General features: G+C 41.1%; 1 protein-coding gene across 2 annotated transcripts; it reads left to right on the forward strand.

The window, feature by feature from the left end:
* The first annotated feature begins 37,223 nt into the window (after positions 1 to 37,223).
* On the forward strand, positions 37,224 to 47,725 carry LOC141165409 (acetylcholine receptor subunit epsilon-like). Of its 2 annotated transcripts, XM_073651010.1 has the most exons (12): positions 37,224 to 37,428; positions 40,433 to 40,566; positions 40,647 to 40,691; positions 41,299 to 41,408; positions 41,492 to 41,647; positions 41,851 to 41,954; positions 42,602 to 42,802; positions 43,057 to 43,171; positions 43,247 to 43,361; positions 43,857 to 44,055; positions 44,196 to 44,329; positions 47,264 to 47,725. In XM_073651010.1, exons 1-12 carry the CDS (start codon positions 37,383 to 37,385, stop codon positions 47,432 to 47,434), a joined length of 1,530 nt encoding a protein of 509 aa, XP_073507111.1. In that variant the 5' UTR covers positions 37,224 to 37,382; the 3' UTR covers positions 47,435 to 47,725. The 2 variants fall into 2 exon arrangements, with proteins under 2 accessions (XP_073507111.1, XP_073507112.1); XM_073651011.1 differs by lacking the exon at positions 37,224 to 37,428 and having other exon boundaries at positions 40,469 to 40,566; positions 40,651 to 40,691.
* The last annotated feature ends 24,364 nt before the right edge of the window (positions 47,726 to 72,089 follow it).

Raw genomic sequence — 72,089 nt, forward strand, 5'->3', positions numbered from 1 at the left:
ATAATACTGCCCCCTATGTGCAAGAATATAACTACTATAATATTGCCCCCTATGTACTAGAATATAACTACTATAATACTGCCCCCTATGTACAATAATTTAACTACTATAATACTGCCCCTATGTACAAGAATATAACTACTATAATACTGCCTCTATATACAAGAATATAACTACTATAATACTGCCCCCTATGTACAAGAATATTACTACTATAATACTGCTCCTATGTACAAGGATATAACTACTATACTACTGCTCCCATGTTCAAGAATATAACTACTATAATACTGCCCCTATATACAAGAATATAACTACTATAATACTGCCCCTATATACAAGAATATAACTACTATAATACTGCTCCTATACACAAGAATATAACTACTATAATCCTGCCCCTATGTACAATAATATAACTACTATAAAACTGCCCCCTAGGTACAAGAATATGACTAATATAATACTGCTCCTATACACTAGAATATAACTACTATAATACTGCCCCCTATGTACAAGAATATAACTACTATAATACTGCCCTCTATGTACAAGAATATAACTACTATAATACTGCCCCTATGTACAAGAATATAACTACAGTAATACTGCCTCCCATGTACAAGAATATAATTACTATAATACTGCCCCCTATGTACAAGAATATAACTACTATAATATTGCCCCTGTATACAAGAATATAACTACTATAATACTGCTCCTATACACAAGAATATAACTTCTATAATACTGCCCCTATATACAAGAATATAACTACTATAATACTGTCTCCTATGTACCAGAATATAACTACTATACGTAATACTGCCCCTATGTACAAGAATATAACTACTATAATATTGCCCCTATGTGCAAGAATATAACTACTATAATACTCCTCCTATGTGCAAGAATATAACTACTATAATACTGCCCCTATGTACAAGAATATAACTACTATAATACTGCCCCTATGTACAAGAATATAACTACTATAATACTGCTCCTATACACAAGAATATAACTACTATAATACTGCCCCCTATGTACAAGAATATAACTACTATAATACTCCTCCTATGTGCAAGAATATAACTACTATAATACTGCCCCTATGTACAAGAATATAACTACTATCATACTGCCCCTATGTACAAGAATATAACTACTGTAATACTGCCTCCTATGTACAAGAATATAATTACTATAATACTGCCCCTATGTACAAGAATATAACTACTATAATACTGCCCCCTATGTACAAGAATATAACTACTATAATACTGCCCCCTATGTACAAGAATATAACTACTATAATACTGCTCCTATGTACAAGAATATAATTACTATAATACTACCCCCTATGTACAAGAATATGACTAATATAATACTGCTCCTATACACTAGAATATAACTACTATAATACTGCCCTCTATGTCCAAGAATATAACTACTATAATACTGCCCCTATGTACAAGAATATAACTACAATAATACTGCCTCCCATGTACAAGAATATAATTACTATAATACTACCCCCTATGTACAAGAATATAATAACTATAATACTGCCCCTTATGTACAAGAATATTACTATAATACTGCCCCCTATGTACAAGAATATAACTACTATAATATTGCCCCTGTATACAAGAATATAACTACTATAATACTGCTCCTATACACAGGAATATAACTTCTATAATACTGCCCCTATATACAAGAATATACTATAATACTGCCCCTATGTACAAGAATATAACTACTATAATACTGTCTCCTATGTACCAGAATATAACTACTATACGTAATGCTGCCCCTATGTACAAGAATATAACTACTATAATACTGCCCCCTATATACAAGAATATAGCTACTATAATATTGCCCCTATATATAAGAATATAACTACTATAATACTGCTCCTATACACAAGAATATAACTTCTATAATACTGCCCCTATGTACAAGAATATAACTACTATAGTACTGCTGCCCATGTACAAGAATATAACTACTATAATACTGCTCCCTATGTACAAGAATATAACTACTAAAATACTGCCCCCTATGTACAAGAATATAACTACTATAGTACTGCTGCCCATGTACAAGAATATAACTACTATAATACTGCTCCCTATGTACAAGAATATAACTACTATAGTACTGCTGCCCATGTACAAGAATATAACTACTATAATACTGCTCCCTATGTACAAGAATATAACTACTAAAATACTGCCCCCTATGTACAAGAATATAACTACTATAATACTGCCCCCCAAGTACAAGAATATAACTACTATAATACTGCCCCCTACGTACAAGAATATAGCTACTATAATACCGCCCCTATGTACAAGAATATAACTACTATAATACTGCCCCCTGTGTACAAGAATATAACTACTATAATACTGCCCCCTATGTACAAGAATATAACTACTATAATACTGCCCCTATGTACAAGAATATAACTATTATAATACTGCCCCCTAAGTACAAGAATATAACTACTATAATACTGCCCCCTACGTACAAGAATATAGCTACTATAATACTGCCCCCTATGTACAAGAATATAACTACTATAATACTGCCCTCTATGTACAAGTATATAACTACTATAATACTGCTCCTATGTACAAGAATATAACTGTTATAATACTGCTCCTATGTACAAGAATATAACTACTATAGTACTGCTGCCCATGTACAAGAATATAACTACTATAATACTGCTCCCTATGTACAAGAATATAACTACTAAAATACTGCCCCCTATGTACAAGAATATAACTACTATAATACTGCTCCCTATGTACAAGAATATAACTACTAAAATACTGCCCCCTATGTACAAGAATATAACTACTATAATACTGCCCCCCAAGTACAAGAATATAACTACTATAATACTGCCCCCTATGTACAAGAATATAACTACTAAAATACTGCCCCCTATGTACAAGAATATAACTACTATAATACTGCCCCCCAAGTACAAGAATATAACTACTATAATACTGCCCCCTACGTACAAGAATATAGCTACTATAATACTGCCCCCTATGTACAAGAATATAACTACTATAATACTGCCCTCTATGTACAAGTATATAACTACTATAATACTGCTCCTATGTACAAGAATATAACTACTATAATACTGCCCCTATGTACAAGAATATAACTACTATAATACTGCTCCTATGTACAAGAATATAACTACTATAATACTGCTCCTATGTACAAGAATATAGCTACTATAATATTGCCCCCTATGTACAATAATATAACCACTATAATACTGCCCCTATGTACAAGAATATAACTACAATAATACTGCCTCTATGTACAAGAATGTAACTACTATAATACTGCTCCCTATGTACAAGAATATAACTACTATAATACTGCTCCCTATGTACAAGAATATAACTACTATAATACTGCTACTATGTACAAGAATATAACTACTATAATACTGCCCCCTATGTACCAGAATGTAACTACTATACGTAATACTGCCCCTATGTACAAGAATTTAACTACTATAATATTGCCCCTATATACAAGAATATAACTACTATAATACTGCTCCTATACACAAGAATATAACTTCTATAATACTGCCCCTATATACAAGACTATAACTACTATAGTACTGCTGCCCATGTACAAGAATATAACTACTATAATACTGCTCCCTATGTACAAGAATATAACTACTATAATACTGCCCCCTATGTACAAGAATATAACTACTATAATACTGCCCCCTATGTACAAGAATATAACTACTATAATACTGCCCCCTAAGTACAAGAATATAACTACTATAATACTGCCCCCTACGTACAAGAATATAACTACTATAATACTGCCCCCTATGTACAAGAATATAGCTACTATAATACTGCCCCCTATGTACAAGAATATAACTACTATAATACTGCTCCTATGTACAAGAATATAACTACTATAATACTGCCGTTTTATACAGGAATATAACTACTATAATACTGCCGTTTTATACAGGAATATAACTACTATAATACTGCCCCCTATGTACAAGAATATAGCTACTATAATACCGCTCCTATGTACAAGAATATAACTGTTATAATACTGCTCCTATGTACAAGAATTTAACTACTATAATACTGCTCCTATGTACAAGAATATACCTACTATAATACTGCTCTTATGTACAAGAATATAACTACTATAATACTGCCCCTATGTACAAGAATATAACTGCTATAACACTGCCCCCAATGTACAAGAATATAACTGCTATAACACTGCCCCCAATGTACAAGAATATAACTGCTATGATACTGCTCCTATGTACAAGAATATAACTACTATAATACTGCCCCTATGTACAAGAATATAACTACTATAATACTGCTCCTATGTACAAGAATATAACTGTTATAATACTGCTCCTATGTACAAGAATTTAACTACTATAATACTGCTCCTATGTACAAGAATATACCTACTATAATACTGCTCTCATGTACAAGAATATAACTACTATAATACTGCTCCTATGAACAACAATATAACTGCTATGACACTGCTCCTATGTACAAGAATAGAACTACTATAATACTGCCCCTATGTACAAGAATATAACTAGTATAATACTGCCTCCTATGTACAAGAATATAACTACTATAATACTGCTCCCTATGTACAAGAATATAACTACTATAATACTGCTCCCTATGTACAAGAATATAACTACTATAATATAATACTGCCCCCTATGTACAAGAATATAACTACTATAATACTGCCCCCTAAGTACAAGAATATAACTACTATAATACTGCCCCCTAAGTACAAGAATATAACTACTATAATACTGCCCCCTACGTACAAGAATATAGCTACTATAATACTGCCCCCTATGTACAAGAATATAACTACTATAATACTGCCCTCCATGTACAAGAATATAACTACTATAATACTGCTCCTATGTACAAGAATATAACTACTATAATACTGCCCTTTTATACTGGAATATAACTACTATAATACTGCCCCCTATGTACAAGAATATAGCTACTATAATACTGCTCCTATGTACAAGAATATAACTGTTATAATACTGCTCCTATGTACAAGAATTTAACTACTATAATACTGCTCCTATGTACAAGAATATACCTACTATAATACTGCTCTTATGTACAAGAATATAACTACTATAATACTGCTGCTATGTACAACAATATAACTACTATAATACTGCCCCTATGTACAAGAATATAACTGCTATAACACTGCCCCCAATGTACAAGAATATAACTGCTATGATACTGCTCCTATGAACAACAATATAACTGCTATGACACTGCTCCCATGTACAAGAATATAACTAGTATAATACTGCCTCCTATGTACAAGAATATAACTACTATAATACTGCTCCCTATGTACAAGAATATAACTACTATAATACTGCTCCTATATACAAGAATATAACTACTATAATACTGCCCCCTATGTACAAGAATATAACTACTATAATACTGCCCCCTATGTACAAGAATATAACTACTATAATACTGCCCCCTAAGTACAAGAATATAACTACTATAATACTGCTCCTATATACAAGAATATAACTACTATAATACTGCCCCCTATGTACAAGAATATAACTACTATAATACTGCCCCCTATGTACAAGAATATAACTACTATAATACTGCTCCCTATGTACAAGAATATAACTACTATAATATTGCTCCTATATACAAGAATATAACTACTATAATACTGCCCCCTATGTACAAGAATATAACTACTATAATACTGCCCCCTATGTACAAGAATATAACTACTATAATACTGCTCCCTATGTACAAGAATATAACTACTATAATACTGCCCCCTATGTACAAGAATATAACTACTATAATATTGCTCCTATATACAAGAATATAACTACTATAATACTGCTCCTATGTACAAGATTATAACTACTATAATACTGCTCCCTATGTACAAGAATATAACTACTATAATACTGCTCCCTATGTACAAGAATATAACTACTATAATATTGCTCCTATATACAAGAATATAACTACTATAATACTGCCCCCTATGTACAAGAATATAACTACTATAATACTGCCCCCTATGTACAAGAATATAACTACTATAATACTGCTCCCTATGTACAAGAATATAACTATTATAATACTGCCCCCTATGTACAAGAATATAACTACTATAATATTGCTCCTATATACAAGAATATAACTACTATAATACTGCCTCCTAGCTGTGAGGACGTGTCTGAGTAGCTCTCCTGATGTCTGGAGCAAGCCCGGGGAGGGGCCACCCTGGGCGGGGAAGCTCCCCAAGCAAGGCCCAGGCTTCCCGGCCTACACTGGGAGACAACTCCTAGGCTTCTTCTAATGGGAATACAAATCCCAGAGTCACCGTTAAGCAATGCAAAGCAACAAGCCAAAGCTCCACTGTTTCCAAGAAGGAAGAAAGCCGAGTGAATGTGAGTAAAGTTATGGAAGGAACAGCAGCTCCAGTTACAGCAAAGAAACCTGAAGTGAAACTGTCAGTAAGTAAAGAAATGCAGCAAAGTCCAAAAACAAGTAATTCCCCAAAGGAATCTTCTGTCAGCAAACAGAGGCAGCCTGGTGCAGAGAAGGTGAGGCAGCTCCCATCACCGGCCTCAGGTGTGCAGCTCCCATCACCGGCCTCAGGTGTGCAGCTCCCATCACCGGCCTCAGGTGTGCAGCTCACTCCTCCACACAGGCAGAGACGGACATCTCTGGAGAGGCAGACATTGCAAGAAAACCTGCAGCAGCAAGACACGGTGACCGGCATGGCGCGCTCAGGACGCACAAGGGCACAGGCGAGTGGCAGCAGTAAGAGTGCTGTGGAGCCCGGAGCCAGCAGTGGTACCATAAAGTCATCTGTGGTAAAACCAAAGGAGACCTCTGTGTTCAAAAACCCAGAGCCATTGTCCAAGCCTCAGATGGAGACGGCGCGTGCACCCGAGCTGCAGCTGGCAGAGGAGATACCTGGCCTGGTAAAGAAGATGGGTGAGTTACAGCAGCAAAGACAAATGCTGCAAATGGAGATTGATGTGATCTATAAACTGAAGGCTGCTAATCCTGACAGTAATGCTATGTGTGACCAGAGACTTTACTCACTGGGTGTGGAGCTGGCGAATGTGGTCAGGGACATAGACTGTATCCTGGAGAGGATGGGGCCCCTGGCCGAGACCTACAGAAACCGGGAGCGGTTCACCTCTCACAAGCAGGACTTTGTTGTGGAGTCCAGGACCTCTGATGCTGGATTAGGGTCAGAGCCTGTACAGGATGAACCCCTGAAGCAGCAGACACGACCTGTGTTACAAGCTGCACGTTTCTGTTTCCAGGAGGGACAAATACTGCAGCAGCAGCAGACTGTAGCTGAGCCTGAGCAGCAACATGTACCTCAGAATCCAGCAGAGGCACCACAAGTCCCAGAATGCTCAACACAAGAGCAGGACATTGCATGTATGACTGTGTGTATTGATGGTGCACAGCACAGCCCTAATGCTGATGCACAGGCTGGGGATGACCCCACTGTACCCAGGGGCTCTGAGGCTGGAGGGGGCTCGCAGTCTGTGGTGGATGTCACATTGCCTCATAAAGATATTGTGGTTGATAATAATGTGTGTGATTTTCCCCCTTTGATACCTAATGCACAAGAGGTGACAGGTCCCCCTGCAGCGGACCCTCCCCCTGTTAGTCAGCCCAGTGTGACCCCACAGGTTCCCCACAGTAATGCCTGGAGCCGTGGTGCTCCGTCCTTCACCTCTGGCACCAACTATACCGGCCAGGCCTTCAAGAGAAGGAACGTGGTGCGATTTAAGCCTAGAGGTCTCAAGGAGGATCTGCCGGACAGGAGGTTTGTGGTCAGGGAGCTACTATGCAGTCAGATGGGGTTTGCGCCATTAAATATCTTGGCAGTGATTAATCTTCCAGACAGACAGGGATATGATGTCAGTTTTAAAATCATGCCTGATCTGGACAGATTCTGGGCTTATTTCCCTAAGTTCAGGGACACGGATGGATGGAACAAATTTATCTTTGTTCCCATTTCCAGGCCAGATACAGTCACTGTAAATATCATCTTCTGGAATGAGGCTGTTCCCCCGCAGGACATTGTGGTGTGGCTCCGGAGGCATTGTGACCTCGTCTCTGACCTCACCAAGAATCGTGACGTTGATGGTATCTGGACGGGTGGGTGGAAGGTCCTGGTGAAGCTGCGCCAGTGTAACAATGTCACTGCCCACTTACCCAACTCCTTCTTCATTGGGCGGGAGAAAGGTGTTTGCTTCTATCCTGGGCAGCCTCGTAAGTGTTTTAAATGTGGCAAAGCGGGTCACCTGGCAAATTCCTGTACTGTGGTCAAGTGCAGTCTGTGCGGGGAAGTCGGCCATGTAGCTGCAGACTGCCAGAATATAAGGTGTAACCTGTGTGGGAAGATCGGCCACCCTCACAAGGACTGTCCCGATGCTTGGCATAACATCTGCAGGGACTTTCCTGATGAGGATTTGGTGGTAGGAGCAGAGGCTCAGGAGGAGGAGGCCTTAATGTCAGGGGAGATACTCACTAGATCAGAGGTCCACCAAGGGTCAGACCATGTAACACCAGAGCAGCAGTGTGAAGAGGGTGCACAGGAGAGCATGGAGGTTGTCCTTCAAGGCCAGCCGCCCCAAGAGGCCTGCACATCTGTATCACCATCTCTACCTGATAATAGTAACAGCAAGCAGACCAAAAGGAGGAAAAAAGACACGTCCTCCCGTAAACCCGAGGAACAATATGATGCTGACCATAAAGCCAAGAAAAAAGTCAGCAGTGGTGTTGGTGTGATGGTCGTATCTAACAGATATGAAGTTCTATCTGAGTCAGATGGAGATTTTGATCAGGAATTGAAAAGAATAGAGGCCGAGTGTGAGAGGGAAACAGGACCCTCCGCCTACAAAGCGGAAACCCTTACCTATAGACTCTAATGTAGCGTCAGACATGGAGACCAGTAGTGGACAGAACACCTCTGAGTTATGATGACGGGTTCTACTTCTCTGCTCCTCTTATACTGTGTTCTTATGGCCGGATTTTCCCTAAAATTTACATCAAGTAATGTGAACAGCATTAAGGTGAGGAGGACGAGACATGCGGTGTATGACCATCTGAGATACCTTGATGCAGATGTCTTTTTCCTACAGGAAACAAGATTGACATCTCTGGGGCTTATGAGAGAGGCTGAGAGGGAATGGAGATCTGGTCCGTCATTCTGGTCACTGGCTGTGGAGCCTTATGCCGGGGTCGCTATCCTGTTTAACACCAATAATGTGACTTTACATAGAATGACGGAGGTGGTTATGGGAAGGTGTCTGGTCCTGGAAGCCACTATTCAGGGTAGACGGCTCCGGCTTATTAACATCTATGGGCCTCAGACAGTGACGGACAGGATCCAGCTGTTCAATAATGTGAAGCCATATCTCTTCACCTCTCTCCCGGTGGTGATGGCGGGTGACTTTAATGCCATAATGACATCTGGTGACAGTATCTCAGGCAGGACAGTGACCAGGGATGGCAAAGTCTTAAAAAACATAATTTTGCAGACCGGACTGACTGACGCTTTTACGCAAAGAGGTCGGACGCCAAAATTTACTTACTCATGTTCCAACAGAAGTAGTAGGATAGATTTGGCTTTTGTGAGTCCTACTGAAGTTGTCAGTGCCATCAGTGAGAAAACCGTTCCTTTCTCTGATCACCTTGCCTTGTGTTTCTGCCTGGGGGCCACTAACCGTCCTGACATCGGTAGAGGGTTGTGGAAGCTAAACTCCAGCCTCCTGGATGACATGCATGTTCGGAGTTGTGTCCACTTCCTTTTTCAGGGTCATTTACAGAGGGTAGATTTCTATGACAACATGGCCGACTGGTGGGAGGACGTCAAGGATGATATCAGATCCCTCTTGAAGAGACTGTCAGTTAATAAAGGGAGGAACAAGTACAGCCAGTACCTAAGACTGCGTAAGGAATTGGAGTCACTCTATTCGGCGGGCGGGGATGACAAAGAGAGGATTGACCGGCTGAAATCTGAGATAAGGCAGTATCAGTACAGCAGGTATACCTCCCTGGTTCTTGAGCGGGATTATGGGACCTTGGGGGCACCTGATCCCTTTGAGAATTGCCGGGAGCGGGTGGCTAATAAATTGGTCACAGGTCTCACCAACTCCCAGGGTGTATTGCAGGAATCTCGGGAGGGTATCCTGGGGGTCGTGAGATCTTATTATACTGACTTGTTTCAGAGGAAAGTTTTGGATAAAGACAAGATGGCTCAATTCTTGGAGGCAACTCCAATGCCTGACACTAACGATCTGGACTTTTCTCCTTTGACAGCAGAATTAACGGTGCAGGAAGTTAAGGAGGCCATTAATAAGTTACATCTGAAGAAGGCACCAGGTCCAGATGGTTTAACAGCAGAATTCTATAAGAAATTCAGAGACCTCCTGGCTCCAATTCTTGTGGATGTTTACAAAAATTGTCTAGAAAATCACCTGATGCCTCCATCCATGAGAGTGTCTTCGTTAATTCTCCTGTCTAAAGGTAAAGAGCCAAGCGACATCAAGAACTGGAGGCCGATTGCCCTCTTGAATGTAGACAGGAAGATTCTGGCAAAGATCCTGTTTTCTAGGTTAGTCTGTTTGTCCCCGGCACTGTTGGCAGGCTCTCAGTTTGGCACAGTAAAAGGGCGGAATATCTCTGGAGCAGTCATCTCGATACGGGAGATGTTTGAGAGATGTAAAGTTCTGCGGTGTGGGAGATATGTTGTCAGTCTGGACCAGGCTAAAGCCTTTGACAGGGTTGATCACGATTATCTGTGGGCCACTTTGTCAAAGTACGGTGTTCCGGGACAATTCGTGGATTGGCTGAAGACTTTGTATAGAGAGGCGGTGAGCTTTCCTCTGATTAATGGTTGGCAGGGTGATACTTTTGGAGTTGAGGCAGGGGTGAGACAGGGCTGCCCGCTCAGTCCGCTCCTGTATGTTTTTGCCATAGACCCGTTTTTGAGGTCACTACAGGAGTGTGACTTTCAGGGGGTGCCGGTCCCCCACTGCTTGCCTCTGACTGTTGTCGCCTACGCGGATGATGTGACGTTGGTGATATCTGATCCTCATGAGGTGCGGATGCTATCGGCGGCAATCAGAAGCTACTCGGAGGCCTCTGGGTCTCTGGTCAATCCTGAAAAGAGTCAAGCTCTGTGGACATTGGATTCTGAACCAGGCTTTGATCTGCCACAGTTTGCCAAAGCCTCCACCCATATTAAGATCCTAGGGGTTAAATTTGGGAGGGATGATAATGGCAAGCTAAATTGGGAAGAGAAATTGGAAACCGGAAATGCAAAGGTTCAGCGATGGAAGAACTGGAGGCTGACCTACAGAGAAAGGGTCGCTATGTTGAAGACTTACTTGGTTCCCGTCTTCTTGTACGTCTCTGTCATTTTTCCTTTGCCAGAATCTTTCTCGGCGAGGCTCCTCAGCCTGTTCTTCCAACTCTTGTGGGGGAATAGGTTGAACCCAGTAAAAAGAGGGATTACTTACCTGCAGCGGAGAGAGGGTGGGCTGGATATGCTAAATCCGAGGGTCTTCTTTGACTCCATGTTTCTGAAAGTTAATTTTGGTAACCTGGATTCAAGTGCCCTGTGGGTAAATAGTGTCAGGGATTGGATATTGCCTTTTGCAGAGTCTTGGGTGCGAGGCAGCAGTCTCAAGAGGAGGAGATGGACAGGTGACCACCTCCCCCAGTATCTGGAATATGGTCTCAGGTGTCTGAAGAAGTGGGGAGCAGAGAAGTATGAAATTGAGAATAAGACCAGGAAGGACCTGTATGTCAGGATATGCCGGACTTTCTTTTGTGTGCAGCCTGCACTGAGAGACTGCACAACTACCACCTTGCTGGAAAGTCTGAGGTTTCTCAATGCAGCGAGACTCCCAGCTAAGTTTTTTGACATCGCCTGGCTGTCGCTACATGGAAGACTATATGTTCGGGGTAACCTTAAGTACCTTAGTGTGTCAGATCGAATGTGTCCCCTGGGCTGTCAGCAAGAAGAGACAATGGCACATTTTATAACGGAGTGCTGGGGCGGGAGGAAAATATGGGAGGAAATATCTTGTAAGTTAAAAGTCCCAAGATTGCTGACCCTAAAATACCCAGATATCATCTATGGTGTCCCATCTACTGTAAGTAACATTGACCGGGAGACCATGTATCTGATAATAACAGTCATAAAATACTATCACTGGCATACGAGAACCCGCGTCTCCATCAGCAGTGAACCCTTCCATCACACCGCAGCCGTGAGCCTGATCCTGTCTGAATTGAGGTGTATAAAATGTCTAGAGATCAGGAAAAATGGTAAAAGCAAAACATTATGGAGGAATGTACATATGGATTAATATTGATATACAATAACAAATCAATTTTTGTTGGTTAATCGTTTCATTTTTTTTTTTTTTTTTCCTCTCGCCCTATTTCGAGAGCAATGGACTTGAGCTAATTCTACTGTAATATTTTTATGTTATTAGATTTCTATTGTTTTTGTTTCTGTTGAATGATTATGGTTTTGCTTTTGTTTTTTGATCGGATTGTATTGTAATATGTACTGTTTGTTTTTTACTAATAAAAATTGCCCCTATGTACAAGAAAATAACTACTATAATACTGCCCCTATGTACAAGAATATAACTACTATAATACTGCCCCCTATGTACAAGAATATAACTACTATAATACTGCCCCCTATGTACAAGAATATAACTACTATAATACTGCCCTCCATGTACAAGAATATAACTACTATAATACTGCTCCTATGTACAAGAATATAACTACTATAATACTGCCCTTTTATACAGTAATATAACTACTATAATACTGCCCCCTATGTACAAGAATATAGCTACTATAATACTGCTCCTATGTACAAGAATATAACTGTTATAATACTGCTCCTATGTACAAGAATTTAACTACTATAATACTGCTCCTATGTACAAGAATATAACTACTATAATACTGCTCCTATGTACAAGAATATAACTACTATAATACTGCCCCCTAAGTACAAGAATATAACTACTATAATACTGCCCCCTACGTACAAGAATATAACTACTATAATACTGCCCCCTACGTACAAGAATATAACTACTATAATACTGCCCCCTATGTACAAGAATATAACTACTATAATACTGCCCTCCATGTACAAGAATATAACTACTATAATACTGCTCCTATGTACAAGAATATAACTACTATAATACTGCCCTTTTATACAGTAATATAACTACTATAATACTGCCCCCTATGTACAAGAATATAGCTACTATAATACTGCTCCTATGTACAAGAATATAACTGTTATAATACTGCTCCTATGTACAAGAATTTAACTACTATAATACTGCTCCTATGTACAAGAATATAACTACTATAATACTGCTCCTATGTACAAGAATATAACTACTATAATACTGCTCCTATGTACAAGAATTTAACTACTATAATACTGCTCCTATGTACAAGAATTTAACTACTATAATACTGCTCTTATGTACAAGAATATAACTACTATAATATTGCTCCTATGTACAACAATATAACTAGTATAATACTGCCTCCTATGTACAAGAATATAACTACTATAATACTGCCCCCTATGTACAAGAATATAACTACTATAGTACTGCCCCCTATGTACAAGTATATAACTAATATAATACTGCCTCTATGTACAAGAATATAACTGCTATAACACTGCTCATATGTACAAGAATATAACTACTATAATACTGGCCCCAATGTACAAGAATAAAACTACTATAATACTGCTCCCTATGTACAAGAATATAACTACTATAATACTGCTCCTATACACAAGAATATAACTACTATAATACTGCCCCTATGTACAAAAATATAACTACTATAATACTGCCCCTATGTATAAGAATATAAGTACTATAATACTGCCCCTATATACAGGACTATAACTACTATAATACTGCCCCATATGTACAGAATATAACTACTATAATACTGCCCCCTATGTACAAGAATATAACTACTATAATACTGCCCCCTAAGTACAAGAATATAACTACTATAATACTGCCCCCTACGTACAAGAATATAACTACTATAATACTGCCCCCTATGTACAAGAATATAACTACTATAATACTGCCCTTTTATACAGTAATATAACTACTATAATACTGCCCCCTATGTACAAGAATATAGCTACTATAATACTGCTCCTATGTACAAGAATATAACTGTTATAATACTGCTCCTATGTACAAGAATTTAACTACTATAATACTGCTCCTATGTACAAGAATATAACTACTATAATACTGCTCCTATGTACAAGAATATAACTACTATAATACTGCTCCTATGTACAAGAATTTAACTACTATAATACTGCTCTTATGTACAAGAATATAACTACTATAATACTGCTCCTATGTACAACAATATAACTACTATAAAACTGACCCTATGTACAAGAATATAACTGCTATAACACTGCCCCCAATGTACAAGAATATAACTGCTATGATACTGCTCCTATGTACAAGAATATAACTACTATAATACTGCCCCTATGTACAAGAATATAACTACTATAATACTGCTCCTATGTACAAGAATATAACTGTTATAATACTGCTCCTATGTACAAGAATTTAACTACTATAATACTGCTCCTATGTACAAGAATATACCTACTATAATACTGCTCTCATGTACAAGAATATAACTACTATAATACTGCTCCTATGTACAAGAATATAACTAGTATAATACTGCCTCCTATGTACAAGAATATAACTACTATAATACTGCTCCCTATGTACAAGAATATAACTACTATAATACTGCTCCTATATACAAGAATATAACTACTATAATACTGCCCCCTATGTACGAGAATATAACTACTATAGTACTGCCCCCTATGTACAAGTATATAACTAATATAATACTGCCTCTATGTACAAGAATATAACTGCTATAACACTGCTCATATGTACAAGAATATAACTACTATAATACTGGCCCCAATGTACAAGAATAAAACTACTATAATACTGCTCCCTATATACAAGAATATAACTACTATAATACTGCTCCTATACACAAGAATATAACTACTATAATACTGCTCCTATGTACAAGAATATAACTACTATAATACTGGCCCCAATGTACAAGAATATTACTATAATACTGCCCCTATGTACAAGAATATAACTACTATAATACTGCTCCTATACACAAGAATATAACTACTATAATACTGCTCCTATGTACAAGAATATAACTACTATAATACTGCTCCTATGTACAAGAATATAACTACTATAATACTGCCCCCTATGTACAAGAATATAACTAATATAATCCTGACCCTAGGTACAAGAATATGACTACTATAATACTGCTCCTATACACAAGAATATAACTACTATTATACTGCCCCCTATGTACAAGAATATAACTACTATAATACTGCTCCTATGTACACTAATATAACTACTATAATACTGCCCCTATGTACAAGAATATAACTACTATAATACTGCCCCCTATGTACAAGAATATAACTACTACAATATTGCTCCTATGTACAAGTATATAACTGCTATAATACTGCTCCTATGTACAAGAATATAACTACTATAATAGTGCCCCTATGTATAAGAATATAACTACTATAATACTGCCCCTATATACAAGAATATAACTACTATAATACTGCCCCTATGTACAAAAATATAACTACTATAATACTGCCCCTATGTATAAGAATATAACTACTATAATACTGCCCCTATATACAAGAATATAACTACTATAATACTGCCCCTATGTATAAGAATATAACTACTATAATACTGCCCCATATGTACAGAATATAACTACTATAATACTGCCCCCTATGTACAAGAACATAATTACTATAATACTGTCCCCTATGTACAAGAATATAACTTCTATAACACTGACCCCTATGTACAAGAATATAACTACTATAATACTGCTCCTATGTACAAGAATATAACTACTATAATACTGCCCCCCCATGTACAAGAATATAACTACTATAATACTGCCCCCTATGTACAAGAATATAACTACTATAATACTGTCCCCTATGTACAAGAATATAACTACTATAATACTGCCCCTATGTACAAGAATATAACTACTATAATACTGCCCCTATGTACAAGAATATAACTACTATAATACTGCCCCCTATGTACAAGAATATAACTACCATAATACTTCCCCCTATGTACAAGAATATAACTACTATAATACTGCCCCTATGTACAAGAATATAACTACTATAATACTGCCCCTATGTACAAGAATATAACTACAATAATACTGCCCCCTATGTACAAGAATATAACTACTATAATACTTCCCCTATGTACAAGAATATAACTACTATAATACTGCCCCCTATGTACAAGAATATAACTACTATAATACTGCTCCTATGTACAATAATATAACTACTATAATACTGCTCCCTATGTACAAGAATATAAGTACTATAATACTGCCCCTATGTACAAGAATATAACTACTATAATACTTCCCCCTATGTACAAGAATATAACTACTATAATACTGCTCCTATGTACAAGAATATAACTACTATAATACTGCCCCTATGTACAAGAATATAACTACTATAATACTGCCCCTATGTACAAGTATATAACTACTATAATACTGCCCCTATGTACAAGAATATTACTACTACAATATTGCTCCTATGTACAAGTATATAACTGCTATAATAGTGCTCCTATGTACAAGAATATAACTGCTATAATACTGCTCCCTATAAACAAGAATATAACTACTATAATACTACCCCTATGTGCAAGAATATAACTACTACAATACTGGCCCCTATATGCAAGAATATAACTACTATAATACTGCCCCCTATATACAAGAATATAACTACTATAATACTGCCCCTATATACAAGAATATAACTACTATAATACTGCCCCCTATGTACAAGAATATAGCTACTATAATACTGCCCCTATGTACAAGAATATAACTACTATAATACTACCCCCTATATACAAGAATATAACTACTATAATACTGCCCCCTATGTATAAGAATATAACTACTATAATACTGCCCCCTATGTACAAGAATATAACTACTATAATACTGCTCCTATGTGCAAGAATATAACTACTATAATACTGCCCCTATGTACAAGAATATAACTACTATAATACTGCCCCTATGTACAAGAATATAACTACTATAATACTGCCACCTATGTACAAGAATATAACTACTATAATACTGTCCCCTATGTTCAAGAATATAACTACTATAATACTGCCCCTATGTACAATAATTTAACTACTGTAATACTGCTCCTATGTACAAGAATATGACTACTATAATACTGCCCCCCCATGTACAAGAATATAACTACTATAATACTGCTCCTATGTACAAGAATATAGCTACTATAATACTGCCCCTATGTACAGGAATATAACTACTATAATACTGCCCCTATGTACAATAATTTAACTACTGTAATACTGCTCCTATGTACAAGAATATGACTACTATAATACTGCCCCCCCATGTACAAGAATATAACTACTATAATACTGCCCCCTATGTACAAGAATATAACTACTATAATACTGTCCCCTATGTACAAGAATATAACTACTATAATACTGTCCCCTATGTACAAGAATATAACTACTATAATACTGCTCCTATGTACAAGAATATAACTACTATAATACTGCCCCCCCCATGTACAAGAATATAACTACTATAATACTGCCCCTATGTACAAGAATATAACTACTATAATACTGTCCCCTATGTACAAGAATATAACTACTATAATACTGCCCCTATGTTCAAGAATATAACTACTATAATACTGCCCCTATGTACAAGAATAAAACTACTATAATATAGCCCCTATGTACAATCATTTAACTACTATAATACTGCTCCTATGTACAAGAATATAACTACTATAATACTGCTCCCTATGTACAAGAATATAACTACTATAATACTGCCCCCTATGTACAAGAATATAACTACCATAATACTTCCCCCTATGTACAAGAATATAACTACTATAATACTGCCCCTATGTACAAGAATATAACTACTATAATACTGCCCCTATGTACAAGAATATAACTACAATAATACTGCCCCCTATGTACAAGAATATAACTACTATAATACTTCCCCTATGTACAAGAATATAACTACTATAATACTGCCCCCTATGTACAAGAATATAACTACTATAATACTGCTCCTATGTACAATAATATAACTACTATAATACTGCTCCCTATGTACAAGAATATAAGTACTATAATACTGCCCCTATGTACAAGAATATAACTACTATAATACTTCCCCCTATGTACAAGAATATAACTACTATAATACTGCTCCTATGTACAAGAATATAACTACTATAATACTGCCCCTATGTACAAGAATATAACTACTATAATACTGCCCCTATGTACAAGTATATAACTACTATAATACTGCCCCTATGTACAAGAATATTACTACTACAATATTGCTCCTATGTACAAGTATATAACTGCTATAATACTGCTCCTATGTACAAGAATATAACTGCTATAATACTGCTCCCTATATACAAGAATATAACTACTATAATACTGCTCCTATGTACCAGAATATAACTACTATAATACTGCTCCCTATGTACAAGAATATAACTACTATAATACTACCCCTATGTGCAAGAATATAACTACTACAATACTGGCCCCTATATGCAAGAATATAACTACTATAATACTGCCCCCTATATACAAGAATATAACTACTATAATACTGCCCCTATATACAAGAATATAACTACTATAATACTGCCCCCTATGTACAAGAATATAGCTACTATAATACTGCCCCTATGTACAAGAATATAACTACTATAATACTACCCCCTATATACAAGAATATAACTACTATAATACTGCCCCCTATGTACAAGAATATAACTACTATAATACTGCCCCCTATGTACAAGAATATAACTACTATAATACTGCTCCTATGTACAAGAATATAACTACTATAATACTGTCCCCTATGTACAAGAATATAACTACTATAATACTGCTCCCTATGTACAAGAATATAACTACTATAATACTGCCAGCTATGTACAAGAATATAACTACTATAATACTGCTCCCTATGTACAAGAATATAACTACTATAATACTGCTCCCTATGTACAAGAATATAACTACTATAATACTGCCTCCTATGTACAAGAATATAACTGCTATAATACTGTCCCCTATGTACAAGAATATAACTACTATAGTACTGCCCCCTATGTACAAGAATATAACTACTATAATACTGCCCCCTTTGTGCAAGAATATAACTACTATAATACTGCTCCCTATGTACAAGAATATAACTGCTATAATACTGTCCCCTATGTACAAGAATATTACTACTATAATACTGCCCCTATGTACAAGAATATAACTACTATAATACTGCCCCTATGTACAAGAATATAACTACTATAATACTGCTCCCTATGTACAAGAATATAACTACTATAATACTGCCCCCTATGTACAAGAATATAACTACTATAATACTGCCCCCTATGTACAAGAATATAACTACTATAATACTGCTCCTATGTCCAAGAATATAACTACTATAACACTGCTCCTATGTCCAAGAATATAACTACTATAATACTGCCCCCTATGTACAAGAATATAACTACTATAATACTACCCCTATGTGCAAGAATATAACTACTACAATACTGGCCCCTATATGCAAGAATATAACTACTATAATACTGCCCCCTATATACAAGAATATAACTGCTATAATACTGCCCCTATGTACAAGAACATAACTACTATAACACTGCCCCTATGTACAAGAATATAACTACTATAATACTGCCCCTATGTGCAAGAATATAGCTACTATAATACTGCCCCTATGTACAAGAATATAACTACTATAATACTGCTCCTATGTACAAGAATATAACTACTATAATACTGCCCCCTATGTACAAGAATATAACTACTATAATACTGCTCCTATGTACAAGAATATAACTACTATAATACTGCCCCTATGTACAAGAATATAACTACAATAATACTGCCCCTATGTACAATAATATAACTACTATAATACTGCCCCCTATGTACAAGAATATAACTACTATAATACTGCCTCTATGTACAAGAATATAACTACTATAATACTGCCTCTATGTACAAAAATATAACTGCTATAATACTGCCCCTATGTACAAGAATATAACTACTATAATACTGCTCCCTATGTACAAGAATATAACTACTATAATACTGCCCCCTATGTACAAGAATATAACTACTATAATACTGCTCCTATGTCCAAGAATATAACTGCTATAATACTGCCCCCTATGTACAAGAATATAACTACTATAATACTGCCCCCTATATACAAGAATATAACTACTATAATACTGCCCCCTATGTACAAGAATATAACTACTATAATACTGCTCCTATGTACAAGAATATAACTACTATAATACTGCCCCTATGTACAAGAATATAACTACTATAATACTGCCCCTATGTACAAGAATATAACTACTATAATACTGCCCCTATGTACAAGAATATTACTACTACAATATTGCTCCTATGTACAAGTATATAACTGCTATAATACTGCTCCTATGTACAAGAATATAACTGCTATAATACTGCTCGCTGTATACAAGAATATAACTACTATAATACTGCTCCTATGTACCAGAATATAACTACTATAATACTGCTCCCTATGTACAAGAATATAACTACTATAATACTGCCTCCTATGTACAAGAATATAACTGCTATAATACTGTCCCCTATGTACAAGAATATAACTACTATAATACTGCTCCCTATGTACAAGAATATAGCTACTATAATACTGCCCCCTATGTACAAGAATATAACTACTATAATACTGCTCCCTATGTACAAGAATATAACTACTATAATACTGCACCTATGTGCAAGAATATAACGACTATAATACTGCTATGCACAAGAATATAACTGCTATAATACTGTCCCCTATGTACAAGAATATAACTACTATAATACTGCCCCTATGTACAAGAATATAACTACTATAATACTGCCCCTATGTACAAGAATATAACTACTATAATACTGCTCCCTATGTACAAGAATATAACTACTATAATACTGCTCCCTATGTACAAGAATATAACTACTATAATACTGCCCCCTATGTACAAGAATATAACTACTATAATACTGCTCCTATGTCCAAGAATATAACTACTATAATACTGCTCCTATGTCGAAGAATATAACTACTATAATACTGCCCCCTATGTACAAGAATATAACTACTATAATACTACCCCTATGTGCAAGAATATAACTACCACAATACTGGCCCCTATATGCAAGAATATAACTACTATAATACTGCCCCCTATATACAAGAATATAACTACTATAATACTGCCCCCTATATACAAGAATATAACTAGTATAATACTGCTCCCTATGTACAAGAATATAACTACTATAATACTGCCCCCTATGTACAAGAATATAACTACTATAATACTGCTCCTATGTACAAGAATATAACTACTATAATACTGCCCCTATGTACAAGAATATAACTACTTTAATACTGCCACCTATGTACAAGAATATAACTACTATAATACTGTCCCCTATGTTCAAGAATATAACTACTATAATACTGCCCCTATGTACAATAATTTAACTACTGTAATACTGCTCCTATGTACAAGAATATGACTACTATAATACTGCCCCCCCATGTACAAGAATATAACTACTATAATACTGCCCCCTATGTACAAGAATATAACTACTATAATACTGCTCCTATGTACAAGAATATAACTACTATAATACTGTCCCCTATGTACAAGAATATAACTACTATAATGCTGCTCCTATGTACAAGAATATAACTACTATAATACTGCCCCCCCATGTACAAGAATATAACTACTATAATACTGCCCCCTATGTACAAGAATATAACTACTATAATACTGTCCCCTATGTACAAGAATATAACTACTATAATACTGCCCCTATGTTCAAGAATATAACTACTATAATACTGCCCCTATGTACAAGAATAAAACTACTATAATATTGCCCCTATGTACAATCATTTAACTACTATAATACTGCTCCTATGTACAAGAATATAACTACTATAATACTGCTCCCTATGTACAAGAATATAACTACTATAATACTGCCCCTATGTACAAGACTATAACTACTATAATACTGCCCCTATGTACAAGAATATAACTACAATAATACTGCCCCCTATGTACAAGAATATAACTACTATAATACTTCCCCTATGTACAAGAATATAACTACTATAATACTGCCCCCTATGTACAAGAATATAACTACTATAATACTGCTCCTATGTACAATAATATAACTACTATAATACTGCTCCCTATGTACAAGAATATAAGTACTATAATACTGCCCCTATGTACAAGAATATAACTACTATAATACTTCCCCCTATGTACAAGAATATAACTACTACAATATTGCTCCTATGTACAAGTATATAACTGCTATAATACTGCTCCTATGTACAAGAATATAACTGCTATAATACTGCTCCCTATATACAAGAATATAACTGCTATAATACTGCTCCTATGTACCAGAATATAACTACTATAATACTGCTCCCTATGTACAAGAATATAACTACTATAATACTACCCCTATGTGCAAGAATATAACTACTACAATACTGGCCCCTATATGCAAGAATATAACTACTATAATACTGCCCCCTATATACAAGAATATAACTACTATAATACTGCCCCTATATACAAGAATATAACTACTATAATACTGCCCCCATGTACAAGAATATAGCTACTATAATACTGCCCCTATGTACAAGAATATAACTACTATAATACTACCCCCTATATACAAGAATATAACTACTATAATACTGCCCCCTATGTACAAGAATATAACTACTATAATACTGCCCCCTATGTACAAGAATATAACTACTATAATACTGCTCCTATGTGCAAGAATATAACTACTATAATACTGCCCCTATGTACCAGAATATAACTACTATAATGCTGCTCCCTATGTACAAGAATATAACTGCTATAATACTGCCCCTATGTACAAGAATTTAACTACTATAATACTGCCCCTATGTACAAGAATATAACTACTATAATACTGCTCCTATGTACAAGAATATAACTACTATAATACTGCCCCCTATGTACAAGAATATAACTACTATAATACTGCCCCTATGTACAAGAATATAACTACAATAATACTGCCCCCTATGTACAAGAATATAACTGCTATAATACTGCTCCCTGTATACAAGAATATAACTACTATAATACTGCCCCCTATGTACAAGAATATAACTACTATAATACTGCCCCTATGTACCAGAATATAACTACTATAATACTGCTCCCTATGTACAAGAATATAACTACTATAATACTGCCTCCTATGTACAAGAATATAACTGCTATAATACTGTCCCCTATGTACAAGAATATAACTACTATAATACTGCCCCCTATGTACAAGAATATAACTACTATAATACTGCCCCCTATGTACAAGAATATAACTACTATAATACTGCTCCCTATGTACAAGAATATAACTGCTATAATACTGTCCCCTATGTACAAGAATATAACTACAATAATACTTCCCCTATGTACAAGAATATACAGTGCCTACAAGTAGTATTCAACCCCCTGCAGATTTAGCTGGTTGACACATGTGGAATTAACTTGGCATTGTGACATTTGTACTGTAGATCAGCCTGGAAGTGGGAAATACAAAAACAAAATTTGCTGCAGTGCTTTTTTTGTTTGTTTTTTTTTAAAACGTTAAAAGTTAATTCAGAGTGTCATTTATTATTCAACCCCTCAAACCACAAGAATTCTGTTTGGTCCCCCTAAAGTATTAAGAAGTAGTTCAGGCACCAAGAATAATGAGCTTCACATGTGTGGATTAAAGATCTCTTTTGCCAGCCTTTTCTGACTATTTAAGACCCTCCCCAAACTTGTGAACAGCACTCAGACATGGTCAACATGGGAAAGACAAAGGAGCATTCCAAGGCCATCAGAGACAAGATCGTGGAGGGTCACAAGGCTGGCAAGGGGTACAAAACCCTTTCCAAGGAGTTGGGCCTACCTGTCTCCACTGTTGGGAGCATCATCCATAAGTGGAAGGCTTATGGAACTACTGTTAGCCTTCCACGGCCAGGACAGCCTTTGAAAGTGTCCTCCCGTGCCGAGGCCAGGCTTGTCCGAAGAGTCAAGGCTAACCCAAGGACAACAAGGAAGGAGCTCCGGGAAGATCTCATGGCAGTCGGGACATTGGTTTCAGTCAATACCATAAGTAACGTACTCCACCGCAATAGTCTCCGTTCCAGACGAGCCCGTAAGGTACCTTTACTTTCAAAGCGTCATGTCAAGGCTCGTCTACAGTTTGCTCATGATCACTTGGAGGACTCTGAGACAGACTGGTTCAAGGTTCTATGGTCTGATGAGACCAAGATCGAGATCTTTGGTGCCAACCACACATGTGACGTTTGGAGACTGGATGGCACTGCATACGACCCCAAGAATACCATCCCTACAGTCAAGCATGGTGGTGGCAGCATCATGCTGTGGGGCTGTTTCTCTGCCAAGGGGCCTGGCCATCTGGTCCGCATCCATGGGAAGATGGATAGCACAGCCTACCTGGAGATTTTGGCCAAGAACCTCCGCTCCTCCATCAAGGATCTTAAGATGGGTCGTAATTTCATCTTCCAACAAGACAACGACCCAAAGCACACAGCCAAGAAAACCAAGGCCTGGTTCAATAGGGAAAAAGTCAAGGTGTTGGAGTGGCCTAGTCAGTCTCCTGACCTTAACCCAATTGAAAACTTGTGGAAGGAGCTCAAGAATAAAGTCCACATGAGACACCCAAAGAACCTAGATAACTTGGAGAAGATCTGCATGGAGGAGTGGGCCAAGATAACTCCACAGACCTGTGCCGGCCTGATCAGGTCTTATAAAAGACGATTATTAGCTGTAATTGCAAACAGGGGGTATTCCACAAAATATTAAACATAGGGGTTGAATAATAATTGACCCACACTTTTATGTTTAAAATTTAATAAAATTCAACTGAGCAACATAACTTTTTGGTTTGTAAGATTTATGCTTCTGTTCATAAAACCTACTCTCGTTTGCAGTTTGAAGGCTCTAACTTATTTGCATCTTATCAAACCAGCTAAATCTGCAGGGGGTTGAATACTACTTGTAGGCACTGTAACTACTATAATACTGCCCCTATGTACAAGAATATAACTACTATAATACTGCTCCCTATGTACAAGAATATAACTACTATAATACTGCCCCCTATGTACAAGAATATAACTACTATAATACTGCTCCTATGTCCAAGAATATAACTGCTATAATACTGCCCCCTATGTACAAGAATATAACTACTATAATACTGCCCCCTATATACAAGAATATAACTACTATAATACTGCCCCCTATGTACAAGAATATAACTACTATAATACTGCTCCTATGTACAAGAATATAACTACTATAATACTGCCCCTATGTACAAGAATATAACTACTATAATACTGCCCCTATGTACAAGAATATAACTACTATAATACTGCCCCTATGTACAAGAATATTACTACTACAATATTGCTCCTATGTACAAGTATATAACTGCTATAATACTGCTCCTATGTACAAGAATATAACTGCTATAATACTGCTCGCTGTATACAAGAATATAACTACTATAATACTGCTCCTATGTACCAGAATATAACTACTATAATACTGCTCCCTATGTACAAGAATATAACTACTATAATACTGCCTCCTATGTACAAGAATATAACTGCTATAATACTGTCCCCTATGTACAAGAATATAACTACTATAATACTGCCCCCTATGTACAAGAATATAACTACTATAATACTGCCCCCTATGTACAAGAATATAACTACTATAATACTGCTCCCTATGTACAAGAATATAACTGCTATAATACTGTCCCCTATGTACAAGAATATAACTACTATAATACTGCCCCTATGTACAAGAATATAACTACTATAATACTGCCCCTATGTACAAGAATATAACTACTATAATACTGCTCCCTATGTACAAGAATATAACTACTATAATACTGCTCCCTATGTACAAGAATATAACTACTATAATACTGCCCCCTATGTACAAGAATATAACTACTATAATACTGCTCCTATGTCCAAGAATATAACTACTATAATACTGCTCCTATGTCGAAGAATATAACTACTATAATACTGCCCCCTATGTACAAGAATATAACTACTATAATACTACCCCTATGTGCAAGAATATAACTACCACAATACTGGCCCCTATATGCAAGAATATAACTACTATAATACTGCCCCCTATATACAAGAATATAACTACTATAATACTGCCCCCTATATACAAGAATATAACTACTATAAAACTGCCCCCTATGTACAAGAATATAACTACTATAATACTGCTCCTATGTCCAAGAATATAACTACTATAATACTGCCTCCTATATACAAGAATATAACTACTATAATACTGCCCCCTATATACAAGAATATAACTACTATAATACTGCCCCCTATGTACAAGAATATAACTACTATAATACTGCTCCTATGTGCAAGAATATAACTACTATAATACTGTCCCTATGTACCAGAATATAACTACTATAATGCTGCTCCCATGTACAAGAATATAACTACTATAATACTGCTCCTATGTACAAGAATACAACTACTATAATACTGCCTCCTATGTACAAGAATATAACTACTATAATACTGCTCCTATGTGCAAGAATATAACTACTATAATACTGCCCTCTATGTACCAGAATATAACTACTATAATGCTGCTCCCATGTGCAAGTATATAACTACTATAATACTGCTCCTATGTACAAGAATACAACTACTATAATACTGCCCCCTATGTACAAGAATATAGCTACTATAATACTGCCCCTATGTACAAGAATATAACTGCTATAATACTGCCCCCTATGTACAAGAATATAACTACTATAATACTGCCCCTTTGTACAAGAATGTAACTACTATAATGCTGCTCCTATGTACAAGAATATAACTACTATAATACTGCTCCTATGTACAAGAATATAACTGCTATAATACTGTCCCCTATGTACAAGAATATAACTACTATAATACTGCCCCTATGTACAAGAATATAACTACTATAATACTGCCCCTATGTACAAGAATATAACTACTATAATACTGCTCCCTATGTACAAGAATATAACTACTATAATACTGCTCCCTATGTACAAGAATATAACTACTATAATACTGCTCCCTATGTACAAGAATATAACTACTATAATACTGCTCCCTATGTACAAGAATATAACTACTATAACACTGCCCCCTATGTACAAGAATATAACTACTATAATACTGCTCCTATGTCCAAGAATATAACTACTATAATACTGCTCCTATGTCGAAGAATATAACTACTATAATACTGCCCCCTATGTACAAGAATATAACTACTATAATACTACCCCTATGTGCAAGAATATAACTACCACAATACTGGCCCCTATATGCAAGAATATAACTACTATAATACTGCCCCCTATATACAAGAATATAACTACTATAATACTGCCCCCTATATACAAGAATATAACTACTATAATACTGCTCCCTATGTACAAGAATATAACTACTATAATACTGCCCCCTATGTACAAGAATATAACTACTATAATACTGCTCCTATGTCCAAGAATATAACTACTATAATACTGCTCCTATGTCGAAGAATATAACTACTATAATACTGCCCCCTATGTACAAGAATATAACTACTATAATACTACCCCTATGTGCAAGAATATAACTACCACAATACTGGCCCCTATATGCAAGAATATAACTACTATAATACTGCCCCCTATATACAAGAATATAACTACTATAATACTGCCCCCTATATACAAGAATATAACTACTATAATACTGCCCCCTATGTACAAGAATATAGCTACTATAATACTGCCCCTATGTACAAGAATATAACTACTATAATACTGCCCCCTATATACAAGAATATAACTACTATAATACTGCCCCCTATATACAAGAATATAACTACTATAATACTGCCCCCTATGTACAAGAATATAACTACTATAATACTGCTCCTATGTGCAAGAATATAACTACTATAATACTGTCCCTATGTACCAGAATATAACTACTATAATGCTGCTCCCATGTATAAGAATATAACTACTATAATACTGCTCCTATGTACAAGAATACAACTACTATAATACTGCCTCCTATGTACAAGAATATAACTACTATAATACTGCTCCTATGTGCAAGAATATAACTACTATAATACTGCCCTCTATGTACCAGAATATAACTACTATAATGCTGCTCCCATGTGCAAGTATATAACTACTATAATACTGCTCCTATGTACAAGAATACAACTACTATAATACTGCCTCCTATGTACAAGAATTTAACTACTATAATACTGACCCTATGTACAAGAATATAACTACTATAATACTGCTTCCTATGTACAAGAATATAACTACTATAATACCGCTCCTATGTACAAGAATATAAGTACTATAATACTGCTCTTATGTACAAGAATATAACTACTATAATACTGCTCCTATGTACAAGAATATAACTGCTATAATTCTGCTCCTATGTACAAGAATATAACTACTATAATACTGCCCCTTTGTACAAGAATGTAACTACTATAATACTGCCCCTTTGTACAAGAATGTAACTACTATAATACTGCTCCTATGTACAAGAATATAGCTACTATAATACTGCCCCTATGTACAAGAATATAACTGCTATAATACTGCCCCCTATGTACAAGAATATAACTACTATAATACTGCCCCTTTGTACAAGAATGTAACTACTATAATGCTGCTCCTATGTACAAGAATATAACTACTATAATACTGCTCCTATGTACAAGAATATAGCTACTATAATACTGCCCCTATGTACAAGAATATAACTACTATAATACTGCCCCCTATATACAAGAATATAACTACTATAATACTGCCCCTTATATACAAGAATATAACTACTATAATACTGCTCCTATGTACAAGAATATAACTACTATAATACTGCCCCTATGTACAAGAATATAACTACTATAATACTGCCCCTATGTGCAAGAATATAGCTACTATAATACTGCCCCTATGTACAAGAATATAACTACTATAATACTGCTCCTATGTACAAGAATATAACTGTTATGTTCTGCTACCAGAGCTAAGGAAAGAGAGGAGATCTGTCCCTACGATAGAACTCAGCTTAATCCCTACGATGTAACAGGGAACCTGATCCTGCGATCAGACCTGCTAAAGTCCTAAGCTAGTCTGTACGGAGACCTATAGATGTGGGGAAGGAATCCCTACAAGTACTAAGGACTGGGAGGAATATGGGACACCTCCTAACAGAAATAGTAGCATACAGACGAACAAACAAAATATATAGAACATAGAGGTCCGTAGACCAAGCAAACTAACAGAGCAAGACACAGAGCACAGGCTAGCTAGAAAGTAGATATACAATGAAGTCCAGCAAAGCCAGAAGGGCGGAGCAGGATTAAATAGGCCAACAAGGTCATGTGACCAGCAAAGGAAAAAAAACCTAAGAGCAAGGTTCTAACAGTACCCCCCCTTCTAAGAGGATCCTCCGGATCCCCTAGGACCAGGCTTATCAGGAAATCTCCTGTGAAACGTTCTGATAAGTCTGGACGCCGAAACATCATCCGACCTCACCCAAGAGTTATCCTCGGGACCGAAACCTTTCCAGGCCACAAGATACTGCAAACTACCTCTATACCGTCTAGAGTTAAGGATGCGAGAAATTTCATATTCCCCGTCCTCCACCACCGGAGGAACAGAGGCAGAGGCGTCACAATCCGATACAACAGCTTTTTTCAACAGAGAGACATGAAATACCGGATTAATTCTCCAGGAGGTAGGAACCTCCAACCTAACAGCAGATTGGTTGACAACCTGAAGCACCTTAAAGGGCCCTACAAACTTGGGACCCAATTTCTTTGAAGGAATCCTCAACCGCAGATTCCTAGAGGACAACCAAACCATGTCACCAACAGCGAACAAAACCTCCTGTCGTTTCCTATCAAAGTAGTCTTTAGATTTTCTGTTGGCCTCCTGAAGATTACCACGCACATCCGTCCAAACTCTCTCCAAATCACCGGAAAAATTCTCCTCCTCAGGCACGGCAGATCCCAACTTGGAGAACGACCCAAACGACGGATGTCTCCCAGAACAACAAAAAAAAGGCGAACAACCAGCAGAAGAAGATGTATGATTGTTCAGAGCAAATTCAGCAAGTGGCAGAAACTCAGACCACCCCTCTTGATTGTCTGCCACAAAACAACGCAAGAACTGCTCAACATCCTGGTATTTCCTTTCTGTCTGGCCATTAGATTCAGGATGATATCCGGACGAGAACGACAAATGAACTCCCAACCTATCACAAAAGGCACGCCAAAAACGAGCCACGAACTGAGGACCCCTATCAGAAACAATGTCAGTAGGAACGCCATGAAGTCTGACAATTTCCTTGACAAAGGCCTTAGCGAGAGTTTTAGCGCAGGGCAGTTTGACGAAAGGAACCAAGTGACACATCTTGCTAAAACGGTCCACGACCACCCAGATGAAAGTAAAACCCTCAGAGGGGGGAAGGTCAGTTATAAAGTCCATAGCCAAATGTGTCCAAGGAGCACTGGGGACCTCCAAAGGACAAAGCAACCCCGCAGCAGGAGTATGTGAGGACTTAGATCTAGCACATATAGTACATTGACGCACCCACTTAATGACTTCCTTCTGCCATCCAGGCCACCAAAAACTGCGACCCACCAGTCTCTTGGTCTCAGAGATTCCGGGATGACCTGCCAACTGAGATTCGTGACACTCAACAAACAAATCTCTCCTAAAGGTCCCAGGCACAAACAACCTCCCATGAGGAGTGTTAGAAGGGGCATTCTCCTGTGCTTTAAGAATCTCATTTTCCAAAACGGAGTCCAAAGCAGCTATCACAACACCTTCTTGTAAAATGTTCTCCTCTTTCTCAGCACCGACTATGGGAGAAAAACTGCGAGACAAGGCATCCGCCTTAACATTCTTAGTACCAGGGATGTAAGTAACGGAGAAATTAAACCGCGAGAAAAACAGTGCCCACCTAGCCTGACGGGCATTCAGGCGCTTGGCAGCATCAAGATATATCAGATTTTTATGATCCGTAAGAACCTGAACGGGAAATTCCGCACCTTCCAAGAAGTGGCGCCAGTGTTCAAATGCGAGTTTAATAGCCAATAATTCCCGATTACCAATATCGTAATTCAGTTCAGTCTCCGAAAATTTTTTTGAAAAAAAGGCACAGGGATGTAATCCATCCCCGTTATCCTGAGACAATACTGCGCCAACCCCCACAGAGGAAGCATCAACCTCAACCAAAAACGGCCTACTAACATCAGGCTGCATAAGGATGGGAGCAGAGGTGAACCTCTCCTTGAGATACACAAAAGCGTCAATGGCCTCAGAAGACCACTGAACCGCATCAGCACCTTTCCTGGTGAGATCAGTCAGAGGTTTGACAATACTAGAAAAATTTTTTATGAATTTTCTGTAGTAATTGGCGAAACCCAAAAACCTCTGTATTGATTTCAAACCAATAGGCCTAGGCCATTCCTGCACAGCCTGAACCTTAACCGGATCCATCTCAAAACCTTTGCTGGAGATAATGTAACCCAAAAAACTAATTCTCTGTACAGCGAACTCACATTTCTCCAGCTTAGCAAAAAGCGAATTGTCCATTAATAACTGTAATACCTCACGCACGCTCCGCCAATGAGACTCCAGATCCGGCGAATAAATCAAAATGTCATCCAAATACACAACCACATTTTTACCGATCAAAGGTCTAAGGATGTCATTAATCAGATTCTGAAAAAATGCAGGAGCATTGGTAAGACCAAAAGGCATAACCAGATTCTCAAAATGACCCACAGGAGTGTTAAAAGCAGTCTTCCATTCGTCACCCTCCTTCATGCGCAACAGATTGTATGCCCCCTTAAGGTCAATTTTAGAGAACCACATGGCCCCCATTAACTGGTTAAACAGATCAGGAATCAATGGCAGTGGGTAAGGATTGCGTACAGTAATTTTGTTAATCTCACGAAAATCCAGACAAGGACGTAAACCGCCGTCCTTTTTTTTTTACAAAAAAAAATCCAACCGCCACAGGAGACTTAGAGGGCCTAATGTGACCGGCGGCCAAACTTGTCTGTATGTATTCCTCCAAAGCCTTCCTCTCAGGAATAGTAAGGTTAAATAAACGACTTTTAGGAAGAGTCGCTCCAGGGACAAATTCAATAGAACAATCATAGTCTCTATGGGGAGGCAAAACCTGCGATTCCTTCTCAGAAAAAACTCTCCAAAAATCCTGAATAGGAACAGGCAATTCTCCCCTATCCAAAGCTGCAATACGCCCGTTACAACACTTGTCATAACATTTATGGCTCCAGGATTTAATTTCACTGGTAGACCAATCCAGTACAGGATTGTGCAATTTTAACCAGGGTAACCCCAATATTACTGGAGAAGGCAAGTTATTCAAAACTACCAAATCCAATTTCTCGTGGTGAACACCATTAATAGTGAGAGGAAATTCACAGACCTTGAGAGTAATATTCTTCAAAGGGGAACCATCCACAGAAACCACAGCAATGGGGGATGATAAAGGTTCGGGTTTTAAATTGAGTCTTTCCAAGAATCCCCCATCAATTACATTCAGAGTAGACCCGCAATCAACAAACACCCGAAATTCCATTAATTTTTTCTGAGCAATCGTGGAAGCAGCTAAAAATATACCCTTGGAATTTAAACAGGCAATACGGGCGTGACTGACCTTTTTTTTTTCTTTCTTCATACGAAGCTCACAGCCTTTAATCAAATGACCAGATTTTCCGCAATAGAAACACAAGCCTTCAGAAAATCGACGGTCTTTTTCTTGAGAGCGAGGTGCCACCGATCCAATCTCCATCGGTTCACCACTGTTAGTACACACATTCTCATAACCAGAAACTGACATAGCAGAGGATTTGCTCTCATTAACCCTTGCACGCAGTCTTCTATCCACCCGTATAGCTAATTGCATAGCCTGTTGCAAATCTTCAGGTGTAGGATAAGCAATTACCAGGTCTTTAACCCTTTCACTGAGCCCAGCAAGAAATAGACTTTTCAGAGCAGAATCGTTCCACCCTGTTTGAGTAGACCAACGACGGAAATGAGTACAATATTTTTCCACATTACCTGATCCCTGTTTTAAACGTCTCAACTCAGTCTCAGCTGATGCGACACGGTCAGGATCATCATATAATAGTCCCAAAGCAGAAAAAAAACTATCCACTGATCTGAAGCATGTATCACTAGGTTGCAAAGAAAAGGCCCACTCCTGAGGCTCTTTGCGCAAAAGTGACATTATGAACCCTATGCGCTGGGATTCATCCGCAGAGGACTTAGGTCTCAAACGAAAATACAATAAGCAAGCATTTTTAAATGAAAAAAATTCTCGGTGTTCACCAAAAAATAAATCCGGCAAACATACCTTAGGCTCCAAGAAATGTGCTCCAGGACAGCTACTCACGTGCTGACGGAGCTCGGCCACCTCCAGAGAGAGTCCCTGCAGGCGATGAGCCAAATCCTGAACCGACACCATGATGGAACAGAAAAATCTTTCCTTAGAGAATTTGCAGGCTGGACTTACTGTTATGTTCTGCTACCAGAGCTAAGGAAAGAGAGGAGATCTGTCCCTACGATAGAACTCAGCTGAATCCCTACGATGTAACAGGGGACCTGATCCTGCGATCAGACCTGCTAAAGTCCTAAGCTAGTCTGTACGGAGACCTATAGATGTGGGGAAGGAATCCCTACAAGTACTAAGGACTGGGAGGAATATGGGACACCTCCTAACAGAAATAGTAGCAGACAGACGAACAAACAAAATATATAGAACATAGAGGTCCGTAGACCAAGCAAACTAACAGAGCAAGACACAGAGCACAGGCTAGCTAGAAAGTAGATATACAATGAAGTCCAGCAAAGCCAGAAGGGCGGAGCAGGATTAAATAGGCCAACAAGGTCATGTGACCAGCAAAGGAAAAAAAACCTAAGAGCAAGGTTCTAACAATAACTACTATAATACTGCCCCCTATGTACAAGAATATAACTACTATAATACTGCTCCTATGTACAAGAATATAATTACTATAATACTGCCCCTATGTACAAGAATATAGCTACTATAATACTGCTCCTATATACAAGAATATAACTACTGTAATATTGCCCCTATGTACAAGAATATAACTACTATAATACTGCCCCTATGTACAAGAATATAACTACTATAATACTGCCCCTATGTACAAGAATATAACTACTATAATACTGCCCCTATGTGCAAGAATATAGCTACTATAATACTGCCCCTATGTACAAGAATATAACTACTATAATACTGCCCCTATGTGCAAGAATATAGCTACTATAATACTGCCCCTATTTACAAGAATATAACTACTATAATACTGCCCCCTATGTACAAGAATATAACTACTATAATACTGCTCCTATGTACAAGAATATAATTACTATAATACTGCCCCTATGTACAAGAATATAGCTACTATAATACTGCTCCTATATGCAAGAATATAACTACTATAATACTGCTCCTATGTACAAGAATATAACTACTATAATACTGCCCCTATGTACAAGAATATAACTACTATAATACTGCCCCTATGTACAAGAATATAACTACTATAATACTGCTCCCTATGTACAAGAATATAACTACTATAATACTGCCCCCCTAAGTACATGAATATAAGTACTATAATACTGCTCCTATGTACAGGAATATAACTACTATAATACTGTTCGTTATGGACAAGAATGGAATTGGCATAATGGGTTGTACATACAGTACAGACCAAAAGTTTGGACACACCTTCTCATTTAAAGATTTTTCTGTATTTTCATGACTATGAATATTGTACATTCACACTGAAGACATCAAAACTATGAATTACTCCATGTGGAATTATATACTTAACAAAAAAGTGCGAAACAACTGAAAATATGTCTTATATTCTAGGTTCTTCACAGTAGCCACCTTTTGCTTTGATGACTGCTTTGCACACTCTTGGCATTCTCTCGATGAGCTTCAAGAGGTATTCACCGGAAATGGTCTTCCAACAATCTTGAAGGAGTTCCCAGAGATGCTTAGCACTTGTTGGCCCTTTTGCCTTCACTCTGCGGTCCAGCTCACCCCAAACCATCTCGATTGGGTTTAGGTCTGGTGACTGTGGAGGCCAGGTCATCTGGCGTAGCCCCCCATCACTCTCCTTCTTGGTCAAATAGTCCTTACACAGCCTGGAGGTGTTTGGGGTCATTGTCCTGTTGAAAAATAAATGATGGTCCAACTAAACGCAAACCGGATGGAATAGCATGCCGCTGCAAGATGCTGTGGTAGCCATGCTGGTTCAGTATGCCCTCAATTATGAATAAATCCCCAACAGTGTCACCAGCAAAGCACCCCCACACCATCACACCTCCTCCTCCATGCTTCACGGTGGAAACCAGGCATGTAGAGTCCATCCGTTCACCTTTTCTGCGTCGCACAAAGACACGGTGGTTGGAACCAAAGATGTCAAATTTGGACTCATCAGAGCAAAGCACAGATTTCCACTGGTCTAATGTCCATTCCTTGCGTTCTTTAGCCCAAACAAGTCTCTTCTGCTTGTTGCCTGTCCTTAGCAGTGGTTTCCTAGCAGCTATTTTACCATGAAGGCCGGCTGCACAAAGTCTCCTCTTAACAGTTGTTGAAGAGATGTGTCTGCTGCTAGAACTCTGTGTGGCATTGACCTGGTCTCTAATCTGAGCTGCTGTTAACCTGCGATTTCTGAGGCTGGTGACTCGGATAAACTTATCCTCAGAAGCAGAGGTGACTCTTGGTCTTCCTTTCCTGGGGCGGTCCTCATGTGAGCCAGTTTCTTTGTAGCGCTTGATGGTGTTTGCAACTGCACTTGGGGACACTTTCAAAGTTTGCCCAATTTTTCGGACTGACTGACCTTCATTTCTTAAAGTAATGATGGCCACTCGTTTTTCTTTACTTAGCTGCTTTTTTCTTGCCATAATACAAATTCTAACAGTCTATTCAGTAGGACTATCAGCTGTGTATCCACCTGACTTCTGCACAACACAACTGATGGTCCCAACCCCATTTATAAGGCAAGAAATCCCACTTACTAAACCTGACAGGGCACATCTGTGAAGTGAAAACCATTTCCGGTGACTACCTCTTGAAGCTCATCAAGAGAATGCCAAGAGTGTGCAAAGCAGTCATCAAAGCAAAAGGGGGCTACTGTGAAGAACCTAGAATATAAGACATATTTTCAGTTGTTTCACACTTCTTTGTTAAGTATATAATTCCACATGTGATAATTCATAGTTTTGATGCCTTCAGTGCGAATGTACAATTTTTAAAGTCATGAAAATACAGAAAAATCTTTAAATGAGAAGGTGTGTCCAAACTTTTGCTCTGTACTGTACACACATAGAGTCACATACCATATATGTTATGAGTAGGGGGCGCGGTCTGTCAGTGGCAGTGATACTAGTGACAGCTGTGCATTGCATTTAGGGTCAGGGGGCGTCACGGAGAAATGTCTTTGGGGACAAGAGACTATATTTTTTTGTAGGAGACACCGGATCCTGTCGTTAGATTTCTTGCTCCATTCTCCTGCACTGTCCTGGTCTCGCTCCTGTATTACAGCCCTATTTTGCTGGGCGTGAAGCTGACAATCTAATCATGCATTGGTGGTTGAGAACTTTCTTGCTGCTTCCACTTCTGAGCTGTGAGTCTTCCTCTCCGTCTATGTATAGAGCTGCCAGTGTGTTGTGTGTCTCTCTTGTTTTCCTGCTCACTGTCTGCACCATATATGTGATCGCTGTGGGGGTAGTTTCCACCGCCTTGTGTAGCCCACCATACCTGGGATGTTTAGTAAGGTGTAACAACTATCTTGAAATAGGACAATGCACCTTATGGAGTAAACTATTGTCTGCCATCATTCTGCACAACCATTATCTGTGCAAGCAATCAGTTGTCTAAGTGCGTACTGTACTTACTGGACCATGGTTCTTGTAGATTTGGGCCAATCTGGTGACTAGCTTGTGCAATAAGAATTATCAGTCCTTTTTGACCTTAGGTCATTTCCTTTGAAGTATTAGATAGCTACAGAAGCAGAAGGCCAATGGAGGAAATGATGTGTTGAGTCTTCCAACAAAAAAATGTTCACTGATCTTAAGGAGTCGGTCTACTGTAATGTGGTCAATGGTCAATCTTCAAGTCACCCAGGGAAAAGCCACAGTAAATCTTCTGTAATTAGTAATAATGGTTGGAGGCACCTCAAGTCCATGTTCACTGAAATCAAGGTCCAAAACCTTGAACCAAGCTTGATGGAGCTCTAACCATGAAATATTCACCTGTGGCTGGCCTTCCAACTCCTTTAATAGCTTCTTATTTAGATAGCCATTGGAAGGCTTTGATCAAACATGAAGTCCTTTCTTAATGAGGTGTCCATTTTGGTTAATGTTCAAACTTCAAGTCCCTCAGGGGCAAACTCCTGGGATCTTTTATATTATATTTATAGCTAATCTGGTGGAGGAACTTCAGTGTCCATGTCCATTGAAATCTGTGGGTCCAACAAAACTGTAAACAGTACTTGATGAAGCTCCCGATTCTAACAGTCAAACTGAGGTTCTATAATGGACAATTCATTTAATAGCTACTCATTTAGTTGCCAAGTAGTTGGCATAGTTTGGAGCTTCTATCCGTTTCAGACAACAGTCAGACATTAAGTACGTGAAGGACAAGCTGCTGACATCTTCTATCTGAAGCTGTTATGATCGGAGGAACCGCAATGTCCATGCCCACTAACATAGTGAAGCCCCCGAACCTATCAAACAGGGGTCCCCATAATGGAGAAACCCCATATTAGTTACTTATTCAGGCATCTAGTTATTGGAATATTTATCTTTGCATTTTCAGTCCACCAGGACTTTTATGAGTATCCACTACTGTCGAATTTAAATCATTGGGTCCAACTCTTCCAAGAATCACAAAAGTGTTCCTGTATGTGACCAATAAACAAGGGTCTCTATGGTAAAATACCTTCTATAAATTGGACGACACTTGCAATACCTACTCATTCAGACATTTAATATTTAGGATATCTAAACATGTGGTCAAATATCAGGTTCAAATATCAGGTTCAAATATCAGGTTCCCTGGGACAATCTGCTGAGATGTTCTATGAATGGCAACTAAAGTGATAGGAACCATAATGTTCATCGATCTGAATTAGTCCAATGCCCCATAGTCACTGGGATGGAAAACTGATATTCTTGACACCCATTCAAACTTCAAGTAATTGGGGTACTCCTAAACCTTGGTTGACCAATCTAAAGTCAACCATCCATGGAGACTTTAAATATACAAGCTCCATGTAGAGTAATGTCAGAGAACAGCTGAGACATCCCACAGATATCTCCCCACCGTTGCCAGACGCTCAAGAACAAGCTCTCCACCGCCTCCAATCATCAAGACAATTACGCAATTGGCTGACAATTGACGGATGAGGCCGCGGTGGCTTTCACTACTAGGCTGGATATTCTTGAGCTCACAGGGAATGTATAGTATATACACATCCGATTCCAACGCATGGAATATATATATACTCTGGTACAGTCACTGCTAAGCTTCCCAATAACCCACGAAAAACTAGCTGCCACCACCAAACATTTATACAGGCCAATTGGACACCCGACAGGTAGCGTATGGCTTCAGTGGTGCGGTTTACAGAGCAAGAGGAACAAAGTTTTCCATTTTAGATATTTAATCCGGAAAAGGTAGGCAGTGTTTAAAGAAATATACAAAAGAGGTTACAAAATGGACAAAACAATACAATGTAAACAATTACCGTACAAAAAATAAAAAGGATATACAGAAAAAAATGTACTAAACCTGAGGTCGCAGCATTGGCCCTGGCTTTTATGAAGGGAAGTACTTTTATTTTGAGGGACAACAGACAAAACTACAGTAAACTGCATCTCCCAGGACTGACAAAGATTATAATTTGGCTTTAGCTTTTATTAACACAAGTTACGCCCACATACCTCCCCTCCAGTAACTTATAACAGGGCTGGTCTTCAGAAAACCATAGGATGTGGCTCAGTCTTAGAAAATTGTGAGATTCCCAAATTCTATGGTATCTTCATCCCTGGAGGTCCCAGGTGGGAGATATTACTGTCATGTTTCCTATCACGATTATACCTTTACATAGGTAGGAAACATGGCATGGATAGCATCATCCATCTTACCGATATTTCATTTAAAGGTGTTATGGTAACCAGCCCGTGATGTAAGACATTTACCACTTCGTCACAAATATGAAAATATGACTTGCATAACTGTCGGACCCCTGCTGTTCATAAAAACCCCAATATTCATAATTTGGATTGGGAACAAAGCATTCTGTTTTCAGTTGCAGTCTGTTTTCAGTTCTCTGTAAACAGGGGAACGAGGGCCATAGGGCATCTCCACAGGCCATAAATCTGTCGCCTTCTACATTCTTCTGCAAAAGAAGAGAAATGCAATGGTGTATGTGATCTATTAGATAACCCCCTTTAATTACCTGTTCCTAGCAAGGGGGTCTCAGCCACAGTTAAGGATCATCTGGAGGTAATGGAGCCAGACTTCGCTCCATTCAATCCATACTTCAATGTTAATATGAGAACTCCATAGATTTTACAATTATATCTATAACAAATTATATTTGCAGTTGTTTCCTCTTGTCCTAGGTTCATTGGCCAGTGAGGCCCGACTGATAGAGGACCTCTTCTCCAACTATGACAAACAATGCCGTCCAGTAAAATCCATCAAGGATAACCTTGAAGTACATCTGAAACTCACATTGACCAACCTCATCTCCCTGGTAGGTGTCCTCCATGTCTTAATTTATGCCAGACCCATGAAGTTGGATAACACTTTGTTCTCATTCACTTATTTTGGCAGAAAGAAAGAGAAGAGACCCTGACGACCAACGTGTGGATATTAATCGTGAGTAATATATACACTTGGTTAAAGCCTGATTCTCAAAAACGCAGTCCAAAAGTTCTTTAGACTTTCCTGGCCTAGACATACATGAGAGTGTCCAACTACTGAAATTCAAACTGACCCCAAGAAAAGGAAAGCCCAGTTCATAGTCCTTGCAAAACTACGGAGCTGCTGAAAGGTAGTGGGTAACACAGTGGCATTCCTATAGTGGGTGCAGAATCGCAGTCACACCTGAGCCCTGGTATCTTTAGGGTTCCAGAGGTTCTCCTACCAATGAAGAAGACACCAGTATTATAAATAGCTCAAGGCAGGTGTGGGGCCCTACTACAGTTCTTGTCTTGGGACCCAAAAGCTTCAAGCCATCAATATCTGTAAATTAATGATATCCCCCCCACCAGTAACCCAGTAAATTAACTGGGACCTCTTAATGGTCACACCACCACTAATTTTAGCCAGTTGATAATAGCCCATAGGGTGTAACTCCCTCAGAGTCATGCTTGAAATTAAAGTTATAAAATTATAGGGGCAGAGGTCCAGGTAGCTGAGACTTGATCTATTGTGTACGGGGACCTCACATTTGTGACCCTGGTAATTTTTCAATCTCCTAAAGACTTGGGACGATTACCGACTGACCTGGAATATATCGGACTATGGCGGCATTAACGTTGTACGGGTTCCATATCACATGGTATGGCTTCCAGATATAGTCCTGGAGAACAAGTAAGTGTAGAAATATGAGCTTGTCCTTTTTGGGGGAATTTATTATTTTTACCTTCACTGGGCAATTTTTTACTTTCTTTCAGTATTGATGGTCAGTTTGATGTGGCGTACTATGCCAATGTACTGGTGTACAGCACTGGATTTATGTACTGGCTTCCTCCAGCCATTTTCAGGAGTACCTGCAGCGTTGATGTGAAGTACTTCCCATTTGATTGGCAGAACTGCTCGCTGGTGTTCAGGTAATATCATCGATTCTTATGGTGCCAGCTTTAGTTAAGGTTGGACCTCCATAATTGGGTGTATGGTTACATATAAGCCACTTATGGGTCACTTAACTTGACTTCCTCATCTGTGGCCCATTAAGCCCCTTAATAACTAAGGGGCAAAAGAAGACATGCTTTAGAAATCTGGGTTCAAGATTTCTGGGTCATTTTTTTTTCAGATCTAAAACCTACAATGCACAAGAGGTTGACCTACAGTTGGCTCTTGATGATGCAGGAGTTGAAAAGATTGAGTGGGTGGACATTGACCCGGAGGCTTTTACAGGTGACTCTACTGGACTTGATGTTGCTTCTCTTCCAGGTGACCATTTACACATGTCCTGATTGTGAAGCCCGTAAGAGAGACTCCAAAACCGCAGTTCTTCCACAACCCGATCCCTGATGGTGTAACTCCTACATGTTTCCTCCCAAAGGGTGTTCTACAAATATGATCTCAGGGGTCATATTTTTATACAAGAACCTCTTAGACTAGATGTTCTTCAGTAGAACTAGTCCTTCTACATTTACCGTATATCTTTGTGGGCAATTCCACTCATGGGTAGTCCATAAATCACCAGTTGAGTAACATTCTAATGAAGGAGTCCTCATGTGGGCAGAACATCTCAAGGTGGTATCTGAAATGTTCATGGTGGTTCTACAGAGATCACCTGCTACATGCATTATCTAATAGATGATCTCTGCCATGTGTTCTACCAAAAAGTTGAAGCCATCCCAATCGGTTGACTATAAAATGTGTATCAAGGAGCAAAAGGTCTTATGTTTTGTGAGGTCCTAAATTAGCTTCTAAAGAAGATTTACAGCAAAGTTTTGCCTACTGGTGTGAGACAACAAGATTTCTTGACTCATACTGCATCTTATTAGTCCTTATATCCAGACCACACATTGTCACTATGATCTATATATTCTCTCTAGAGAATGGAGAGTGGGCGATCAAGCACCGTCCTGCAAAGAAGGTTATAAACAAGGTGTACACCCCAGAAGATGTGGAGTACCAGGAGATACGCTTCTACTTGATTATCCAGCGAAAACCCTTGTTTTACATCATCAATGTTATTGTACCATGTGTGATGATATCATCCCTGGCCGTACTAGTGTACTTCCTTCCAGCTAAAGGTGAGGTGGACATGTACCACGACGTGATGACCAATACCTTGAGGAGCAATTCCACGCTTAAACCACCAGTTGAGTAATGAAGGTTTCCCCATCTGGGAAGAACATCTGAGAGTGGTACCTGAATTTTTTTGTAGATACCAAAGTCATTGAGGGTGTTTCTCGTAATACCGCCTCTATCCATACTGGTGGAGTTGCTCTTCTTACTTTATAGATGTAAATTGGTTGCATTTCCTTTTCATCTCCATCTTCTCCAGCTGGTGGTCAGAAGTGCACATTATCCATCTCGGTTCTCCTGGCCCAGACTGTGTTTCTGTTCCTCATTGCTCAGAGTGTCCCAGAGACATCGCTCAGTGTCCCTCTCATCGGCAAGTGGGTGACATTGTCTTCTACCAACATGGTTGCTTGGAAACTCTCGTTGACCTAAATGCAGCATTTATCTTCCAGGTATCTGATCTTTGTAATGCTCGTATCAACGCTCATCGTTCTCAGCTGCGTCATCGTCTTGAACGTGTCTCTACGAACGCCAAGTACCCACAACCTGACTGCCAGCGTGAAACGCGTGAGAACCTTAATCATGGCAAAGTATTGACTCCCAACTTAGAGGATTACTTCCCACTTACATACCCTCCGAAATACCAAAAATCAATGGGACAGGTTAAAGCTTAAAATAGCCAGACTACCATAGACTCCAACAGACAATGCAGGAGTCATTAATAGTAGATGTTTCCTAATGCAACATCTCATTAGAAACTTTTGTTGCGCCACTTATTTTACCAGGAAAGCCGCGGCAAACCTGGCACCCTCTATGATGTAACGTCTTCCTGAGAGCCAGACTTCCATTGACTCCAACAGATAATTCAGGAGTCACGGACTATGACTATCCAACAGTGTTGCAGTTGATATTAATGTAAAATATAGTAATTCATTGTTACCCAAAATCATAGATTTAGATGTAATTTTTGGGGCCACATTTGGGCACTTGGACCCCAGACATGAGCTCCTGGGTGATACTTTATACACTAATGATCTCAGTTGGGTGCTCTTTATCCATCAGATGCTCCTGGAGGTGCTACCACGTTACTTGCACATGGAGATAGCGCCGTGCGATGAGACGGAGGAGACCCCACGAGAGAGAAGACGGAGCTCGCTTGGAATCATGCTAAAGGCTGAGGAGTATGTTCTGAAGAAACCCCGGAGCGAGTTGATGTTTGAAAGGCAGAGAGACAGACACGGGATAATCAGGGGTCACAAAGGTGAGAAGTACAAGGAAGGAACCACAGAGGTCTCGTAATGACAGAGGAGATGCAATGATGACCAAATGTGTTGTAGAAACATCAGAACGTATCACAACTCCACAAAGCCGAATACTAATGGCCCCCCATCTCTCTTCTAGATCATCTGTTCGATGCCGATGTGACCACCACTTTGTATAGAAACTTGGCCCAATGCGCTCCAGAAATCAAGGACTGTGTAGACGCCTGCAATTTCATCACCGCCAGTACAAAGGAGCAGAATGCCACCGGAGCCGTAAGCATCCAGCCATTTATCCATGAAGTGGTCTTTTCCTTTGGTCCTAGATAACGCAGTGGGCAATGTATAGTCCCTGGTGGACTTGTGGTTAAATGAAAACTCTCACTAACCTACTGTAGTTATTGGCAGCAGGCGTGGGTGAGCTGCTGCTCCATGTCTCCCTGGCACTCTACTGGGAACTTTGTGTCCCAGTCCAAATGTGCTGTCACGTGTAGGGTGCGTTGCACTCTCTTGTAGGCTGCAGACCTCAGCTGTCTCCAAGTCTTCAATTTCAGGAGCTGCTGCACATGGATCAGGCGACATTCAGTTCGTTTCATGATAAAGAAGTTTACTCAACAGTCTGTTCGCATCATATGGCGAGACGCAGCATCGGGCCCAGCACTTTCCGTTTCTTGCTTCCCCCATCATAGTTCCCGATTTTCCTTCCGTTCTACCTGGACTATCCCTGATTTCACTGCTCCTGTCAGTCCCAGGGATCCCCAGCCCAGTCCCGCAGTACGTCCGAAGTCCGTTACTTCTCCCACCTGCGACTCCATATCAATCTTCCTATGTAAGGAAAGGGTTAGGGTGCCCGCCCTCGCACCTGGATTGAGCCTTGAGCTCCAGACATTACAGGAGTATATCCATCCAGGGAGTTCTAGTAAGGCCTCATACTGCCCAGAACACTGTGTACTCTCACCTTGCTATACAACCCTCACCAACCTGGCCCTATCTGCCTAACTACAGAAAGCAGTCACTTGCCCTAGCACTATGCCCCTCCCACTATGGGCTAGTCCCAAACTTTAACTCTTACCTAACGCTAACGTTACTACCTAACTACAGTTACTATCTTATACTACCTACCTTGTGTCCTAAACTATGTCTTACCCTAAGCTATCCTATACAGTACACTTATGTATTACCTTTACATTCCTTATACTCTATACATATTATAGGTAAACATCACATACCACAATATATATAAAAGATGCATGACACTATACACATTATGCACATGACAACGTGATTGGTGTCTTCATGACAGCCCAGTCCACACCTCTGTACACTACCTCCAGAGAGGCATTATAGGCAGTTCATATGCCCGATGTCCTGCAAACTCAGACAGACCTAGTAGTGATAGAGTTGTCTAATAAGGACTGTGAGGGTCCTGTTATTTAGCAGATGGTGTCCCTGGTGGTCCAGTGGTTTATCAAATATTATCACTAGTTGTTACGATACTGGAGTAGAACTGCTGGAATCCAGTGGCCGAAGGAGCACGAGCAAGGAACAAGAAGCGTTATTAGTAGTCCTGCCATCTGTAGCGCAAGCAATCAGAAGATCGCAGCTTCAAGTTTCCTAAGGAGACTATTGAAGCAAGTAAAGTGTAAAAAAAAAGGTTTTAAAAATATTAAATTAAATTATTTTTTTGCCCAATACAAAATAAAACAATAAAAAAATAAATACACATATTTGGTGTCGCCGCGTTCAGAATCGCCCGATCTATCAACATATAAAAAGAATTAATCCGATCAGTAAACGGGTAATGAGAAAAAAATATCAAAACGTCATAATTACGGGTTTTTTGGGTCGCTGCAACATCACAATAAAATGCCATAACGGGCGATCAAAACATCGGATCTACCCCAAAATGGTATCAATAAAAATATCAGCCCGGCACGCAAAAATTAAGCCCTCAACCGGCCCCAGATCCCGAAAAATGGAGACGTTACGGGTCTCGGAAAAGGGCGCCATTTTTTAAAAAAACTTTTTTACAAACTTTGGATTTTTTTTTCATGACTTAAATAAAAAAAGAACCTATACATGTTTGGTGTCTACAAACTCGTAATGACCTGGGGAATCATAATGGCAGGTCAGTTTTATCATACAGTGAACATGATAAATAAAAAACCAAAAAAATAATTGTGGAATTGCACTTTTTTTGTAATTTCGCCGCACTTAAATTTTTTTTTTTCCGTTTTCCAGTACATGATATGGCAAAATCAATGATGTCGTTCAAAAGTATAACACATCCCTCAAAAAATAAGCCCTCACATGGCCATATTGACCAAAATATAAAAAAGGTATGACTCTGGGAAGACGGGGAGCAAAAAAAACAAAAACGCAAAAACGGAAAATCCCAAGGTGATGAAGGGGTTAAGTAGGTACAAACAGGAAACAAGATGGATTCCACAAGTTCACAATCTGCCATCTTAGTAAAGGGCAATTGCAGGATACAACAGCAGCCTCCAGTGGTAAGGAGTGGAATTGCAGCACAATTATCGAGGTGCAATAGCAGCCACTAGTGGTCAAACTGTAGAAGGACAACAGGAATCCTGACACTGGTTTATACAGTACTATCCCAGGTAATCTGGTGGTTTATTACATAATAACCCACTGCTTTACCCTTTGTATTTGATGGTACGAAGTTGGATCCGTAATATCCCTGGTGGTCCACTAATGTCTAGAATTTTCCTGGAAGTCTATTGGATACAAAATTGTTGTCTAGTAGTTTGGCAACTAATACATGTGATCTTGTCAATTAGCCAATATTATCCCTGGTGGACTAGAGGGGAAGCTAGTAATGTCTTTGAGGGGTCTAGAGGCTTAATTCGGAGTTTTCCTGGTAATCTATTGACAATTGTCTAATAGGTTGGCAACTAATATATGTGATCTTGTGGGTTAGCCAGTATTATCCCTGGTGGTCTAGTGATCTAGTTTATAGCATGCCTGGATGTCTGGTGGATAAGTAATAACATCCGTAGAACTCTAATGAGTAAACGAGCCCTCTGATGGTCTAGTGGTAAAATGAATAAAATCCCTGGTGGACTAGTGGTTATTTTATATTTCTGGTGTTTCCGTCATCACTTGCCTGTGCAGGTTGCAGCATTTTTCACCTCCCGCCTGTCACTCCTCATGGATGTAACGTAATATATAATCCTCTTTATCTCGCAGGAAATGGAGAACTGGGTGATGGTTGGAAAGGTGTTGGATGTCCTGTGTTTTTCGGTCGCCCTTCCACTCTTCATGGTGGGGACTCTCGCCATCTTCCTTATGGGACATTTTAATAGCGCCCCAGATCGCGCCTTTGCTGGCGACAGTCGTCTGTATGAACCGTCTGCATGAAAAAATCTCAAGACGTTGAGAATCTCAAGACGCTGAGAATCCCGATCTTGTGCCTTTAGGGTGAATGATCTCCGCAGCCGACACGGGCAAATATCTGCGCTGTCCGAAGGGTTTGCCGCCATGTTGTATTCTGTCTATGAAGTTCACCGATTCTGACTCGATTAAATGTATATTTGTAAATTCTACTCGGTTTTCTTATCAATGTCTTTCTTCGGAAGTTCAAGATGTTTTCCTCTTTGGAGCAATAATTGTGTGTATCCCTTTAAATAAATTTAATCAGTGTTTTTTTTCCATCGTGAATCTTGCTCTATAGTGAGAAGATAATGAGAAGTTAAGTGCTTAAAGGGGTATTCCCAAAATCACGACGTGCTCTTATAATGAAGTGCACATATATTTATTACTTTGTGCCAAGGTAACCCATTTCTAAATTTGCCTCGTTTTGCACATATCACCCTCTTAAGGCTGCACCTCTAGTATTTACCGGAGCGCAGTGCAGTCTCTCATCTAGGAGAGGAGCAATGTACTGCAGGATGGTAGAGTATATAGAGGGGCTGAGAGGAGAGATGTACTGCAGTATGGTACAGTATACGGAGGGGCTGAGACGAGAGATTTACTGCAGGATGGTACAGTATATAGAAGGGCTGAGAGGAGAGATGTACTGCAGGATGGTACAGTATAGAGAGGGAGTGAGAGGAGAGATGTACTGCAGAATGGTACAGTATACGGAGGGGCTGAGACGAGAGATTTACTGCAGGATGGTACAGTATATAGAACGGCTGAGAGGAGAGATGTACTGCAGGATGGTACAGTATAGAGAGGGAGTGAGAGGAGAGATGTACTGCAGGATGGTACAGTATACGAAGGGGCTGAGAGGAGAGATGTACTGCAGGATGGTACAGTATACAGAGGGAATGAGAGGAGATATGTATTGCAGGATAGTACAGTATACAGAGGGACTGAGAGGAGAGATGTACTGCAGGATGGTAAAGTATATAGAGGGGCTGAGAGGAGAGATGTACTGCAGGATGGTACAGTATACAGAGGGGCTGAGAGGAGAGATGTACTGCAGGATGGTACAGTTTACAGAAAGGTGGAGAAGAGAGATGTACTGCAGGATGGTACAGTATATAGAGGGGCTGAGAGGAGAGATGTACCGCAGGATGGTACAGTATACAGAGGGGCTGAGAAGAGAGATGTACTGGAGGATGGTACAGTATAAAAAGGGGCTGAGAGGAGAGTTGTACTGTAGGATGGTACAGTTTATAGAGGGGCTGCAAGGAGAGATGTACTGCAGGATGGTATAGTATACAGAGGGACTGAGAGGAGAGATGTACTGCAGGATGGTACATTTTATAGAGGGGCTGAGAGGAGAGATGTACAGCAGGATGGTACAGTTTATACAGGATCTGAGAGGAGCGATGTAATGCGAGTTGGTATAGTATATAAAAGGCTCAAAGGAGAGATGTACTGCAGGATGGTACAGTATATAGAGGGGCTGAGAAGAGAGATGTACTGCAGTATGGTACAGTATGCTGAAGGGCTGAGAGGAGAGATGTACTGCAAGACGGTAGAGTATACGGAAGTGCTGAGAGGAGAGATATACAGCAGGATGGTACAGTATACGGAGGGGCTGAGAGGAGAGATGTACTGCAGGATGGTACAGTACAGAGGGTCTGAGAGGAGAGATGTACTGCGGGATGGTACAGTATTTAGAGGGGCTGAGAGAAGAGATGTACTGCAGGATAGTACAGTATATAGAGTGGCTGAGAGGAGACATGTACTGCAGGATGGTACAGTATACGGAGGTGCTGAGAGGAGAGAGGTACTGCAGGATGGTACAGTATTCAGAGGGGCTGAGAGGAGAAATGTACTGCAGGATGGTGAAGTATATAGAGGGGCTGAGAGGAGAGATGTACTGCAGGATGGTACAGTATTTAGAGGGGCTGAGAGGAGAGATGTAATGCAGGATGGTATAGTATATATAGGGGCTGCGAGGAGAGATGTACTGCAGGATAGTACAGTATACTGAGGGGCTGAGAGGAGAGGTGTACTGCAGGATGGTACAGTATACAGAGGGGCTGAGAGGAGAGATGTACTGCAGCATGGTACAGTATATAGAAAGGCTGAGAGAAGAGATGTACAGCAGGAAGGTACAGTATATAGAGGAGCTGAGAGGAGAGATGTACTGCAGGATTGTACAGTATACAAAGGGTCTGAGAGTAGAGATGTAATGCAGGATGGTACAGTATAGAGGGGCTGAGAGGAGATATGCACTGCAGGATGGTACAGTATATAGTGGGGCTAAGAGGAGAGATGTACTGCAGGATAGTACAGTATACAGAGGGGCAGAGATGAGAGGTGTACTGCAGGATGGTACAGTATACAAAGGGGCTGAAAGGAGGGATGTACTGCAGGATGGTACAGTATATAGAGGGGCTGAGAGGAGAGATATACTGCAGGATGGTACAGTATTCAGAAGGGCTGAGGGGAGATATGTACTGCAGGAAAGTACAGTATATAGAGGGGCTGAGAGGAGAGATGTACTGCATGATGGTACAGTATAGAGAGGGACTGAGAGGAGAGATGTACTGCAGGATGGTACAGTATATAGAGGCACTGAGAGGAGATATGTACTGCAGGATGGTACAGTAAACGGAGGAGCTGAGAGGAGAGATGTACTGCAGGATGGTACCGTATATAGAGGGACTGAGAGGAGACATGTACTGCAGGATGGTACAGTATACCGAGGGGCTGAGATGAGAGATATACTGCAGGATGGTACAGTATTCAGAGGGGCTGAGAGGAGAGATGTACTGCAGGATGGTGCAGTTTATAGAGGGGCTGAGAGGAAAGATGTACTGCAAGATGGTACAGTATACGGAGGGGCTGAGAGGAGAGATGTACTGCAGGATGGTACAGTATACGGAGGGGCTGAGAGCAGAGATGTACTGCAGGATGGTAAAGTATATAGAGGGGCTGAGAGGAGAGATGTACTGCAGGAAGGTACCGTTTATAGAAAGGTGGAGAAGAGAGATGCACTGCAGGATGGCACAGTATACAGAGGGGCTGAGAGGAGAGATGTACTGGAGGATGGTACAGTATAAAAAGGGGCTGAGAGGAGAGTTGTACTGTAGGATGGTACAGTTTATAGAGGGGCTGAGAGGAGAGATGTACTGCAGAATGGTACAGTATACAGAGGGGCTGAGAAGAGAGATGTACTGGAGGATGGTACAGTATAAAAAGGGGCTGAGAGGAGAGTTGTACTGTAGGATGGTATAGTTTATAGAGGGGCTGCAAGGAGAGATGTACTGCAGGATGATATAGTATACAGAGGGACTGAGAGGAGAGATGTACTGCAGGATGGTACATTTTATAGAGGGGCTGAGAGGAGAGATGTACAGCAGGATGGTACAGTTTATACAGGATCTGAGAGGAGCGATGTAATGCGAGATGGTATAGTATATAAAAGGCTCAAAGGAGAGATGTACTGCAGGATGGTACAGTATATAGAGGGGCTGAGAAGAGAGATGTACTGCAGTATGGTACAGTATGCTGAAGGGCTGAGAGGAGAGATGTACTGCAAGACGGTACAGTATACGGAAGGGCTGAGAGGAGAGATATACTGCAGGATGGTACAGTATACGGAGGGGCTGAGAGGAGAGATGTACTGCAGGATGGTACAGTACAGAGGGGCTGAGAGGAGAGATATACTGCAGGATGGTACAGTATTTAGAGGGGCTGAGAGAAGAGATGTACTGCAGGATAGTACAGTATATAGAGTGGCTGAGAGGAGACATGTACTGCAGGATGGTACAGTATACGGAGGGGCTGAGAGGAGAGAGGTACTGCAGGATGGTACAGTATTCAGAGGGGCTGAGAGGAGAGATGTACTGCAGGATGGTGAAGTATATAGAGGGGCTGAGAGGAGAGATGTACTGCAGGATGGTGCAGTATTTAGAGGGGCTGAGAGGAGAGATGTAATGCAGGACGGCAAAGTATATATAGGGGCTGCGAGGAGAGATGTACTGCAGGATAGTACAGTATACTGAGGGGCTGAGTGGAGAGGTGTACTGCAGGATGGTACAGTATACAGAGGGGCTGAGAGGAGAGATGTACTGCAGCATGGTACAGTATATAGAAAGGCTGAGAGAAGAGATGTACTGCAGGATAGTACAGTATACAGAGGGGCAGAGATGAGAGGTTTACTGCAGGATGGTACAGTATACAAAGGGGCTGAAAGGAGGGATGTACTGCAGGATGGTACAGTATATAGAGGAGCTGAGAGGAGAGATGTACTGCAGGATGGTACAGTATTCCGAGGGGCTGAGAGGAGAGATGTACTGCAGGATGGTACAGTATACAGAGGGGCTGAGAGGAGAGATGTACTGCAGGATGGTACAGTTTACAGAAAGGTGGAGAAGAGAGATGTACTGCAGGATGGTACAGTATATAGAGGGGCTGAGAGGAGAGATGTACCGCAGGATGGTACAGTATACAGAGGGGCTGAGAAGAGAGATGTACTGGAGGATGGTACAGTATAAAAAGGGGCTGAGAGGAGAGTTGTACTGTAGGATGGTACAGTTTATAGAGGGGCTGAAAGGAGAGATGTACTGCAGGATGGTATAGTATACAGAGGGACTGAGAGGAGAGATGTACTGCAGGATGGTACATTTTATAGAGGGGCTGAGAGGAGAGATGTACAGCAGGATGGTACAGTTTATACAGGATCTGAGAGGAGCGATGTAATGCGAGTTGGTATAGTATATAAAAGGCTCAAAGGAGAGATGTACTGCAGGATGGTACAGTATATAGAGGGGCTGAGAAGAGAGATGTACTGCAGTATGGTACAGTATGCTGAAGGGCTGAGAGGAGAGATGTACTGCAAGACGGTAGAGTATACGGAAGTGCTGAGAGGAGAGATATACAGCAGGATGGTACAGTATACGGAGGGGCTGAGAGGAGAGATGTACTGCAGGATGGTACAGTACAGAGGGTCTGAGAGGAGAGATGTACTGCGGGATGGTACAGTATTTAGAGGGGCTGAGAGAAGAGATGTACTGCAGGATAGTACAGTATATAGAGTGGCTGAGAGGAGACATGTACTGCAGGATGGTACAGTATACGGAGGTGCTGAGAGGAGAGAGGTACTGCAGGATGGTACAGTATTCAGAGGGGCTGAGAGGAGAAATGTACTGCAGGATGGTGAAGTATATAGAGGGGCTGAGAGGAGAGATGTACTGCAGGATGGTACAGTATTTAGAGGGGCTGAGAGGAGAGATGTAATGCAGGATGGTATAGTATATATAGGGGCTGCGAGGAGAGATGTACTGCAGGATAGTACAGTATACTGAGGGGCTGAGAGGAGAGGTGTACTGCAGGATGGTACAGTATACAGAGGGGCTGAGAGGAGAGATGTACTGCAGCATGGTACAGTATATAGAAAGGCTGAGAGAAGAGATGTACAGCAGGAAGGTACAGTATATAGAGGAGCTGAGAGGAGAGATGTACTGCAGGATTGTACAGTATACAAAGGGTCTGAGAGTAGAGATGTAATGCAGGATGGTACAGTATAGAGGGGCTGAGAGGAGATATGCACTGCAGGATGGTACAGTATATAGTGGGGCTAAGAGGAGAGATGTACTGCAGGATAGTACAGTATACAGAGGGGCAGAGATGAGAGGTGTACTGCAGGATGGTACAGTATACAAAGGGGCTGAAAGGAGGGATGTACTGCAGGATGGTACAGTATATAGAGGGGCTGAGAGGAGAGATATACTGCAGGATGGTACAGTATTCAGAAGGGCTGAGGGGAGATATGTACTGCAGGAAAGTACAGTATATAGAGGGGCTGAGAGGAGAGATGTACTGCATGATGGTACAGTATAGAGAGGGACTGAGAGGAGAGATGTACTGCAGGATGGTACAGTATATAGAGGCACTGAGAGGAGATATGTACTGCAGGATGGTACAGTAAACGGAGGAGCTGAGAGGAGAGATGTACTGCAGGATGGTACCGTATATAGAGGGACTGAGAGGAGACATGTACTGCAGGATGGTACAGTATACCGAGGGGCTGAGATGAGAGATATACTGCAGGATGGTACAGTATTCAGAGGGGCTGAGAGGAGAGATGTACTGCAGGATGGTGCAGTTTATAGAGGGGCTGAGAGGAAAGATGTACTGCAAGATGGTACAGTATACGGAGGGGCTGAGAGGAGAGATGTACTGCAGGATGGTACAGTATACGGAGGGGCTGAGAGCAGAGATGTACTGCAGGATGGTAAAGTATATAGAGGGGCTGAGAGGAGAGATGTACTGCAGGAAGGTACCGTTTATAGAAAGGTGGAGAGGAGAGATGCACTGCAGGATGGCACAGTATACAGAGGGGCTGAGAGGAGAGATGTACTGGAGGATGGTTCAGTATAAAAAGGGGCTGAGAGGAGAGTTGTACTGTAGGATGGTACAGTTTATAGAGGGGCTGAGAGGAGAGATGTACTGCAGAATGGTACAGTATACAGAGGGGCTGAGAAGAGAGATGTACTGGAGGATGGTACAGTATAAAAAGGGGCTGAGAGGAGAGTTGTACTGTAGGATGGTATAGTTTATAGAGGGGCTGCAAGGAGAGATGTACTGCAGGATGATATAGTATACAGAGGGACTGAGAGGAGAGATGTACTGCAGGATGGTACATTTTATAGAGGGGCTGAGAGGAGAGATGTACAGCAGGATGGTACAGTTTATACAGGATCTGAGAGGAGCGATGTAATGCGAGATGGTATAGTATATAAAAGGCTCAAAGGAGAGATGTACTGCAGGATGGTACAGTATATAGAGGGGCTGAGAAGAGAGATGTACTGCAGTATGGTACAGTATGCTGAAGGGCTGAGAGGAGAGATGTACTGCAAGACGGTACAGTATACGGAAGGGCTGAGAGGAGAGATATACTGCAGGATGGTACAGTATACGGAGGGGCTGAGAGGAGAGATGTACTGCAGGATGGTACAGTACAGAGGGGCTGAGAGGAGAGATATACTGCAGGATGGTACAGTATTTAGAGGGGCTGAGAGAAGAGATGTACTGCAGGATAGTACAGTATATAGAGTGGCTGAGAGGAGACATGTACTGCAGGATGGTACAGTATACGGAGGGGCTGAGAGGAGAGAGGTACTGCAGGATGGTACAGTATTCAGAGGGGCTGAGAGGAGAGATGTACTGCAGGATGGTGAAGTATATAGAGGGGCTGAGAGGAGAGATGTACTGCAGGATGGTGCAGTATTTAGAGGGGCTGAGAGGAGAGATGTAATGCAGGACGGCAAAGTATATATAGGGGCTGCGAGGAGAGATGTACTGCAGGATAGTACAGTATACTGAGGGGCTGAGTGGAGAGGTGTACTGCAGGATGGTACAGTATACAGAGGGGCTGAGAGGAGAGATGTACTGCAGCATGGTACAGTATATAGAAAGGCTGAGAGAAGAGATGTACTGCAGGATAGTACAGTATACAGAGGGGCAGAGATGAGAGGTTTACTGCAGGATGGTACAGTATACAAAGGGGCTGAAAGGAGGGATGTACTGCAGGATGGTACAGTATATAGAGGAGCTGAGAGGAGAGATGTACTGCAGGATGGTACAGTATTCCGAGGGGCTGAGAGGAGAGATGTACTGCAGGATGGTACAGTATTTAGAGGTGCTGAGAGGAGACATGTACTGCAGGATGGTAGAGTATACAGAGGGGCTGAGAAGAGAGATGTACTGCAGGATGGTACCGTATTCAGAGGGGCTCAGAGGAGAGATGTACTGCAGGATGGTGCAGTTTATAGAGGGGCTGAGAGGAAAGATGTACTGCAGGATGGCACAGTATACGGAGGGGCTGAGAGGAGAGATGTACTGCAGGATGGTACAGTATAGAGAGGGAGTGAGAGGAGAGATGTACTGCAGGATGGTTTGGTATATGGAGGGGCTGAGAGGACAAATGTTCTGCCGGATGGTACAGTATATAGAGGGACTAAGAGGAGAGATGTACTGCAGGATAGTACAGTGTACAGAGTGGCTGAGAGGACAGATGTACTGCAGGATGGTACAGAATATGGAGGGGCTGAAAGGAGAGATATACTGCAGGATGGTACAGTATTCAGAGGGGCTGAGAGAAGAGATGTACTGCAACATGGTACAGTATATAGAGGGGCTGATAGGAGAGATGTAATGCAGGATGGTATAGTATATAGAGGGGCTGCTAGGAGAGATGTACTGCAGGATAGTACAATATACAGAGGGGCTGAGATGAGAGGTGTACTGCAGGATGGTACAGTATACAGAGGGGCTGAAAGGAGAGATGTACTGCTGGATGGTACAGTATATAGAGGGGCTGAGAGGAGAGATGTACTCCAGGATGGTACAGTATTCAGAAGGGCTGAGGGGAGATATGTACTGCAGGAAAGTACAGTATATAGAGGGGCTGAGAGGAGAGATGTACTGCAGGATGGTACAGTATTCAGAGGGGCTGAGAGGAGAGATGTACTGCAGGTTGGTTTAGTATACGGAGGGGCGGAGAGGAGAGATGTACTGCATGATGGTACAGTATAGAGAGGGACTGAGAGGAGAGATGTACTGCAGGATGGTACAGTATACGCAGGTGTTGAGAGGAGAGATGTACTGCAGGATGGTACAGTATATAGAGGCACTGAGAGGAGATATGTACTGCAGGATGGTACAGTACACAGAAGGGCTGAGAGGAGAGTTGTACTGCAGGATGGTGCAGTATACAGAGGGAATGAGAGGAGAGATGTACTGCAGGATGGTACCGTATATAGAGGGACTGAGAGGAGACATGTACTGCAGGATGGTACAGTATACAGAGGGGCTGAGATGAGAGATATACTGCAGGATGGTACAGTATTCAGAGGGGCTGAGAGGAGAGATGTACTGCAGGATGGTACAGTATTTAGAGGTGCTAAGAGGAGACATGTACTGCAGGATGGTACAGTATACGGAGGGGCTGAGAGGAGAGATGTACTTCAGGATGGTACAGTAATCAGAGGGGCTGAGAGGAGAGATTTACTGCAGGATGGTTCAGTTTATAGAGGGGCTGAAAGGAAAGATGTACTGCAGGATGATACAGTATACAGAGGGGATGAGAAGAGAGATATACTGCAGGATGGTTTGGTATATGGAGGGGCTGAGAGGAGAGATGTACTGCCGGATGGTACAGTATACAGAGGGGCTGAGAGGACAGATGTACTGAAGGATGGTACAGAATATGGAGGGCCTGAAAGGAGAGATATACTGCAGGATGGTACAGTATTCAGAGGGACTAAGAGGAGAGATGTACTGCAGGATGGTACAGTATACGGAGGGGCTGAGAGGAGAGATGTACTGGAGGATGGTACAGTATATAGAGGAACTGAGAGGAGAGATGTGCTGCAGTATGGTACAGTATATAGAGGGACTGAGAGGAGAGATGTACTGCAAGATTGGACAGTATAAAGAGCGGCTGAGAGGAGAGATGTTCTGCAGGATGGTACAGAATATGGAGGGGATGAGAGGAGAGATGTACTGCAGGATGGTACAGTATACGGATGGGATGAGAGGAGAGATGTACTGCAGGATATAACAGTTTTCAGAGGCGCTGAGAGGAGATATGTACTGCAGCATGGTGCAGTACATAAAGGGACTAAGAGGAGATATATACTGCAAGATGGTACAGTATATAGAGTGGCTAAGAATAGAGGTGTACTGCAGGATGGTACAGTATAAAGTGGGGCTGAGAGGAGAGATGTACTGCAGAATGGTACAGCATATAAAGGGACTGAGAGGAAAGATGTACTGCAGGATGGTACAGTATTGAGAGGGGCTGAGAGGAGAGATGTACTGCAGGATGGTACAGTATACTGAGGGGCTGAGAGGAGAGATGTACTTCAGAATGGTACAGTACATAAAGGGGCTGAGAGGAGAGATGTACTGCAGGATGGTACAGTACACAGAGGGGCTGAGAGGAGAGATGTACTGCAGGATTGTACAGTTTAGAGAGGGACTGAGAGGAGAGATGTACTGCAGAATGGCACAGTATAAAGAGGGGCTGAGAGTAGAGATGTTCTTCAGGATTGTACGGTTTATACAGGAGGTGAGAGGAGCGATGTAATGGGAGATGGTACAGTATATAAAAGGCTCAAAGGAGAGATGTACTGCAGTATGGTGAAGTATACAAAGGGGCTGAGAGGAGAAATGTACTGCAGGATGGTATAGTATTCAGTGGGGCTGGGAGGAGAGATGTACTGCTGGATGATACAGTATAGAGAGGGACTGAGAGGAGAAATGTACTGCAGGATGGTACAGTATACGGAGGGGCTGAGAGGAGAGATGTACTGCAGGATGGTGCAGTATATAGAGGGACTGAGAGGAGAGATATACTGCAAGATGGTACAGTATATAGAGTGGCTAAGAATACAGGTGTACTGCAGGATGGTGCAGTATATAGAGGGGCTGAGAGGAGAGATGTACTGCAGGATGGTACAGCATATAAAGAAACTGAGAGGAAAGATGTACTGCAGGATAGCACAGTATTGAGAGGGGCTGAGAGGAGAGATGTACTGCAGGATGGTACAGTATACTGAGGGGCTGAGAGGAGAGATGTACTTCAGAATGGTACAGTACATAAAGGGGCTGAGAGGAGAGATGTACTGCAGGATGGTACAGTATTGAGAGGGGATGAGAGGAGAGATGTACTGCAGGATGGTACAGTATACTGAGGGGCTGAGAGGAGAGATGTACTTCAGAATGGTACAGTACATAAAGGGGCTGAGAGGAGAGATGTACTGCAGGATGGTACAGTATTGAGAGGGGATGAGAGGAGAGATGTACTGCAGGATGGTACAGTATACGGAGGGGCTGAGAGGAGAGATGTACTGCTGAATGGTGCAGCCTATAGAGGGACTGAGAGGAGAGATATACTGCAAGATGGTACAGTATATAGAGTGGCTAAGAATAGAGGTGTACTGCAGGATGGTACAGTATATAGAGGGGCTGAGAGGAGAGATGTACTGCAGCATGGTACAGCATATAAAGGGACTGAGAGGAAAGATGTACTGCAGGATGGTACAGTATTGAGAGGGGCTGAGAGGAGAGATGAACTGCAGGATGGTACAGTATCCTGAGGGTCTGAGAGGAGAGATGTACTTCAGAATGTTACAGTACGTAAAGGGGCTGAGAGGAGAGATGTACTGCAGGATGGTACAGTATACAGAGGGGCTGAGAGGAGAGATGTACTGCAGGATTGTACAGTATAGAGAGGGACTGAGAGGAGAGATGTACGGCAGAATGGTACAGTATAAAGAGGGGCTGAGAGTAGAGATGTTCTGCAGGATGGTACGGTTTATACAGGAGGTGAGAGGAGCGATGTAATGGGAGATGGTATAGTATATAAAGGGCTCAAAGGAGAGATGTACTGCTGTACGGTACAGTATACAAAGGGGCTGAGAGGAGAGATGTACTGCAGGATGGTATAGTATTCAGTGGGGCTGAGAGGAGAGATGTACTGCTGGATGATACAGTATAGAGAGGGACTGAGAGGAGAAATGTACTGCAGGATGGTACAGTATATGGAGGGGCAGAGAGGAGAGATGTACTGCAGGATGGTAAAGTATATAGAGGGACTGAGAGGAGAGATGTACTGCAGGATGGTACAGTATTCAGAGGGGCTGAGAGGAGAGATGTACAGCATGATGGTACAGTATACAGAGGGGCTGAGAGGAGACATGTACTGCAGGATGGTACAGTATACAGAGGGGCTGAGAGAAGAGATGTACTGCAGGATGGTACAGTATTCACAGGGGCTGAGAGGAGAGATGTACTGCAGGATGGTACAGTATATAAAGGGTCTGAGAGTAGAGATGTAATGCAGGATGGTACAGTATAGAGGGGCTGAGAGGAGATATGCACTGCAGGATGGTACAGTATATAGTGGGGCTAAGAGGAGAGATGTACTGCAGGATAGTACAGTATACAAAGGGTCTGAGAGTAGAGATGTAATGCAGGATGGTACAGTATAGAGGGGCTGAGAGGAGATATGCACTGCAGGATGGTACAGTATATAGTGGGGCTAAGAGGAGAGATGTACTGCAGGATAGTACAGTATACAGAGGGGCTGGAATGAGAGGTGTACTGCAGGATGGTACAGTATATAGTGGGGCTGAGAGGAGAGATGTACTGCAGGATGGTACAGCATATAAAGGGACTGAGAGGAAAGATGTACTGCAGGATGGTACAGTATTGAGAGGGGCTGAGAGGAGAGATGTACTGCAGGATGGTACAGTATACTGAGGGGCTGAGAGGAGAGATGAACTTCAGAATGGTACAGTACATAAAGGGGCTGAGAGGAGAGATGTACTGCAGGATGGTACAGTACACAGAGGGGCTGAGAGGAGAGATGTAATGCAGGATTGTACAGTTTAGAGAGGAACTGAGAGGAGAGACGTGCTGCAGAATGGTACAGTATAAAAAGGGACTGAGAGTAGAGATGTTCTGCAGGATTGTACGGTTTATACAGGAGGTGAGAGGAGCGATGTAATGGTAGACGGTACAGTATATAAAGGGCTCAAAGGAGAGATGTACTGCTGTACGGTACAGTATACAAAGGGGCTGAGAGGAGAGATGTACTGCAGGATGGTATAGTATTCAGTGGGGCTGAGAGGAGAGATGTACTGCTGGATGATACAGTATAGAGAGTGACTGAGAGGAGAAATGTACTGCAGGATGGTACAGTATACGGAGGGGCAGAGAGGAGAGATGTACTGCAGGATGGTAAAGTATATAGAGGGACTGAGAGGAGAGATGTACTGCAGGATGGTACAGTATTCAGAGGGGCTGAGAGGAGAGATGTACAGCATGATGGTACAGTATACAGAGGGGCTGAGAGGAGACATGTACTGCAGGATGGTACAGTATACAGAGGGGCTGAGAGAAGAGATGTACTGCAGGATGGTACAGTATTCAGAGGGGCTGAGAGGAGAGATGTACTGCAGGATGGTGCAGTTTATAGAGGGGCTGAAAGGAAAGATGTACTGCAGGATGGTTCTGTTATGATAGGCTACAATCACCAAGGAAAGACAGGAGATCTGTCCCTACAATAGAACTAAGCTAGATCCCTACGATGTAACGGGGAACCTGATCCTGCGATCAGACCCGCTAAAGTCCTCAGCTAGTCTGAACGAAGACCTATAGATGTGAGGGAGGGATCCCTACCAGAACTAGGGACTGGGAGAAAGATGGACACCCCCTAGCAGAAATTGTAGCAGTAAAAAGACAAACAAACAACATAGAACATAGAGGTCAAAAGACCTAGCTAATCTGACTGAGAAAGGTTACAAAGCACCTGGCTAGCTTAAGAGTAGAAATTACAATGAAGTACAGCATGTTCAGAAGGGCGGAGCAGGATTAAATAGGCAAAAAAGGTCATGTGACCAGCAAAATAGAAAAAACCTAACAGGAGAGTTCTAACAGTACCCCCTCTTCTATGAGGATCCTCCGGATCCCCTAAGCCCAGGCTTATTTGGAAACCTCTTGTGAAACGCTCTGACAAGTCTGGAAGCAGAAACATCATCCGCCCTCACCCATGAGTTATCCTCGGGACCGAAACCCGTCCAAGCGACGAGATACTGCAAACTCCCCCTATACCGTCTAGAATTAAGGATGCGGTAAATTTCATATTCCCCGTCCTCCACCACCGGAGGAACAGTGGCAGTGGCGTCTCTATCTGATACATCAGCTTTTTTCAATAGAGAAACATGAAACACCGGATTAATCTTCCAGGAGGTAGGAACCTCCAACCTAACAGCAGATTGGTTAACTACCTGAAGCACCTTAAAGGGCCCTACAAACTTGGGACCCAATTTTTTAGAAGGAATCCTCAACCGCAGATTCTTAGAGGACAACCAAACCATGTCACCAACCGTAAACAAAACCTCTTGACGTTTCCTGTCAAAGTACCTCTTAGATTTTTTGTTAGCCTCCTGAAGATTACCACGCACATCCGTCCAAACTCTCTCCAAATCACCGGAAAAACTCTCCTCCTCAGGTACAGCCGATACCAATTTGGAGAATGACCCAAAAGACGGATGTCTCCCAGAACAACAAAAAAAAGGCGAACACCCAGCAGAAGAGGATGTATGGTTGTTAAGAGCAAATTCAGCAAGTGGCAGAAACTCAGACCACCCCTCTTGATTGTCTGCCACAAAACAACGCAAGAACTGCTCAACATCCTGGTTCTTCCTTTCTGTCTGGCCATTAGACTCAGGATGATATCCAGATGAAAATGACAAATGAACTCCCAACCTGTCACAAAAAGCACGCCAAAAACGAGCCACGAACTGAGGTCCCCTATCAGAAACAATGTCAGTAGGAACACCATGGAGTCTGACAATTTCCTTGACAAAGGCCTTAGCGAGTGTCTTAGCGCAGGGCAGTTTGATGAAGGGAACCAAGTGACACATCTTGCTAAAACGGTCCACAACCACCCAGATGACCGTGAAACCCTCGGACTCAGGGGCATTCTCCTGTGCTTTAAGAATCTCATCTTCCAAAACGGAGTCCAATGCAGCAATCACAACTCCTTCCTGTAAAATGCTCTCCTCCTCCTCAGCGCCGACCATGGCAGAAAAGCTGCGAGACAACGCATCAGCTTTAACATTCTTGGTACCCGGGATGTAAGTAACGGAAAAATTAAATCGCGAAAAAAAAAAGTGCCCACCTAGCCTGACGGGCATTCAAGTGCTTGGCAGCATCAAGATAGATCAGATTTTTATGATCAGTGAAAACCTGAATGGGAAATTCCGCACCTTCCAAGAGATGACGCCAGTGTTCAAATGCGAGTTTAATCGCCAGCAATTCCCGATTACCAATATCGTAATTAAGTTCAGTCTTAGAAAATTTTTTTGAAAAAAAGGCACAGGGATGTACTCCATCCTTGCTTTCCTGAGACAACACCGCACCAACCCCCACCGAAGAAGCATCAACCTCAACCAAAAACGGCTTAGTCACATCAGGCTGCATAAGGATGGGAGCAGAGGTGAACCTCTCCTTTAGAAACACAAAAGCTTCAATGGCCTCAGAAGTCCACTGAACCGCATCAGCACCTTTCCTGGTGAGATCGGTTAGAGGTTTGACAATAATAGAAAATTTTTTAATGAATTTTCTGTAATAATTGGTGAAACCCAACAACCTCTGTATCGATTTCAAACCAATAGGCCTAGGCCATTCCTGCACAGCTTGAACTTTAACCGGGTCCATCTCAAAACCTTCGCTGGAGACAATGTAGCCCAAAAAACTATTTCTCTGTACAGCGAACTCACATTTCTCCAGCTTAGCAAAAAGCGAATTGTCCATTAATAACTGTAAAACCTCACGTACGCTCCGCCAATGAGACTCCAGATCCAGCGAATAAATCAGAATGTCATCCAAATACACAACCACATTTTTGTCGATTAAAGGTCTAAGGATGTCATTAATAAGATTCTGAAAAAATGCAGGAGCATTAGTAAGACCAAAAGGCATCACCAGATTCTCAAAATGACCCACAGGAGTGTTAAAAGCAGTCTTCCATTCGTCACCCTCCTTCATGCGCAACAAATTGTATGCCCCCCGGAGATCAATTTTAGAGAACCACTTGGCCCCCACTAACTGGTTAAATATTTCAGGAATCAATGGCAGTGGGTAAGGATTGCGTACAGTAATTTTATTAATCTCACGAAAATCCAGACAAGGACGTAAACCGCCGTCCTTTTTTTTAACAAAAAAAAATCCAACAGCCACAGGAGACTTAGAGGGTCTGATGTGACCGGCGGCCAAACTCGTCTGTATGTATTCCTCCAAAGCCTTCCTCTCAGGAATAGTAAGGTTAAATAAACGACTTTTAGGAAGAGTCGCTCCAGGGACAAATTCAATGGTACAATCATAGTCTCTATGGGGAGGCAAAATTTGCGACTCCTCCTCAGAAAAAACTTTCCAAAAATCCTGAATAGGTACAAGTAATTCCCCTTTATCCACAGCAGCAATGAGCCCGTTACAACACTTGTCATAACACTTAGGGCTCCAGGACTTAATTTCATTGGTAGACCAATCCAGTACAGGATTGTGCAATTTTAACCAGGGTAACCCCAATATTACTGGAGAAGGCAAATTATTTAATACTACCAAATCCAAATTTTCTTGGTGAATACCATTAATAGTGAGGGGAAATTCATAAACCTTGTGAGTAACACATTTCAAGGGAAAGCCATCGACAGAAACCACGGCAATAGGGGATGACAAAGGTTTGGGTTTTAATTTAAGTTTTTCCAAGAATCCCCCATCAATCACATTCAGAGTAGAACCACAATCCACAAATACCCGAAATTCAATTAATTCTTCCTGAGCTGCAGTAGTAGCAGAAAGAAATACCCCCTTAGTGTTTAAACAGGTTATACGGGCGTAACTGACCTTTTTTTTTTTTTATTTGTTCATACGAAGCACACAGTTCTTAATGAAATGGTCAGATTTTCCGCAATAAAAGCACAAACCTTCAGAAAACCTGCGGTCTTTTTCCTGAGAGCGGGGTGACATCGCCCCAATATCCATTGGCTCTCCAATGTCAGTACAGACCCTCTCAAGATTAGGAGCTGACATGGCAAAGGATTTACTCTCATTAACCCTTGCACGCAGTCTCCTGTCCACCCGTATAGCTAATTGCATTGCCTCCTGCAAGTTTCCAGGTGTAGGATAAGCAATAAGCAGATCCTTAACCCTTTCACCTAGCCCAGCAAGAAACAAACTTTTCAGAGCTGAATCGTTCCACCCCACCTGAGCAGACCACCGACGGAAGTGAGTACAATAATTTTCCACATTACCTGATCCCTGCCTCAAAAGTCTCAATTCCGTCTCAGCTGATGAGACACGATCAGGATCATCATAGAACAACCCCAAAGCAGAAAAAAAAATATCCACTGATCTAAAGCACGGATCACTAGGTTGGAGAGAAAAGGCCCATCCCTGAGGTTCTTTGCGCAAAAGTGACATTATGAACCCTATGCGCTGTGATTCATCACCAGAGGATCTGGGTCTCAAACGAAAATACAATAAACAAGCATTTTTAAAGGAAAAAAAATGTTGTTGTTCACCAAAAAATAAATCAGGCAATCGTACCTTTGGCTCCACAAAATGCGCTCCAGAACAGCTACTCACGTGTTGTTGGAGCTCGGCCACCTCCAGAGAGAGTCCCTACAGGCGTTGAGCCAAATCCTGAACCGACACCATGATGGAAACTGGAGGTCTTTCCTTAGAGATATATTTGGGCTGGACTTACTGTTATGATCTGCTACAAGCACTAAGGAAAGACAGGAGATCTGTCCCTACAATAGAACTAAGCTAGATCCCTACGATGTAACAGGGAACCTGATCCTGCGATCAGACCCGCTAAAGTCCTCAGCTAGTCTGAACGAAGACCTATAGATGTGAGGGAGGGATCCCTACCAGAACTAGGGACTGGGAGAAAGATGGACACCTCCTAGCAGAAATTGTAGCAGTAAAAAGACAAACAAACAACATAGAACATAGAGGTCTAAAGACTGACTGAGAAAGGTTACAAAGCACCTGGCTAGCTTAATAGTAGAAATTACAATGAAGTCCAGCATGGCCAGAAGGGGGGAGCAGGATTAAATAGGCAAAAAAGGTCATGTGACCAGAAAAATAGAAAAAACCTAACAGGAGAGTTCTAACAGGTACAGTATACAGAGGGGATGAGAGGAGAGATGTACTGCAGTATGGTACAGTATACGGAGGGGCTAAGAGGAGATATGTACTGCAGGATAGTACAGTATACAGAGGGGCTGAGAGGAGAGATGTACTGCAGGATGGTACAGTATACGGAGGGGCTGAGAGGAGAGATGTACTGCAGGATGGTACAGTATAGAGAGGGAGTGAGAGGAGAGATGTACTGCAGGATGGTTTGGTATATAGAGGGGCTGAGAGGAGAGATGTACTGCCGGATGGTACAGTATATAGAGGGACTGAGAGGAGAGATGTACTGCAGGATAGTACAATATACAGAGGGGCTGAGAGGACAGATGTACTGCAGGATGGTACAGAATATGGAGGGGCTGAAAGGAGAGATATACTGCAGGATGGTACAGTATTCAGAGGGGCTAAGAGGAGAGATGTACAGCAAGATGGTACAGTATATGGAGGGGCTGAGAGGAAAGATGTACTACAGGATGGTACAGTATAGAGAGGGAGTGAGAGGAGAGATGTACTGCAGGATGGTTTGGTATATGGAGGGGCTGAGAGGAGAGATGTACTGCAGGATGGTACAGTATATAGAGGGACTGAGAGGAGAGATCTACTGCAGGATTGGACAGTATACGGAGCGGCTGAGAGGAGAGATGTACTGCAGGATGGTTCAGAATACGGAGGGGCTGAGAGGAGAGATGTACTGCAGGATATAACAGTTTTTAGAGGGGCTGAGAGGAGAGATGTACTGCAGGATGGTGCAGTATATAGAGGGACTGAGAGGAGAGATATACTGCAAGATGGTACAGTATAAAGAGTGGCTAAAGATAGAGGTGTACTGCAGGATGGTCCAGTATATAGAGTGTCTGAGAGGAGAGATGTACTGCAGGATGGTACAGCATATAAAGGGACTGAGAGGAAAGATGTACTGCTGGATGGTACAGTATTGAGAGGGGCTGAGAGGAGAGATGTACTGCACGATGGTACAGTATACTGAGGGGCTGAGAGAAGAGATGTACTTCAGAATGGTACAGTACATAAAGGGGCTGAGAGGAGAGATGTACTGCAGGATGGTACAATATACAGAGGGGCTGAGAGGAGAGATGTACTGCAGGATTGTACAGTATAGAGAGGGACTGAGAGGAGAGATGTACTGCAGAACGGTACAGTATAAAGAGGGGCTGAGAGTAGAGATGTTCTGCAGGATGGTACGGTTTATACAGGGGGTGAGAGGAGCGATAAAAGGGGAGATGGTACAGTATATAAAGGGCTCAAAGGAGATATGTACTGCAGTATGGTACAGTATACAAAGGGGCTGAGAGGAGAGATTTACTGCAGGATGGTATAGTATTCAGTGGGGCTGAGAGGAGAGATGTACTGCTGGATGATACAGTATATAGAAAGGCTGAGAGAAGAGATGTACTGCAGGACAGTACACTATAGAGAGGGACTGAGAGGAGAGATGTACTGCAGGATGGTACAGTAAACGGAGGGGCTGAGAGAAGAGATGTACTGCAGGATGGTACAGTATATAAAAAGGTTGAGAGGGGAGATGTACTGCAGGATGGTACAGTATAGAGAGGGACTGAGAGGAGAGATGTACTGCAGGATGGTACACTATACAGAGGTGCTGAGAGGACAGATGTACTGCAGGATGGTACAGTATACAGAGGGGCTGAGAGGAGAGATGTACTGCAGGACGGTACTGTTAGAACCCTCCTGTTAGTTTTTTTCTATTTTGTGGTCACGTGACCTGATGCCTATTTATTCCAACTCCGCCCTTCTGGCTTTGCTGGACTTCAGTGTTACTTTGACTCTTAATCTAGCCAGGTGCTTTGTACCTATCTCTATAGTTTGCTTGGTCCTTGGACCTCTAAGTACTTTTGTCTGTTTGTCTTTTTGCTCCGCTACGACTTCTGCTAGGAGGTTTCCAATTTTGTCCCAGTCCTTAGTACTTTTAGGGACCCCCCCTAATATCTATAGGTTTGCTTTCAGACTAGCTGAGGACGAAGGCTGGTCTGTTCACAAGGAACAGGTTGCCTGCAGCATCGTAGGGAATCAGCTTAGTCAGTTTTCCTATCTTTCCTGATTTCTTGTAGCAGATCATAACAGTAAGTCCAGCCCAAAATCAAAAGAAAAAAAATCCTAAGGAACGAGATCCGGAGATCAGCATGGTGTCTGTTCAGGAATTGGCTCAACGCCTGCAGGGATTGTCTCTTGAGGTGGCCGAGCTCCAGCAACACGTGAGTAGCTGTCCTGGAGGGCATTTTGTTGAACCGAAGGTAGGACTGCCTGAATTTTTTGATGGTAAACAACAAGATTTTTTTTCCTTTAAAAATGCTTGTTTATTATATTTTCGTTTGAGACCTAGGTCCTCTGGGAATGAATCACAGCGCATTGTGTTTATCATGTCACTTTTGCGCAAGGAACCACAGGGATGGGCCTTTTCTCTCCAACCTAATGATCCGTGTTTTAGTTCAGTGGAAGATTTTTTTTCTGCTATGGGGTTGTTGTATGACGATCCTGATCGAGTCTCTTCTGCTGAGACACAACTGAGACGTTTAAAGCAGGGGTCAGGTGATGTTGAAAATTATTGTACACACTTCAGAAGGTGGTCTTCTGAAGTGAGATGGAATGGTTCGGCGTTAAAATGTTTGTTTCTTGCTGGTCTAAGTGGTAGGGTTAAGGATCTGCTGATTGCTTTCCCTGCACCTGGAAACTTGCAAGAAGCCATGCAATTAGCTATACGGGTGGACAGGAGACTGCGTGCCAGGGTTAATGAGGAGAAAACTCCTGCTATGGCAGCTCCTAGTCATCAGAGGGTCTGCTCGGACGACGGAGAACCGATGGAGATTGGGGTGATGCCACTCCGCTCTCAGGAAAAAGACCGCAGGTTTTCCAAGGGATTGTTTTTTTACTGTGGTAAATCTGACCATTTTGTTAAGAACTGTAAGCTTCTGTTAAACAAAGAAAAAAAAAAGGTCAGTTACGCCCGTATTGCTTGTTTAAACTCTAAGGGAGTATTTCTTTCCGGAAGTACCTCATTGCAGGAGGAGTTGATTGAATTTCAGGTTTTTGTGGATTGTGGTTCTACACTGAATGTGATTGATAAAGGGTTTTTGGAAAAACTTAAATTGGAACCTAAACCTTTGTCAACTCCTATTTCTGTGGTTGCTGTTGATAACACTCCTTTGAAATGTGTTACTCACAAGGTTTTTGAATGTCCCCTCACTATTAATGGTATTCAACAAGAGAAGTTGGATTTAGTGGTATTAAATAATTTACCTTCTCCAGAAGTGTTAGGTTTGCCTTGGTTAAAACTGCACAATCCTTTACTGGACTGGTCTACTAATGAGATTAAATCTTGGAGTCCTAAGTGTTATGACAAGTGTTGTAACGGGCGCATTGCTGCTGTGGATAAAGGGGAATTACGTGCACCTATTCAGGATTTTTGGAAGGTTTTTTCAGAGGAGGAGTCGCAAATTCTACCTCCTCATAGGGACTATGATTGCACCATTGAGTTTGTTCCTGGAGCTACTCTTCCCAAGAGTCGCTTATTTAATCTTACTATCCCTGAAAGAAAAGCCTTGGAGGAGTACATACAGACGAGCTTGGCTGCTGGTCACATTAGACCTTCTAAGTCACCTGTGGCTGTTGGATTTTTTTTGTAAAAAAAAAAAGACGGCGGTTTACGTCCATGTCTGGACTTTTGCGAAATTAATAAAATTACAGTACGCAATTCCTACCCACTGCCGTTAATTCCTGACTTGTTTAACCAGTTAGTGGGGGCCAAGTGGTTCTCTAAAATTGATCTCCGGGGGGCATACAATTTGTTGCGCATGAAGGAGGGTGATGAATAGAAAACTGCTTTTAACACTCCGGTGGGTCATTTTGAGAATCTGATTATGCCTTTTGGTCTTACCAATGCACCCGTGTTTTTTCAGAACCTTATTAATGACATCCTGAGACCTTTGATTGGTAAGAATGTGGTTGTGTATTTGGATGACATTTTGATTTATTCACCAGATCTGGAGTCTCATTGGCGGAGTGTACGTGAAGTTTTGCAGTTATTGAGTGATAATTCACTCTTTGCTAAGCTGGAGAAATGTGAGTTCGCTGTGCAGAAAATCAGTTTTTTGGGCTACATTGTCTCCAGCGAGGGCTTTGAGATGGACCCGGTGAAGGTTCAGGCTGTGCAGGAATGGCCTAGGCCTATTGGTTTAAAATCGATAGAGATTTTTGGGTTTTGCCAATTATTACAGAAAATTCATAAAAAAATTTTCTATAATTGTTAAGCCGCTGACCGATCTCACCAGGAAAGGTGCGAATACGGTCCAGTGGACTACTGAGGCCATTGAAGCTTTTGTGTATCTCAAGGAGAGGTTCAGTTCTGCCCCTGTGCTTATGCAGCAAGATGAGACCAAGCCTTTTTAGGTCGAGGTTGATGCTTCTTTGGTGGGGGTCGGTGCCGTTTTGTCTCAGGAGAACAAGGATGGGGTTCATTCCTGTGCTTTTTTTTCGAAAAAATTTTCCGAGACTGAACTTAATTACGATGTCGGTAATCGGGAATTGCTGGCTATTAAACTCGCATTTGAACACTGGCGTCATCTCTTGGAAGGTGCTAAATTTCCCATTCACGTTTTCACTGATCATAAGAATCTGATCTATCTAGATGCTGCCAAGCGCTTGAATGCCCGTCAGGCTAGATGGGCACTGTTTTTTTTGCGGTTTAATTTTTCCGTTACTTACATCCCAGGTACCAAGAATGTTAAAGCTGATGCTTTATCTCGCAGCTTTTCTCCCATGGTTGGTGCCGAGGAGGAGGAGAGCATTTTACAGGAAGGTGTTGTGATTGCAGCATTGGACTCCGTTTTGGAGAATGGGATTCTGAAAGCCCAGGAGGATGCCCAATCTAACACTCCTCATGGGAGGTTGTTTGTACCTAGACCCTTTAGGAGAGAGTTGTTTGTGGAGTATCATGAGTCTCGGTTGGCAGGTCATCCAGGAATTTCTGAGACTAAGAGACTGGTAGGTCGCAGTTTTTGGTGGCCTGGGTGTCAGAAGGAAATCATTAAATGGGTGCTTCAATGTACTGTGTGTGCCAGGTCAAAGGCTTCACATACTCCTGCTGCGGGGTTGCTTTGCCCTCTGGAGGTTCCTAGTGCTCCTTGGACGCATCTGGCAATGGATTTTATTACTGACCTTCCTGTGTCCGAGGGTTTCACTGTCATCTGGGTGGTCGTGGACCGTTTTAGCAAGATGTGTCACTTGGTTCCTTTCATTAAACTACCCTGCGCTAAGACACTCGCTAAGGCTTTTGTCAAGGAAATTGTCAGACTCCATGGTGTTCCTACTGACATTGTTTCTGATAGGGGACCTCAGTTTGTGGCTCGCTTTTGGCTTGCCTTTTGTGACAGGTTGGGAGTCCATTTGTCATTTTCATCTGGGTATCATCCTGAGTCTAATGGACAGACAGAAAGAAAGAACCAGGATGTTGAACAGTTTTTGCGTTGTTTTGTGGCAGACTATCAAGAGGGGTGGTCTGAGTTTCTGCCGCTTGCTGAATTTGCTCTTAACAACCATACATCCTCTTCTGCTGGGTGTTCTCCGTTTTTTTGTTGTACTGGGAGACATCCGTCGTTTGGTTCGTTCTACAAATTGGTGTCGGCTGTGCCGGAGGAGGAGAATTTTTCCGGTGATTTGGAGAGAGTTTGGACTGATGTACGTTGTAACTTTCAAGAGTCTAACAAAAAGTCTAAGAAGTATTTTAACAGAAAACGTCAAGAGGTTTTGTTTACGGTTGGTGACTTGGTTTGGTTGTCCTCAAAGAATCTGCGGTTGAGGATTCCTTCTAAGAAATTGGGTCCGAAGTTTGTGGGACCATTTAAGGTGCTACAGGTGGTTAACCCGTCTGCTGTTAGGTTGGAGGTTCCTACCATCCGGTGTTTCATGTTTCCTTGTTGAAAAAAGCTGATGTATCGGATACGGATGCCACTCTCACAGTTCCTCCGGTGGTGGAAGACGGTGAATATGAAATTTCTCGTATCCTGAATTCCAGAAGGCATAGAGGGAGATTGCAGTATCTCGTCGCTTGGAAAGGTTTCGGTCCTGAGGATAACTCCTGGGTAAGGGCGGATGATGTCTCTGCTCCTAGACTTATCAGAGCGTTTCACAGGAGGTTTCCTGATAGGCCTGGGCCTGGAGGATCCGGAGGATCCTCATAGAAGAGGGGGTACTGTTAGAACCCTCCTGTTAGGTTTTTTCTATTTTGTGGGCAAGTGACCTGCTGCCTATTTATTCCAGCTCCGCCCTTCTGGCTTTGCTGGACTTCAGTGTTACTTTGTCTCTTAATCTAGCCAGGTGCTTTGTACCTATCTCTATAGTTTGCTTGGTCCTTTGACCTCTAAGTATTTTTGTCTGTTTGTCTTTTTTCTCCACTACAACTTCTGCTAGGAGGTTTCCAATTTTGTCCCAGTCCTTAGTACTTTTAGGGACTCCTCCCTTATATCTATAGGTCTGCGTTCAGACTAGCTGAGGACGAAGGCGGGTCTGTTCACAAGGAACAGGCTGCCCGCTGCATCGTAAGGAATCAGCTTAGTCCTATTGTAGGGACAGTTTTAATTTCTTTCCTTAGTTCTTGTAGCAGATCATAACAGGTACAGTATATAGAAAGGCTGAGAAGAGAGATGTACTGCAGGATGGTACAGTATACAGAGGGGCTGAGAGGAGAGATGTAGTGCAGAATGGTACAGTATACAGAGGGGCTGAGAGGGGACATGTACTGCAGGATGGTACAGTATAGAGAGGGACTGAGAGGAGAGATGTACTGCAGGATGGTACAGTATATAGAGGGGCTGAGGCGAGAGATGTACTGCAGGATGGTACGGTTTTAACAGGAGCTGAG

This window comes from Phyllobates terribilis, unplaced genomic scaffold, assembly GCF_046119375.1.
Source record: "Phyllobates terribilis strain yellow unplaced genomic scaffold, ASM4611937v1 Scaffold_11__3_contigs__length_659146591, whole genome shotgun sequence".
NCBI lineage: Eukaryota > Metazoa > Chordata > Amphibia > Anura > Dendrobatidae > Phyllobates > Phyllobates terribilis.

Excerpts from the sequence above, each read along its gene's own strand:
- LOC141165409 (XM_073651010.1), top strand. The coding sequence starts at position 37,383 with ATGCATTGGTGGTTGAGAACTTTCTTGCTGCTTCCACTTCTGAGCT. Across the intron at positions 43,172-43,246 it reads AGTGTCCCTCTCATCGGCAA|GTATCTGATCTTTGTAATGC; the intron begins GTGGGTGACATT and ends TTTATCTTCCAG. Across the intron at positions 44,056-44,195 it reads GATAATCAGGGGTCACAAAG|ATCATCTGTTCGATGCCGAT; the intron begins GTGAGAAGTACA and ends TCTCTCTTCTAG.